Source organism: Oratosquilla oratoria, chromosome 22, assembly GCF_046742065.1.
Source record: "Oratosquilla oratoria isolate Oo_2021 chromosome 22, ASM4674206v1, whole genome shotgun sequence".
In the NCBI taxonomy this organism is placed as follows: Eukaryota; Metazoa; Arthropoda; class Malacostraca; order Stomatopoda; family Squillidae; genus Oratosquilla; species Oratosquilla oratoria.
In genome coordinates this window covers 41,109,051-41,181,139 of record NC_134798.1, presented here as the reverse complement: position 1 = coordinate 41,181,139, position 72,089 = coordinate 41,109,051, and the positions used below count along the sequence as shown (strand labels likewise).

Sequence of the window (72,089 nt, the reverse complement as noted above, 5' to 3'; positions counted from 1 at the left end):
AGAGAGTGAGTGGTTTGAAGTAAAGGTGGGACTTCGTCAAGGATGCGTTATGTCGCCCTGGCTGTTCAACTTATACATGGATGGGGTGGTGCGAGAGGTGAATGCTAGGGTAGTGAGTCAGGGATTGGAGATGGTTAAAGAAAATGGAGAAAAGTGGGAGGTGAGCCAGCTGTTGTTTGCGGACGACACTGCGCTTGTGGCAGGGTCAGAGGAGGGATTGAGGAAGCTGGTGGCAGAGTTTGGGAGAGTATGTGATAGAAGAAAGCTAAAGATAAATGTGGGTAAAAGTAAGGTGATGAGATGTACAAGGGGTGAAAGTGGCAGTAGACTGGAAGTGAACATTAAGGGAGAGCGACTGGAGGAAGTGGATAGTTTTAGATACTTGGGTGCAAGTGTAGCAGGAAAAGGTGGAGTGAAGGTGGAGGTAGAATGTAGATTGAGAGAAGCGAGTAAATGCCTTGGTGGTTTAAAGAGTGTAATGAGAAATAGACATTTGGGAATGGATGCGAAGAGGAGACTGTATGAAGGAGTGATTGTGCCAACAGCACTGTATGGGGCAGAAACGTGGAACATAAGAGAAGAAGAGAGAAGGAGTTTGAATGTGTTTGAGATGAGGTGTCTGAGAAGTATGGTGGGGGTTACTAGGCTAGATAGAGTGAGAAATGAGGAGGTGAGGAGGAGAACAGGGGTGAAAAAGGATTTGGGAGAGAGGGTTGATGAAAGAATATTAGGATGGTTTGGACACATGGAAAGAATGAGTGAAGAAAGACTAGTAAAAGAGGTATGGAAGGCAGATGTGGAGGGAGTGAACATGAGGGGACGTCCTAGGATGAGGTGGATGGATGGGGTGAAGGGGGCTTTGGGGAAGAGGGGAATGTCTGTTGAGGACGGAAGACAGAGGTGAGTGGAGAATGGTTGTATATGGATGATGTTGTGACTGCATGAGGAGAAATGGGCGGGGGGGTGGGGGGTGGGGTAGTATGTGTGAGTAAATTTTGACGCAGCCCGAAGGGATTTCTCCCCGTCCTCTCCTTATATGCAAAGGGGGACGGAGAGGGGGGGTCGCCGATTAAATGAAGCGGCCTTGCTGTGGATGTACTGTGTCCTGCGACACTGCTTCTGACCCAGGGTGGTGGGCAGGGTGCAGGGATGACCCGTCATCCAGGAGGTGCTCAGATGAGAGGAAGGGTGGGAGGGGTGTGGAGTGTATTTAGGGATGAAATGGGTGGGAGTGTTTTTATGCCTTTCCCTTTTTGGCTACCTCCCTTGGAAGGGGGAAAAAGCCTTGGTATATGTATGTATTATGATGGCTTATTAGGAGAGATACAGGGATCCCATCATCCAGGAGGAGCCAAGAAAAGAGGGAGGAGGGATGAATGGGAATGGAATGGGTGGGAGTGGAATTGTGCCTTTTGACTTTGGCTACCTCCCTTGTAAGGGGGAAAAAGCTCTTAGTATATGTATGTATTATTATGGTAATTGTTCCCTCAAGTTTCACTAACTGGAAACCCGCATCCCTATAGTGGCTGGCAGCAGTCCCTTGACCATTGTACCAATTTCTCTAGGAAGAAACATCATACTTGTCTATGTTGTACCAGCATGGGACTATTTCTGTGTTACTGGTTTGTAGTAGTGGGAGGGGAAGAGTCAGTGGTTGTCAGCTCCTCTTGTGTGAAAAGATTTGGGGAATACAGTCAAAGTTGATAAAGAAATGTCTTGGGCTCAGTTCAGAGACCAGGTGTCAGCTCACTTAGGGCTGCACCTCTTGACGGAAATAGGTTATTAAATTTTGAAAATGAATGGCAGGGAGACTATTCTCTCTGACAGAAGTCTTGTAGGACCACAACTTGTAGATATATTGTTTGCCCATGTTTACATTCATTGTAGAAATTATAATTTTCTTTTTCTTTTTAATTTTCACAGGTTTGTGAATGTGGCAGGTAATGGAAACACAGGCACTATCTTTGTGGAGAACCCAGCAGATGATGGCCTGGTGAGCAGTCGCCTCATGTCACTTTTGACTCAACAGCTACTTAAGTTGACCACCCCTCCATCGAGTTTTTACTCTGATGCCAATAAAAATGGCTTGTGGACACCTAATAATCGGTCTCAATTTGGCGTCACACTTTATGTCTAAAAACGAGTTACTTCGTGTAAAGAGGAACTTGTTTTACCCGTTTTTACACTGAATTAACACCATCCTTATTGTAATGCTGCTAAAGTATATTATCACACATGACTAATGGTTGTATCATTTAAAAACATGTACAAGGTGACTACACAGTTTACAGATTTCAGTGTCACAATTATTTAGGTGTCATTCCACATAAGAAAGAACATTGGATTGTAGATCATAATGTATGCATCATACTACATCACTCACATATCCTTGAGTTTAACATGGTAGTAACTTCAGACTATCATTAGGAGTGTGTTTTTGCTTGAATCACTGTAAAGTCATTGGTCATTTCCATTAGTGTATAGCTATAAAGTTGTGTGAAATAACTAATCAGATTTGAGTCTACCACATTAATGCTCTACAGAGGTGTGTGAATGTATTGGCCATTATGTAAGATAACTGGGTTTTGAATTGAGTAAAGCTATTTAATTTTGGATGCGTTTGTTTTATGCAGCAACTTTTCAAATAACTGGTTGTGTCAAGATTCACTGACTAGAAAGCTGCATCCCCATAATAGCTTGCAATGGTCTTGTCCCTCCCATATATCTCTGAAGAAATGTTAAAATATGGTCTGCGTATCAATGTAGAACTGTTTCTGTGCCACCAGCTTGTAATAATAGAAAGGAGCAATTGCCATTTGGTAGCTCTTTATGAAAAAAAAAATGGAGGATAAACAGATCAAGTTGACGGAGATCTTGGACATGGTCTTGAGATCATATGTCACCTTTGGGGCTGCACCACCAGAGTGTTGATGGGTTTATAAGATGGACTTGAGGTAGGAGTGATTCTGACATCTGTCTTACAGGCACCCATGTTTGGTTCCAAGAATACTTAAAAATAATTACAAAAAACAAAAAACAAAAACGGAAACAAAATAATCAGTCTAACCCACTGCCTGAGCAGGTTAGGGAGTTGTTACTAGCGGTCAATGTTGAGGGGATGGCGGTTCAAATCTTGCCACCAGCGAAGTTGAACCAAGGGCATGGTTCATTAAATTCCACGCTATAAAGCCCTCTGTGAGGAGCACCGTCCTAGCCTTCCGATAGGGAGGAGTTCGTGATGTTAAACCATATAAAAAAAAAAATCAATTTACCAAATACACACACACAGACTACTGCACTTCTATATGTGTACAATCCCACACTGGCACTGAATTGTCTTATTTCATGCGTCACATTCCCAGCCTTGCAGGTAAGTCATACAAAGAGGGACAATAAGCACCGGACCTGCCATGACTAAAGGATCAAATCAAAAGAGGGCATTTTATTGCAGTGTTCAGATCAGTGAATGGGATGGACAAGATGACCATAAAAATCTCTTGACTTGAGATAAGAGCATCATGAGGTCCTGGGAATAAAATGAAAATGACCATACGTCTGAATATGAAAAAATAGTTTTCCATACAATACCTTAATTCCTGGAATAGCACACAAGATGATACAGCCCAAGTTGAACAATATGTGAATAAGAAAGTGATCATTTAGGAATAAGACGGAAACCAACATGTATACTCTCCCCACAACTTTCCCAAAAGTATGACACGAGTGCACTTTCGTCCATAAACAGTTGTTTCACTTGCATTCCCCCACCTTCACCTGCAATTCAAAATCTGTTCAATACTCTCATGTTTACTTCCTGTACCATCCCATCCATATACACCTTGAACAATTAATCATGGTAACATATCGGTCCTGACAGCCCCACATTCACTCTACCCAATAATAGTGTAGTAGTATTTGGTTCGGAACAACAGCAGGACAAATGAAAAACAAAATATCTAATATCTTTCCTTTGGTAATTAGCCACATGGTGCGACACTAGAAGGGTCACATGAGAAATGTAGGTGAAGCTCGGACTAAGGCCACAGCTTAGTGGAGCTTATGGTTGTAGCTGGACGTGGAGCCTAACGTCAGCGAGGCGGTAGCAGATGATGACGGCGAGGCTCGATGGGACGGCTAGAAGATTGGACGAGGAGATGTTGTGTGCGCTGGTCGGTCCTGTTCTGGATTCTGGATTCCAAGAAAAGACCACCTCGCTTGCGCGGGATCGGGTTTTGTGGGAGGGGAAGAATGTCTGTTAGAAAATGAAAAGATAGTAGTGTATAAAAGAGGGCTATTGCCACCGGGCGAATTGCGAGCGATTAGGGGCTTATTTGTTGTCGTGGCTTAGGAGAACTGGACCGGGAGCTTGGAGGGCAGCGCTTGACGCCGAGGTTAGGATTACCAACGGGGTTAGGATCACCAACGAAAGTTTAGAAAATGGTAGGAGGCGTAGTAGTAGAGAAAGGTGGAAAAACGGAAAAATCTTTAGTGGGAGGTAAACTGAAATGAGAAGATGTAGTAGAAGAGAAAGTTAGAAAGGAAGCGAATTTTAGTCGAAGAAAAAGTAGATGTTTGTGCGTGATTTGTGGCTCTGTTCGTGAGAGGTGTATGTGTGTATCTTACGAGAAGTGAGTTGATTTCACTTTCCGCGTGTAGAGGGCGAACCTGATAAGCCACAGGTGGGGCGAGCGTACCCTGATTATCCCCAGGTTTTGGGTTTGAAGTCCTTTTAGAGCTGATCAAGGGGCGGAGCGAGGGGGGGGGGGCAGACGGGCGGTGTACACCCGCCTGCCGACGTCAACGAAGAGATCAGTGACCAGAACGGGAGCGGCAAGGAGATAACTCCCCGCCGCCACCGCTGGCGAGGGCGAACCTGATAAGCCACAGGTGGGGCGAGCGTTGTCTGTTTATCCCCAGACTGGGTTTGAAGTCCTTTTAGAGCTGATCAAGGGGCGGTGCGAGGGGGGGCAGACGGGCGGTGTACACCCGCCTGCCGACGTCAACGAAGAGATCAGTGACCAGAACGGGAGCGGCAAGGTCCTGTTCTGGATTCTGGATTCCAAGAAAAGACCACCTCGCTTGCGCGGGATCGGGTTTTGTGGGAGGGGAAGAATGTCTGTTAGAAAATGAAAAGATAGTAGTGTATAAAAGAGGGCTATTGCCACCGGGCGAATTGCGAGCGATTAGGGGCTAGATTGTTGTCATGGCTTAGGAGGACTGGACCAGGAGCTTGGAGGGAAGCGCCTGACGCCGGAGGTTAGGATTACCATTGGGGTTAGGATCACCAACGAAAGTTTAGAAAATGGTAGGAGGCGTAGTAGTAGAGAAAGGTGGAAAAACGGAAAAATCTTTAGTGGGAGGTAAACTGAAATGAGAAGATGTAGTAGAAGAGAAAGTTAGAAAGGAAGCGAATTTTAGTCGAAGAAAAAGTAGATGTTTGTGCGTGATTTGTGGCTCTGTTCGTGAGAGGTGTATGTGTGTATCTTACGAGAAGTGAGTTGATTTCACTTTCCGCGTGTAGAGGGCGAACCTGATAAGCCACAGGTGGGGCGAGCGTACCCTGATTATCCCCAGGTTTTGGGTTTGAAGTCCTTTTAGAGCTGATCAAGGGGCGGAGCGAGGGGGGGCAGACGGGCGGTGTACACCCGCCTGCCGACGTCAACGGAGAGATCAGTGACCAGAACGGGAGCGGCAAGGAGATAACTCCCCGCCGCCACCGCTGGCGAGGGCGAACCTGATAAGCCACAGGTGGGGCGAGCGTTGTCTGTTTATCCCCAGACTGGGTTTGAAGTCCTTTTAGAGCTGATCAAGGGGCGGTGCGAGGGGGGACAGACGGGCGGTGTACACCCGCCTGCCGACGTCAACGAAGAGATCAGTGACCAGAACGGGAGCGGCAAGGAGATAACTCCTCGCCGCCACCGCTGGCGAGCGCGAACCTGATGAGCCACAGGTGGGGCGAGCGTTGTCTGTTTATCCCCAGACTGGGTTTAGAATTCGGAAGAGTAGATTCAGTGGCGATGCGAGGGAGGGGCAGACGGGCGGGTGTTGTATGGTCTCTTTCCTTCCAATCACAACTCTGAAAACAGAGAATTACGCGATTGGGAATTGTGTGTAAATGTCAGAAGTGTAAACTCGCTCACCAGCGTCAGCGAGAGGCCAGCGTTTGGTTGCGGGCCGGTCGGACAGAAAGGTGTCCCAAGTCTCTCCGTCAACCAGCCTGCGGTCAGATTGGGCGTACTGAGCGAGACGATTGGGCCTCTTCTTTGCTAGCGAGAAAGTGTGCATGTGCCTCTTTTCTTCCAAGCACTACTCTGAAAACAGAGATTTACGTGACTTGGGAAATGTGTGTGTGTATTTGTATTGGTGTAAACCCGCCTGCCGACGTCAACGTAGAGGTCGGCCATGCCAGACCGGCGGCAGCTAGGAGATGTATCTCCCAGCCACCACCGGCCGGCGATGATACTTGGAGCTTGTTGAGAGAGCTGGTTGAAGAGACGTCCGACCTCTAGGAGCGCTGTGTTGAATCTGTCAGGTCCTGTTCTGGATTCTGGATTCCAAGAAAAGACCACCTCGCTTGCGCGGGATCGGGTTTTGTGGGAGGGGAAGAATGTCTGTTAGAAAATGAAAAGATAGTAGTGTATAAAAGAGGGCTATTGCCACCGGGCGAATTGCGAGCGATTAGGGGCTAGTTTGTTGTCGTGGCTTTTAGGAGAACTGGGCTAGGAACTTGGACGGTGGCGCCAATGCCGGGAGGAAGAGCATATTATATCACCAACGAAAGTTTGGAAAATGGTAGGAGACGTAGTAGGAGAGAAAGGGGGAAAAACGGAAAAATCTTTAGTGGGAGGTAAACTGAAATGAGAAGATGTAGTATAAGAGAAAGTGAGAAAGGAAGCGAATTTTAGTCGAAGAAAAAGGAAGTGTATATGTTTGTGCGTGGGATGCGGCTATGTTCGTGAAAGGTGTATGTGTGTAATTTACGGTTAGTGAGTAGATTTCACTTCCCGCGTGTAGAGGGCGTTCCTGATTAGCCCCAGGTAAGGCATGAGAATTCCTGTTTTACCCCAGGTCGGGTTTGAGTAGCGATATTATTATTATTATTATTATCATTATTATTACCATTACTATTATTATTATTACATTATTGCGGTTATCACCAGTCAAGCTGGTGAAGGGGTGTGTTACTTGTTGGTGCGGTTATACACGTTTTATCGTGTACACCGCACGTGGGACGGGCGCAGCTGACAGATAGTCTGTACGGTGTGGTCTAGGTGTAATATGTTGTATCAGATGTTTGTGTTTGGCGTGCAGTTTTTCTAGGTGTCTTGAGTGAAGTTTGTGTTTGTGTTGGTTGAGTGGACGGATGTTGGAAATTTGGTGTAGAGACTCAGTGGTTCTGAAGTCGCTCCATCGCGAGCCCGTGATGAACTGGACAGCGGCATTCTGAACCTTCTGATGCTCGTAGTTATTGGTGGCACATGTCAGCTGGCTTAGTCCCGGGGACTGGCACAGAATCGGTCTGACGAGGGCTAGGTACAATCGACGTTTGGTTCTCAGTGTTGCAGTTTTGAAGCGTCTGAGCTTACCCAGCACAGCCCTAGCTTTCGCTCCCTGCTTGCGGAAGTGTGGGGTCCAGGTAAGGCCATTATCAAGTGTGCTACCCAGCACACGGGTATGGTCCTTCGCTGGGATGTTTGTGTTGTTTATTTTAAGAGGAGTGTTTGTGATTGTTCTGTTGGTTCGTTTGCAGCGGAAGTGTACAGCATTGCATTTCGACGCGTTGGTCTTAATGCGCCACTGTTGCTCCCACGCGTGTGCCCCGTCTAGGATGTTTTGCATTACGTGTAACGCTCCCTGCAGCGTTTTGTGTCTGCTTATGTGGTTAGTGTCGTCCGCATACGAAAGAGTTAGAGCCTGGTTGCGAGGATAAGCCGGCTCTGGCAGGTCATTCGTATATAGATTGTACAGAGTGGGGGCAAGGACTGACCCTTGCGGCACTCCAGCCTTCGGCACAAAAGGTTGGGACAGACAGCCCCGCCACTTTATTCTAATTGACCTGTCGTCCAGGTAGTTGCAGAGCAACCTTGTGAACGGCAGGGCAAAGTCGAAGTTGTGGTACAATTTGTACTTAAGGCCTTCGTGCCATACAGTATCGAATGCCTTCTCCACATCCTTACAAACCAAAATGGCCTTACCAGGACGACCGTCTGGCGGTCTTTGAACCCATTGAGTGATTATGGATATTACGTCTTCTGCACCGCGCCCCGGCCGAAAACCAAACTGGCAGTCCCTCAGCACATTCTCCGTCTCTAGGTACACGGTCAGGCGGCGGCTTAAGACGTGCTCGAACACCTTTCCAAAGTACTCCAGAAGGGAGATGGGCCGATATGAAAGGGGGGCGGAGGCGGGTTTCTGGGGTTTAGGAATGAGGATGGTATGGGAGGCCTTGAATAGTTGTGGGAAGTACCCAGAGGCTAGTGAGCTGTTATATAGTGTCGTCATGTGTGAGATTATGTTGTCTGGCATACGTTTGAGTATGTGTGCATCGATGCCTGAAGGGCCAGGGGATTTTAGTTTTAATGCCGAGATAACCCCCTTTACCTCCTCCAAAACGATGGGGCAGATAAGGGGATCATCCTCATCTAACTGAGAGAGATCAACAGTCTCGTCGGGAATGAGGTCACTACAGCTGTTCATGAAGGAGTTAACACTGTGCAAGGTGCTAAAGCAATGTGGTCCTTGCACAGGATGGGGCTTAAAGACCTCACTCCATGCTGACGCCAGAAGGTCAGTTTGCTGTTGGGGAGTGCATGCAGAATGGTTTAGATGGTTGTAGACCTTGAATGGAGGTACAGAGCACTCCTCCAGCTCACGTTTGAGGGACCTCCAGAACTTGGAAGGGTCCTTCTCACAGGCGCCGGAGAGCGAGGCCATCAGTTGCTCCTCCTCTCGATGTGAATCGATGTAGAGGGACTTCCTCAGGCTACTCTGTAGCCAGTGCATGTCTCTTAGGATGGCTACACGAGCCTCTAGGGGTGCTTGTAATAGATCTGTAGATCTGTTCTGTAGTGCGATGCGTAGTCTGTTAGTGCGCATAGAAGCGGTGAACGTGGCAATCTTTCGGTGCTTTGTTCTAGGAATGTGCTTTTTTACAGCGTTTTTTACAAACTTTGTAAGTGAGCGCCATTCCTGCTCTATCGCCGCTTGTGGAGTGTTGTCCATATTTGTGTTGGTGTATGTCGTGAGAGTGTTTTTGAAGCCTTCCCAGTCGGCCTGACTGTAACGTAACCGAGGCTCACTGGGGATAAGGATGGGTGAGGTGGAGATGCGAAGGATTAAGGGTATGTGGTCTGAGAGGGTGGGGGCACCGGGTGAGATAGTGGAGTTGAGGAAGAAAGCTCGGCTGTTGGAGAACACCAGGTCGGGCTTACCCTGCAATCCATGACCTATGAATGTGGGAAAGTCCGGACCTAGGAACTTCAGCCGGTGAAGTATAGTAAGAGAGTGTAGTTGCCGACTCATTGAGCTGCTGTTGTGCGTTCCAGGGCTCCAAGCAGCATGACTGCAGTTGAAATCGCCAATGAAGAAGGTTGGGATTTTGTATGACATCACCTTGGCAATGTCAACAAAGGGGAGGAAGGGGATACGGGGAGGGCGGTAGAGGGTACAGAGGAGGATGGGACCGCGAGTGGTGCTTAACTTGATCGCGAGCATCTGCTCATAATGAAATTGATCAAGTATAGTTGCCTGGAGGGACTTCCTGGCCAAAATACAGACGCCCGAGTGCAAAGCAAGACCCCGACTCCAAGTGTTGAAGCCTTGAATCTTGGGAAGAGAGTCGGGGGCTGGATCACCCATCGAAGTCCTTTTAAAGGAGGCTGGCGGGAACGTGAGGAGCTTTCCAAGTTCCTGATTGGCTGACCGCTGGCTGGTCGGGACGTCCTTGCGAACTACGCACTACGGGAACTTGGAAGGGCTACTCCGAAGATTTCTTTGTTCAGTGTGTGACGGGTCGTAGGGTGCGTCACGTCACTACAATAGTAATTTCCTGCAAGAACAAGATCACTAATTATACTACTGTAGTGGCTTACATAACCAAGAAACGGAACTTTTATTCACATTTAAAAGAAACTGAGACAAGAGGGTACAAAGGCACGTAGGGTTAAAGGCCAGCTGCAGATGAGATTTGTTTTCAATCATTGGTTATTATGATCATTATTATAATAGTTTACCTAAACGGTAGACAACCTAAGAAAGGATAAATTAGTGCAAATAAGTGACATTTTCTAATTGACGTTAATGATATTAATTACCGAGCCATTTTCTCGTCCTTGGGCTAATGATTATAAATATATAAATATCAAACGTATCAATCGATAACGAAAGGGCGCAACGGGTATAAACAAAACAGCCTGTCGGGATCTAAATCAAAGTCCCAACCGGTACAGAATTTTCGTTGTAACGATTTTTGTCCGGTAACTTCCTGTTACAGCAAGGGATGGGGGGGGGGGGTGTAAGGGAGTGTGTGATTCACCATGGTCTTTGGATCACGTGTTGGACTCGTGATCGACAGCTATTTCCCTCACGTAAGAGAGCTCAGTGCTCGTATATGACCGATCTATGGGTAATGCTGTGACCTTACACGCGCACACACACCCCAACTCCCCGCCCACAAGAGTTGGAGTAATAACCCGCAGTGCAGCGATACTGAAATTATTTCAGCCCAGGTGTGAATGATATTTTGACGCAGTCTGTTGGGATTTCTCCCCGTCGTCTCTTTTTCTGCATGGGGGGACGGACGAGGGAGGGGGGGTGTCACCGACTAAATGAAGCGGCCTTGCTGTGTCTTGCTGCACTGTTTCTGACCCAGGGCCGTGGGTGAGATGCAGGGATGATCCGTCATCCAGGAGGAGCCAAGAAAAGAGGGAGGAAGGGGTGGTGAATGAGAGTGGAGTATGTGGGGATGAAATGGGTGGGAGTGGATTTATGCCTTTGACTTTGGCTACCTCCCATGTAAGGGGGGGGGAAGCCCTTGGTAGTATGTGCGTATGTAACTTCCTGTAGCAAGGTAGTTTAAGAAGAACAGTCTCTACCCTCTCCCGTGCATAACTTCTATCTTTTCTTATTCTGGGGCATCAAAGAATGTCTACATAATAGCGGTTGTTAATTTTTTATACTAAATACGCATGATTTTTTTAGGAGGGCTAACATATATGAGTCACGTGCCCACGAAACGTGTATGATGCTGTGTTTGTGTTTGTGCGCCAGAAGTGAAATTACACTGTAGTGACGGATGTGATAGAAATAATCGTGATAATCTAATACGACAGTTTACGCTAAATTTCCGGCAGTTTGGTAGACTAGTATACAGTCCTCTTCATTCGTCCATCCATTTGGCTATTTGTGTTGTAAACAAAGCAAGCCTTCTGTCAAACTTCGTTCTTACACTTTATTAAGTTTGTTGGCGTGTACTATCCTCACTCTTCTAGGTAAACTACTATGAAGTTAACTTAAGTTTTAATAAGATGGCGCTGCCAAGATCATATGATATCGCCCCGTAAAGATTGGCTCTGCAGCTGTCAAGTACGGTTTCCCATAATGATAATGATTTATGGGAAACCGTGATATTGATTATGATAATGATTATGATAATCATTAATGGTCTAATATTCCAGATCTTTATCAAAGATGTGGTTTTAATTAGGTAAGTTTGTAATATGTCAGGTCAATGTGGCAGTAAATTAAATGAATATAATATTCCCTAGGGGCACTTGGTGTTTTGAACAACCCACTGGAGGGGCTTCAGGGAAGTGAATAAGAAAAGTGGGAAGTATCTTAGTATGGAAGGGTTTAATTGAGACACGATCCTTTTCCAGTAAAAGTGTCAGGAGTCAGAATAAGAGGAAAAGTATACAGTACACAAAGTCAAAGGGATAAATGTCATAAGCCAATAGCTTTTATTTATTTCTTTAGGGTAACTCCTCATTCAGACCCACTCCACCCCCACATTAAGGGATCATCCCTATACTGTTGTAGAAATATCCAAACAGATCATTTCTCAACTGCCCTTAAGATAGGCTGTCATCTGTATTGAGACTTTTCAATTTCCTTTTTTTTTTTTCTTTTTTTTTTCTTTTTTTTTCTCTATGAGATATCTATTTTTCATGAAGTCTGTTTTCAACTCGATCACAGTAAACAAATGATAATAGATCCTAGTGTTTTTGGCAAAATATCAAGCATTTGAAATGACAGCCAAAGTGGAGGCATCTAATGGGTGTCAGAACAGAAGGCAAGTTGGTAACACCAAAACATCAGAAAGAATTTGCAAAGGATATAGTATTTTGTATACCATCCCTAAATATTCAGTTGTATGTCTAACATGGAAAATTATAAATAGTTACCATAATTTGAGGAAGGCCATGACAGATTCTCTATATCTACTATTATTATTCTTTCTGTATGACTAATTCCAATGTCAACAACTCATTTCTATCATATCCTCGGCCATGGCTATTTCAATGTTCGTTGACATTGTATTACCACCCAAAAATTTCTTGTTCAGTGTTCCCATTTCTTTTCTTGCCTTCAGCAGTCTGTTCCATTGCATTCTTGAAACCCTCACCCTTTATAAAATACCTTCCCCTCTGTACCCCATACTGGTAATATATTTTGACTGCCTAAGTTTTGTGCAGTCAATATTTTCAGGACTTAAGTGACATTCTGATGGACCTTATTGACATTCATCCCCAACTTTCTATTTTTGATATATTTTTCCATAAATTATTAATAATTTAAGTATTAATCTTATGTATATACTTTATTTTTATTTTTTATTTCTTCTTTTGCAACAGATTCCTCCATGCAAGAGTAGACACGTGGAAAAAATGGAGAAATCAAAAGAATATGTACAAGATCATCCAGTGTCCATGGAAATGAAAAAGGAAGTCGTAAACAGTGATAACTCAACAGAGGAAATTGAGATGCAGGAAAATGAGGAAGACGATTTGGATTCCTCATTAGAAAGCCAAGATAACAAAGGAAACTCAGAATCGAGGGGAACAAGGAGAACTAGAAGACATTCTACAAAGAAGATTCACCGTTGCTTGCAGTGTGATACCACATTCACCCAGGCAGGGACTCTCAGGGTACACAGTTTGATCCACACAGGTGAGCGACCTCATAAGTGCAACCAGTGCGGCAAATGCTTCAACCAGGCAAGCAATTTAAAGCAGCATATGGTTATACATACAGGAGAGAGGCCATACAAATGTAGCCAGTGCGGTAGTGCATTTAAACGTTATACGCACTTGAAGTTGCACATGATGACACACACCGGGGAACGACCTCATAAATGTACTTACTGTGACGCAGCTTTCCTTCAGGCCAGCGCGCTTAAAGACCATACGTTGATACACACGGGAGAAAAACCTCACAAATGTAACCAGTGCGACGCTGCGTTTATTCAGGCAAGCAGCCTCAAACAACATCGCTTTGTCCACACCGATGAAAAGCCGTACAAATGCGATTATTGTGATTTGAGTTTTGGTCATCGTTACTCCAGAAAGGCCCATCATTTAAAAGTTCACCATGTCACAGACACACGAGGGAAAAAGCTGAAATACAAATGTTGTTATTGTGAAGCCATGTATTCTACACTTTTTCAGCTCAAGAATCATACTTTTAAACATACAGGTGAAAAGGCATATAACTGTGCACAGTGTGATGCTGTTTTCAGTCAGGAAAGGAAACTCAAGAAGCATATTGTATTACACTCGGAGGGTTACGATTATTTCTGTGATCAGTGTAATGTGGGATTTAAAGATATTACTGAACTGAAGTTTCATATTAGGACTCATAGTGCAGGAAGAAGAAATACTAGTCATGCCGTTTGGCCAAAAAAATATAAGAGTTATAGGCATGATTCACACAAAAAGAAGCACAAGATGAAGAATATTGAAGAAAGCATAGCACAGCTTACTAAGGAAAATAAAGCTTTGGTCCTGGAACTTGTTGAATATCTAAGGAATGCTGCAAGAACTTAGATAAACAAATTTTAATTTTTGCTTTATATAATTTATTTGTTAATTATATGAATGCTTAAATATCCTAGAAATACGTTGGAGATAGAGAAAAAAATAGGGCAACGCATGCATGCTAAAATCTAGTGTGATAGCCAAATATACCGTACTCATCAGAACAAAGAATGTTAATAAAAATCTTAAAGAAATTCTTTCTTTTTGTCATCATTTTTGTATTGAAAAAATTAAACAATTTGTATGTTAGAGTGCCTGTATAGTTGCTCTTTACAAGGGAAAAGGGGACAAGTGTGAATGTAGTAGTTTTAGAGGGATTAGCTTGTTAGTGTAGTTGGGAAGGCTTATGGGAGGATCTTGATTGAAAGGATTAGGAGAGGAACAGAAGGAGTAATTGGTGAGGAACAGTGTGGATTTAGGACATGTAGAGGTTGTGTAGATCAGATCTTTGTGGTAAGACATATCTGAGAAAGCTATAGGAAAGGGGAAGGATGTTTTTTGGGCTTTTATGGATTTGGAAAAGGCTTATGATAGGGTAGACAGAAAGGCACTGTGGGAGGTTATGCAGATATACGGGATAGGAGGAAAGCTTCTGGGAGCTGTCAAGAGTTTTTATGAGAGTAGTAGAGCTTGTGTCAGGATTGGAAATGGAGAGAGTGAGTGGTTCGAGGTAAAGCTGGGACTTCGTCAAGGATGCGTTATGTCGCCCTGGCTGTTCAACTTATACATGGATGGGGTGTTGCGAGAGGTAAATGTAAGGGTAGTGGGTCAGGGATTGGAGATGGTTAAAGAAAATGGAGAAAAGTGGGAGGTGAGCCAGCTGTTGTTTGCAGACGACACTGCGCTTGTGGCAGGATCGGAGGAAGGATTGAGGAAGTTGGTGGCAGAGTTTGGGAGAGTATGGGATAGAAGAAAGCTAAAGATAAATGTGGGTAAAAGTAAGGTGATGAGATGTACAAGGGGTGAAAGTGGCAGTAGACTGGAAGTGAGTATTAAGGGAGAGCGACTGGAGGAAGTGGATAGTTTTAGATACTTGGGTGCAAATGTGGAGGTAGAATGTAGATTGAGAGAAGCGAGTAAATGCCTTGGTGGATTAAAGAGTGTAATGAGGAATAGACATTTGGGAATGGATGCTAAGAGGAGACTGTATGAAGAAGTGATTGTGCCAACAGCACTGTATGGGGAAGAAACATGGAACATAAGAGAAGAAGTTTGAATGTGTTTGAGATGAGGTGTCTGAGAAGTATGATGGGGGTTACTAAGCTAGATAGAGTAGGAAATGAGGAGGTGAGGAGAAGAACAGGGGTGGAAAGGGAGTTGGGAGATAGGGTTGATGAAAGAATATTAGGATGGTTTGGACACATGGAAAGAATGAGTGAAGAAAGACTAGTAAAAGAGGTATGGAAGGCAGATGTGGAGGGAGTGAACATGAGGGGACATCCTAGGATGAGGTGGATGGATGGGGTGAAGGGGGCTTTGGGGAAGAGGGGAATGTCTGTTGAGGAAGGACAGGAGAGGACAGAAGACAGGGGTGAATGGAGAATGGTTGTATATGGAAGATGTTGTGATGCATGAGGTGGAATGGACGGGGGGATGGGGGGTGAGATAGTATGTGTGAGCAAAATTTGACGCAGCCCGAAGGGATTTCTCCCCGTCTTCTCCTTTTATGCAATGGGGGGGATGGAGAGGGGGGGTCGCCAATTTAATGAAGCGGCCTTGCTGTGGATGTGCTGTGTCTTGCAACACTGCTTCTGACCCAGGGCAGTGGACAAGGTGCAGGGATGACCCATCATCCAGGAGGTGCTAAGATAAGAGGGAGGGTGGAGGGGTGTGGAGTGTATTCAGGGATGGAATGGGTGGAAATGATTTTATGCTATTTCCTTTTTGGCTACCTCCCTTGTAAGGGGGAAAAAGCCTTGGTATATGTATGTATGTATGTTAGATGAAAAATTCATCACATTTCCTGCTTCACCTTTTAGCTTGACTTGGAAAAGCAATGCATGAATCAGTTGTTTTGTCATTCCCAAGACTGTGGCCAAGCAGTCATGCCTCCCTTGAGGCATGACGAATGAGGTTTTCCCACAAATCCCTTATAGAGTATATACTGTGTTGTTGGTGTGTGATTGTGTACAATACAGTCTTCCATAAATCCAATCAGATGCTTCAGTTAACAGTGCTAAGGTAAAATTATAAAATTGAATGATACTAGTTCTGTCCAATTTTTCATTGTTTGTTAAGATTTGAAGTGGCTTTGCTGTGGATGTGCTGTGTCTTGAGACACTGCCTCTGACCCAGGGCAGTGGACAAGATGCTGGGATGACCCATCATCCAGGAGGTGCCAAAATAAGAGGGTGGAGGGGAGTGGAATATGTATGGGGCGGAATGGGTGGGAGTGGTTTCTATGCCTTTTTCATTTAGCTACCTCCCATGTAAGGGGGAGAAAGCCTTTGGTATATGTGTGTATGTTAAGATTTGGGAGGAAGCTCCCCTATAAGTGTCTGTTTTTTCAATTACAAAATTCTTTGCTGTGGAACCATAGATAAATATAGTTCATACAAGTTGCTGGGTAGTGACAAATGGCCTTCTGTGGTCATAATCCTGTGCTTGCAACTTTGGCAAAAAAGAAAAGAAAAAAATCCTAGGTCCCACTTTTGATAAGCAAACAAGAAATTGAACATATTATGATCAGTAACTAACACAGGATTTGACCAACAGAAAGAAACCCTAATAAATTTACAAAGAACTTGTAAGAATCACACTTGATTATGTCTCCACAGCATGGTTTCAAAAAATAGAGAAAATAGATATACTGAAGGTGACACAAAACAGAGCATAAAAATAATAACAAGATGCATCAAAGCCACCCTAATAGACTATTTGCATTCAGAAACTCCACAGAATAGAACATGGTAATCAGCCTTCAATCCTACCAATTCTTCTCACCTCATCTAAAAAATAGCCTGTGTACATATATATATATATATATATATTATATATATATATATAAACAAAGGTTTTTTTTCTCCCTTATAAGAAAGGTAACTAAGTTAAAATTCTTCTCTTTTTTTCTAAATGAGGAGACGGAGAGGGGGGGTCACTGATTAAGTGAAACAGCCTTGCTATGGACATACTACATTTTGTTACATTGCTTCTGACCCAAGGCAAGGAGGGCTAAGGAGTGATTATGTGTGAATGATATTGACAGTCCAAAGGGATTCCTCCCCATTTTTTCTTTTTATTCATGAGAGGGATTGCCTATTAAGTGAAGTGGCCTTACTGTGTCCTGTTACATTGCTTCTGATCCTGGGCAGTGGGCAGGATACAGGGATGACCCATCATCCATGAGGAGCTAAGATGGGAGGAAGGAAAGGGTAGTGGATGGGAGGGAAATGGGTGGGAGTAGGTATATGCCTTTTAACTTGGCTACCTAATTTTCAAAAATAACCACCAGCATCATACTACACAAACATCTATGACAACCTTACCTCAGAATAAGCTCCATACAAAAATGTATATACACCCAGATCACAACCTGAGGACTCCAAGACTCCCAAACCCAGAACGCCAAAACTCCCTCAGACACTGACAAAGAAGAATCATGTTAGCATGCCTGCATTCAGGCCATTACCCAGTATTGATGCCATATCAACATAGGTGACCTGACCACTGTCTCAAATTGTCTCAGAGTAATCACTACACAGAGGATTATGAATGCCTAATCTTATAATGCCTCTCATCCTATCCAGACAATAACATAATATCTTCCTTGAGATGTGGGCCAAACCCAAGGTTGTTGCCAGTTATCTGAGACCACAGGTCTTCTGCAAAAAGGAGCTGGAGCAACAGATTGATTGACTGATATGGAGCAGACTTTGGAGTCCAAGGGAGGCAGAAAAAGAAGAGCCTGAACATGTTTGAAAGGAAGTGGTTGAGTAGTATGGTAGGTGTTACAATGTGTGGGTAAGGCACAGAACAGGAGAGAAAACAAAGAGCTGTAGGTTATGGGATAGGGTAGAGAAATGTGGAGATAAGGCAGAGAACAGGAATGAAAATATAAAGCTGTGGGTTAGGGTAGTCAAGAATGATGAGGTGGTTTGGGCATATGGAAAGGATGAATTAGGAAGAACTAGGAAAAAGGGTGTGGAAAGTAGAATGGAGTGAACTTGAGAGGGAGATCAAGAATTGGATGGATGGATGGGGTGAGCTGGATGCACAAGGAATGTCTGATGAGCAAGGATGAAGAAATGAAAGTGATAGGACTGAATAGGACTGGTGATGTCCAGGTCCAATACCTTGATTGTAGTTCCAAAAATTCAAGTATAATGTCTAGTACCAAGAAATATTATGAGCAAGGAATATTCTGAATATGTAAACACAGATGAAACATAAACACTTTATTCAATTGAAATATAAATCAACCATATTTATCAAGTTTTTTTCCCCAAATGATCTTATTGGATGACCCTCCCCATTTGGATACCAGGGACTACTGCTAATTCGATACCCACCTCTGCATGCTACGTGAATAGAGATCGTGATTGGATGAAGAATCAGAAGAAATGATGCAGTTTGAAGGGACATTTTTCTTGTCTACTCAGTAGTTTTGGAGTAAATGAGGAGGGAGAAGGGAATCACCACATAATGAAGCAGTTGGCGTAATTCAGTTCTGTCCAACAGGCCCTGCTGTGGAGGCACTGTGTCTCAATGTATTACCACAAAGTGCTAAGATACGGGGTGGGGATCAATAATGGGTTTAGATGGCGGTCGTGTAGTTGTGTGTTTTGACTTGGCCACTGTCCCCCTCCTTTCTTATGGGAGGAAAATATCCTATAGGATGTATTTACTTAGTTGTAATACCTATACAGAAAAGGAACAATGCTTGTTGGATCCCATCTCCTACTATCCAATTTGTCAAACCTGGACTCAAATTCATGATGTCCTAACTTAAACTATATCCTTGATTCCCAATTACCCTGTTTGGATTTGAATTCATGTACAATTCCAGCTTGGACTATATCACCTTCTAGGCTTCTCCAAGTGCTTATACATTTATATGAAAAATGTATTTCTTCACATCCTTTAGACATGTAATCTTCCTTGATTTGTTCTTATGACCTCTTAAACCCCTCCTATTCACCAAGAGATCTCTTGTTATTGTAATCTATCCCCTTTACTGACCTGAATACTGTAATCATAACCTCTTTCTCTTTGATCTTTCAAGGTTGGCAGACCCAGTGTTTTTAGTCTTTCCCCATACTGTTAATCTCCCAGGCTGGGGACCAGTTTAGTTGCTGCCCTTTGCATTATCTCAACCTTGCTTATATTCTTCACTATGAGGACCATACTTCGTCCATGTATTATTGACTTTGATAAGTACTGAAAAAATCCAGTAAAATTAGACACCTTTAATTTTCATAGTGTTTACACTTTAAGCATGATCTTTTGCAGCTTTTGCCCATTTCCAGTAATTTGCACTCTTTGATATTGAAGTTAATTACTCATTCTTGGCTCCATGCAAAAATAGTGTCTAGATTTTTTTGCAATTGTCTACAGTCCAAATTTTTCATTCTTGATTTTTACATCACCAATAAGCATGTTAGTATAGCTTGTACCTTCCATCATGTCATTGACATAGACAAGAAATATTATTGGTGCAAGCATTGAACCTTGTGGAACTCCACTCATTACTGTTCTCCATCTTGACATTTTATCCTTTGCTACTGTCCTTATGTATCTTCATTTCAAAAAATATTTCATCTATTCAAGTAGTTTGCCTCCAAATAAGTCAACTATTGGTGAAAGCCTTCTCTAAGTCTAGATACACACAGTCCACCTATCCCTCTCTTACAGTGCATCAATCACTCTAGTAAAAGTTTAAAAGGTTCAACATGCATGACTTTCCAAATCCGAATCTTAACAGAACGTCACCTGAAGATATTTGGTCCATTGATCTTTCAAAATACTTTCATATAATTTCACTACTGTGCTGGTCAGTGATATTAGCCTATAATCTAGTGATGCCTCCTTCCACTTTTGTGAATCAGTACCACATTAGCCCTTTTCTAATCAAGTAGCACTATGCCTTCTTTTAATGAACATACAATAATGTAAGTGTGTGTGTGGGAGGGGGGGGAAATGCCTTGATGGCACAAAATTTAGTTTTAATTTTTCCATACATATACTATCTCACCCCCCTATTCCACCTCATGCATCACAACATCATCCATATACAATCATTTTCCATTCACCCGTCTTCTGTCCTCTCCCGTCCTTCCCCAACAGACATTCCCCTCTTCCCCAAAGCCCCTTTCACCCCATCCATCTCATCCTAGGTTGCCCCTTCATGTTCACTCCCTCCACATCTGCCTTCCATACCTCTTTTACTAGTCTTTCTTCACTCATTCTTTCCATGTGTCCAAACCATCCCAATACTCTTTCATCCACCCTATTTCCCAACTCCCTTTCCACCCCTGTTCTCCTCCTCATTTCTCAATCTATCTAGCCTAGTAACCCCCATCATACTTCTCAGACACCTCATCTCAAACACCTCTCTTATGTTCTATGTTTCTGCCCCATACAGTGCTGTTGGGACAATCACTCCTTCATAAATCTCCTCATAGCATCCATTCTCAAATGTCTATTTCTCATTACACTTTTTAATCCACCAAGGCACTTACTTGCTTCTCTCAATCTATGTTCTACCTCCACCTCCACTCCTCCCTTTCCTGCCACATTTACACCCAAGTATCTAAAACTATCCACTTCCTCCAGTCGCTCTCCCTTAATACTCACTTCCAGTCTACTGCCACTTTCACCCCTTGTACATCTCGTCACCTTAGTTTCACCCACATTTATCTTCAACTTTCTTCTATCACACACTCTCCCAAACTCTCACCAACTTCCTCAATCCCTCCTCTGATCCTGCAACAAACACACTGTCATCCGCAAACAACAGCTGGCTCACCTCCCACTTTTCTCCATTTTCTTTAACCGTCTCCAATCCCTGACCCACTACCCTTGCATTTACCTCTCGCACTACCCCATCCATGTATAAGTTGAACAGCCAGGGCGACATAACACATCCCTGATAAAGTCCCACCTTTACCTCGAACCACTCACTCTCTCCATTTCTAATCCTGACACATGCTCTGCTACTCTTGTAAAAACTCATGACAGCTAAAAGCTTTCCTCCTATCCTGTATATCTGCAAAACCTCCCACAGTGCCTTCCAGTCTACCTTGTCATCAGCCTTTTCCAAATCCATAAAAGCCCAAAAAACATCCTTCCCCTTTCTTATAGCTTTCTCACATATCTGTCTTAGCACAAAAATCTGATCTACGCAACCTCTACCTGTCCTAAATCCACACTGTTCTTCACCAATTACTCCCTCTGTTCCTCTCCTAATCCTCTCAATCAAGATCCTCCCATAAGCCTTCCCAACTACACTCAACAAGCTAATCCCTCTGAAACTACTACACTCACACTTGTCCCCTTTTCCCTTGTAGAGTGGAACTATACAGGCACTCCTCCAGTCCTCCGGCACTCTACCCTCTCTCCAACAAACATTAAATAACCTCACCAGCCAGTCCATCATCACTGTACCTTTTTTTTTTTTTTTTTTTTAAGACATTCTGCATGGCATCCATCCAGACCAGGTGCCTTACCTGCTGTCATCATCTTAACAGCTGCCTTCACTTCATCCTTCCTTATTTCTCCTCCATTTTCCTCACTCATCACGGTCATTTTCTTAGCATTTCCCACTGCAACTATCTTTACCTCCCTATCCTCCTTCACATTTAGCAACTCCCTAAAATACTCTGCCCATCTTACTCTTACTGCCTTCTCTTCCATTATCATCTCACCATCTGCACCTTTTACCTTTTCTTCTCTACTTGATTCACCTCCTCTTCCTCTTAATTTCTTTCCAAAACACCTTTTTATTACTTTCAAAATTTTCTGTCATACTCTTACCCCATTTCACATCTGCTCTCCTCTTTGCCTCCTTTACCTTGTGCTTTACTTCTCTTCTCTTTTCTTTGTACCTCTCATATGACTCCCTCATCCTATTTTGTATCCAATCTGTGAAAGCTCGCTTCTTCTCTTCTACAACCTTTGACTTTTATATGATAAAAAGGGCCATTGGGAAAGAGGGGAATGTCAGTTGAGGAAGGACAGGAGAGGACAGAAGATAGGGGTGAATGGAGAATGGTTGTGTATGGATGATGCTGTGATGCATGAGGTGGAGTGGGTGGAGGATGGGGGTGAGGGAGTATGTGTGAGAAATAAATTGACGCAGCCCAAAGGGATATCTCCCTGTCTTCTCCATTTCTGCATGAGGGGACAGAGTGAAGGTCGCTGATTTAATGAAGTGGCCTTGCTGTGGATGTGCTGTATTGTGACACTGCTTCTGACCCAGGGCAGTGGGTAAAATGCAGGGATGACCTGTCATCCAGGATGGGCCAAGATAAGAGGGAGGGAAGAGGGTGGAGGGGAGTGGAGTATATTAGTGATGGAATAGGTGGGAGTGGTTTTTAATGCTTTTGTTTTTTTGGCTACCTCGCTTAAAAGGGGGAAAAAGCCTTTGGTATATGTATGTATGTATATATGATAAAACTGACTTCATATGAAGGCTGTAATGAAAAACCTTTTTTTTTTTTTTTTGTCAAACTTTCTTTATTCCCAGAACAGTAATTATATGTTAATTTGGAAGGGACAAAAAAGTACTCATACTTTTATTATTTTGTACAATACTCCTTGTATGTGCACTTTATATGTCATATACATCATCCATTCCTTTATATTCATACATCAAAATAATAACAAATTGGTGGATAATAACAGTTAAAAAGGTGTCGTAAGTACAAATTAATCATACTCTTCTATTCATTTGAATCCATTTCTACATAAGTTTCATGATTTGATAATGTGATAATCAAATAAGGTAAATATGTTTTATGACTTGGTAACAATGTTTTGATGATAAGCCACAACATGACCATGTTCTTTTAAATACATCTTAATAATCCATAGTCTTAATGAACTCTATTGCAGAACAGAACTGTGTCCACCAATACTGGTCTTCGCCCTCCAGTCGTTGCTCATAGAACAGGTTGACATACTGCACTGTGGATAATAAGGCAGGGGGGTTGGCCTGAAAAAGAATTTGAGAATGGAGAATAAGGACAAGTTTGATGGATGTGATTTCAAAACCTAACTTGTTCTGTTCATATTTCCTTCTCTTCCATATTTCTCTTACAATATCCAGTAACTATGCTACTCTTCCAGTTCTTGAAAAGGAAGAAAAATGTACAAGGCAAAACACTTATTTGTTTTTGTCATTGACAACCAACACTTCTATCCTTGAGGACAATATGATGAAGAGGTGGATTTATAGAGGGAATAAAAATGTGATTTATGAAAGGTACAAGGAAGGCTGAATTAAAGAATTACATAAGAAAGGAGTGGTATGACACTTATGCATCAACACTTAACCACTTTGGTATAATAACACCTATGTAGGCATCATGAGGCGCAAGAAGGTACATAAGGATGCTGGCATCTGTGTCTTGATTATATATCTTATTTGTAGTTGTACATGAGTTATCCCTGGATTCTATGAACTGGTTTGATCACATTTTCTGTATCTATTATTACTCAGAGTAAAAGAGAACAAGTAATACAGTAGTGACTTTATATTTTATAATGCAAGTAGTGTGATGCAAATTACATATGGCAGCCAATACTGCGTGCAAGAATTTGAGTTGTACTGAAGTAGTTTAAAGATACCTATCCACTGCATTTGCATGGGTGTGCATATGCAAGTGGTCACATGCAGCCTTGCCCTGAAAACAATACTATATTCTTTGACTGATTTGTGGGTTAATTCTATGACTGATACTGGTTATCTGGGAGCCATGAAACTCCTGCAAGAGACTTTGAGTAAAGACTGCCTTGATGCATCCCACGTCTGTACATATTCTCTTTTCTAGGGGTGTGTTATGTCGCCCTGGCTGTTCAATCTTTACATGGATGGGGTGGTGGGCCAGGGATTGGAGATGGTTAACCCCTTCCATACGGTGCCGCACACGTAGGCGTCATGAGGAGCAAGTGGATTCGCGACGCTGCCATATCGGCGTCTTGATTATATTTATTGTAGTCGCCCCTGTGTTTTTACATTCTCCCAAATGCACCCTGAATCCCATTCTCTGTGGTTTTCAAAATTCGCGGGTGAAAGAGAGAACGATCGATATAAGCGGTGACTATATTTTATGATGCGAATATTATTACGTTACGTCATACGGCTGGCATTGGCTGCTGCCCGCGAGATTTAAGTCCCGTACTGAAGTGGTTAAAGAAAATGGAGAAAAGTGGAAGATAAGCCAGCTGTTGTTTGCAGATGACACTATGCTTATAGCAGGATCAGAGGAGGGATTGAGGAAGTTAGTGACAGAGTTTGGGAAAGTGTGTGAAAGGAGGAAGTTGAAGATAAATGTGGGTAAAAGTAAAGTGATGAGATGTACAGGGGGAGAATGAGTGAAGAAAGATTAGTAAAAGAAGTGTGGAAGGCGGAGGTGGAAGGAGTGAATATGAGGGGGCGTCCTAGGATGAGATGGATGGATGAGGTGAAAGGGGCTTTACAAAAGAGAGGAATGTCTGTAGAGGAAGGACGGGAGAGGACAGAAGATAGGGGTGAATGGAGAAGGGTTGTATATAGATGATGCTGTGATGCATGAGGGGGAGTGGGTGGGGGATGGGGGGTGAGGAAGTATGTATGAAAAAAAGATTGACGCACCCTGAAGGGATTTCTCCCTGTCTTCTCCTTTTCTGCATGAGGGGACGGAGAGGAGGGGTCACCGAATTTATGAAGCGGCCTTGCTGTGGATGTGCTGTGTCTTGCGACACTGCTTCTGACCCAGGGCAGTGGACAGGATGCAGGGATGACCCGTCATCCAGGAGGTGCCAAGATAAGAGGGAGGGAGGAGGGTGGAGGGGAGTGGAATATATGGGAAGTGGAGTGGGTGGGAGTGGTTTCTGTGCCTTTTTCTTTTTGGCTACCCCCCATGTAAGGGGGAAGGAGCCTTTGTATATGTATATGTATGTATTAGATGATATTAGATTATAAATGATTTGTCTTATTTTTCAAATACCTCCATCTGTGATGTATTCATCTTTTAAGTTGTCATCAGTTAACAGACATGTATATAAAAAGACAATGGAAGAAAAACACTGGATTCTGGAAATGCCTTTATTAGGTGAATAACGTTACTTGACTGGTTTTCTTTTGCATCTTTCTCAAGAGCCAATTTTTTATTCACCTATAAAAGACATTTTCAGTCCCATATTTATGAAGCGGCCTTGCTGTGTCTTGCGACACTGCTTCTGACCCAGAGCAGTGGACAGGATGCAGGGATGACCCGTCATCCAGGAGGTGTCAAGATAGGAGGGAGGGAGGAGGGTGGAGGGGAGTGGAATATATGGGAAATGAAATGGGTGGGAGTGATTTCTATGCCTTTTTCTTTTTGGCTACCCCCCGTGTAAGGGGGAAAAAGCCTTTGGTATATGTATGTATGTATTTTCCTTTCCTTGTCTTCCCATACCCATTTGTACAAATTTAGCCATGTAAGTAACTAAACACTCACCTTAATGAGCATGTAAACAAACACAGGCATAAAATCATCAGCTGCTGGGACTGAGCGATGGTGCGCAAGGGAAAGTAGGTTCATTAGGGTCTGTGCTGCCCTGATGACACACTGAAGTTTGTCCCCTGGTGTCTTATAAGCTCCCAGCCTTACTACTTCTGCCTGTGCACTTGGCCAGGGGCACTCATACTGGTAAAGCTGTGGGCACATGACACAAATAATTGTCTATAATCCTGTACTAAATGGGGGGGTAATCGAGTTTAATTGTATACATTGTGTGTGTGTGCTTTGACTCAATCACCATCTTTTATGTGGAGCAAAGGACCTGACCTTTGGTATATATGTATGTGTTTAGAGCATCACTACTATGCGCAACATTGAAGTGAAGGCAGATAAAATCTTACCAGCATAAAGCAAGTTTATAGTAAGGGAATATTATACTAAATTCCCCAATTCAAGAAAGCCCTTTGTTAAGGCATACCAACCCTCTCTAAGAGGAAAATGGCCAAGTCAAAGCACACACCCACATCATGAACAAATAAAACCCATAACATATCTTCAATATACAAATGATAAACTTCAAAATACTACCAATTAAAAATTTTCAGATAAACAAAATTCACTGGGGTCATATGCAACAATATCATGGCAGGGAATACCTTAGGAATGCGCAAGTCCTTATGGTCTGGCGTAATAACAGCTGCCAGCTTGCTCATATGCTCATGCAAGACTCTGTAAAAAAAAATAATAATAATTACTGTTGCCTTGAGTTTTGCCAACTGGAGACATGTAACCCCACAGTAATCAACAATAGTCCTTGGATCCTTATATAGACCTCTGGCAAGAATTGTTGTACTATTGCCTGTTGTATTTAACTAAATGTAGTACACAAGATAAGATTTGTTCAAGAACTTGTACATCAACAACAGTTCATATATTCATTAAAGCTAAGGAATAGTGGAACATCTAAAGGCAAAAAACTCACTGGTCTCTGCTGACATCGCCATCACCATTAGGATATAGGGCATGGATGTAGATGTGTGACATCACTGCACGCTCCAGTGCTAATTGCGCACCCTGTAACTGTTCTTGTGTGCTACCTAAAAAAAAATAATGAATACATCAGAAATACTCAGAAGTATCTAAAATCTAAATAACATGAGCTAGAAATGAGAAAGAAAGAGAGCAAGAGGAAGACCACGCAGAAAACATGTAGATGGGTTATGGACATCTGTAGGAGAAGCAATAACATATGCTTGGAGCTCCATGGTGGTCAATGTCCAAGTCGATATGGCACCCCAGTAAGAAATGAGTACATAAGAATCTGAAGAGTGGAAGTATGTTGTCACAGGTGTAAAGCAAAAGCCAGACCCATGCAGAATGAAGAACAAGATGAGTGTGTCTTTTAAAATCTTAGCTGTTCATACCTTGTGGAAATCATACTGTAATCTACTAAAAAAATATTCATTCTGTGTTAAAATGGTCAATTATAACAAACTGATATAGTCAACTTACTTATCCACATTGGATCACGTTCTAATTCGGCATACAGCTGTGTAAGGAATTTCTCAACGAGTTGCACCTTTTCGTCAGGAACCGTCACTTGGGTAAATTCGAAAGTGAACCGAGCTAGCTGTTGCTCACGTCTCTCCAGGAATAGACGAACACATACATTTACCAGGGAAGCCATTATAACACTGCAGTCTACATCCAACCGAGACAAAAGCCTGTCACAAGTAAAATATATAGAAAATTATATTAATATTCATTCAATACAATATAAAATAAAATGACAACATGAAACAACCAATTCCTTTTCTTTTTCTTTTTCTTCTTTTCTTTCTTTTAATTCATCCTTGTGAATGAAAGGCCATCCATTATTACTCCCATCCACTGGCTGACTCAGGAGCAATGCAGTAAGACACAGCACCTCCACAGCAGGACCCAGCAGTCAGGGTGTTGTATTTTGCTGCATTGCTTCTGACTAAGGCAGTGGGTAAGGGTCAGGGATCAGCCTTCATTCACAAAGAGCTAAACATTTTTAAAAGGGAAACAAATGGATGTGGCATGGGTGGAGGGTGGGTGCTTGCCTTGACTGGCTACCTGCCTTGTGATGCAGAAGCCTTTTGGCATATATAGATAGATAGATCAACCATTAATGTTAGATTGACTGTATTTGAAGATATATATGACCCTCACTCCCTTTTCAGCAGAAACTATTCACAACAAAAAGGTCTTAACCCCTTCCATACGGTGCCGCACACGTAGGCGTCATGGGGAGCGAGTGTATTCGCGAGGCTGCCATATCGGCGTCTTGATTATATTTATTGTAGTCACCCCTCCATAATGACATTCTTTCTAATTCTTTTGTAATCGCATTTTCTATGGTTATCAAAATTCACGGGTGAAGAGAGAACGATCGATATAAGCGGTGACTATATTTTATGATGCGAGTATTATTACGACACGTCGTACGGCTGGCATTGGCTGCTGCCACCGAGATCTAAGTCCATGACGCCTACGTGTGCGGCACCGTATGGAAGGGGTTAAGTGTATTTAACTATTTAATCTTGAAGGTAAAATATTCTGCTGCTATTATCACAATGGTTATTATGTGAGGAAAATAGATTCAAAGGAAGACAATTATATCAAAATATTCTCTGATAAATCCTTGTACTTACTTTTCAAGGTGTGCAATGGTGGTGAGCAGTCCTTGGCGACTGCGTACAAGGTATGCTATGTACGGTGACCTTCGACGGTAATCATCCCGCAAACTGTGTACCAACCTCTCACGACCCTGTAGATCATAAAATATGTGGTTAAACTTTTCTTCAACTCCAATACTATTATTGTTGCACCTCAGGATTACCCTTCATCCATGAGGAGCTAAGATGAGGGGGAGACAGATGGGAGTGGGATAGGTGCATGTCTTGGCTGGCTACCTTGCTTATAAGGGGTAAGAAGCCTATTGGGATATAAATAGATCTATAGATTTACAACCACTCTCCATTCACTACTATCTTTTGCACTCTCTCTTCCTTGCTCAGCAGATTTCTCTTATATTCAATGCCCCCTTCACCCTGCCTAGTCACTTTATTCATCGTCTTCCTCCTAAGTTCACTCCATTCACTTCTGCTTTCTACACTTCTCTTGCTAGTTTTTCCTCGCTTATTCTTTCCATATGCCCAGACCATCTCAGGATTCTCTGCCAGCTCTCTCTCCACCCCTACTCTCTGCTTCACTTCCACATTTCTCATCATAATAATCCTCACAATGCCCACCATACTTCTTAAACACTTTTGCTCAAACATGTTTCCTTCAAATTCTGAGCCTCTGTTCTATACAGTGCCATGTGGTATAACCACTCCCTTATATAATCTTCTCTTTGCATTCATCCCCAGATACCCGTTTCTTGCAACAACTTTCATTCCCCTCCCACAGGAACCTACTTGTTTATTTTACTCTTTAAATTAGACTAATTCTGAAAAAAATAAGAGCATAGAAAAACTAATAACAACAGTCACCTGTGAATCAAAGAGCTGAACACAGCGTAGTGTTTCGTGCAACTGTGCAACAAGAGCACGATCGTGTAGGTTGATGCCCTCTGCCAGCTGAGCACGTAACCATGTCACCACATCACCATCAGCTTTGCTGCATCAACAGTCACTTATGAGTTACATTATCAGCATTAAGGAATAATAACATTATTTACACAAGCTAAGTCAAGTCAAACTTGACTTAGCTACATCTCTTGTAAGGGGGAAAAAGCCCTTGGTATACAGACAGATATATTTACACAAAGGTATATCACAATGGGTGACAGATGGGGGTGGCAAAGGTAAGGTTGGGTGAATGCCTTGGCTGGCTCTCCCTTAGTAAAACTGCAATTGATGAACCAATTTATATATGTGTTGTACATACATACATACATACATACATATATATACATATATATATCTATATATATACACACACACACACACACACAAACACATATTTAAAATAAACTTACTTGTTGTGTAGGGGAGGTCCATAAGAAGGTAATGCAGGTCCTAGACACAAATCTGCCGTGCTAAGGACAATGCGAAGTTTCCGTTTGGCATCGTTGAATGCAAAACTCATATCTAGTCCCTGTTCTTCGTCTCCTTTTGTGTCCTCCCTATATAAAATAAGTCACTGGATTATACGACAATGCATGTTCCGCAAACTAATATCTTTTAACAATTTCTCACTCTCATTATTTTGCAATAGTATGCATCATTCTAATTTTTTTCCCCTAATGAAACTTTGTTATTTTAACCAGTCAATCAATCAACCAATCAATCTTGCCCCTGGTCTCTCTTGCAAAAGATTTGCAATCATTCAATCAACCCATTGCTCCATTTCTTTCTTGCAAGAGATGTGCAACTTCAAAGAAACCAGCCAAACATACAGTGACAAATATAAAAATAGCTTCTTGCTATGTGGACAGAAAGATATGAAAAAACTCGTGAATGTAATGACGGGTTTTGAAGATGAGCAGCTGGAAGATAATTCTCCCTGCCATCCATCTTGTAGGACCTCCACTGGTCCCTCATAAACAGAATGAACTGATTATAAACATTTAGAGCAGTGTTTCTCAACCAGGGTTCCGCGGAAGCAAACAGTTATTATAATAATGTAATATAGACATCATCCTATCTAACCTATTATAATGATGAAAATAAAATGAGAAAGATATGGTATATGCGGTTTTTTTTTGCGCAGGGGTTCCTCGAGACATGCAATTTATTTTAAAGGTTACGCAAGGGTAAAAGGTTGAGTAACGCTGATCTAGATTGAGTAAGAAAAGGAGAAATATTATCATATTGGAACAAAACAGAACTAGATTGATTACACTTACAATGTACTATCTGGTGTGCTTGGATTGGCTGTATCACTGTGCTGCGTCTTCTTGTTCCGGTACTTAGCGAGGATGTCATCACTTGTTTCTTGAATGGTAGCAGGGCGGCTGTCTTCTGAGTGTGCCCTTCGGAGTGCCCCTACGTCATGTGCGGCAAGAGATCGGTCCAGATGGTGGGAACCATCTTCGTTCTGACTACTGCCGCTGGATCCTCCTACAACACTGCCTATGGTCTTTCTTCGTGCCTTGAACCCAGGAAGCTTGAAGTTCTTAAAGAATCCTCGTTTGTTTTTTGCATCGTTATTATCCATAGAGTCTCTGTCGCCTCTCTCAGCCGTTTTATCAAAACTTATGCTCTTTGGTATAGCCCCAGTAGCTGCCATGCCCCCTCCACCACTATCATCAACACTAGAAGCTTCACAGTCTGCTGCAGATGATCTAACTGCTTGCGTTTCTGTCAGCTGCTGAACTGCTGACTCACCGCCACTGATCGATCCTCCTCCGGCTTCCCTAAGTTTGCTGATTGACGTGGCTACGTCTGAACCCGAACTACTACTGCTGCTGGACGATGCCAAGCTCGTCGTACTCAAGTGCAAACTGCTGCTATCTTCACCCGAACCACGATCACTTGACAGAAGCAGTTTCTGTTGAGGCGACATTGTGACCAAAGTATCGGATGACCTGCTCCCTTTCCTATTCTTTACTTCTGTTCCTTCTCCCTCCTCCATGGTACTCGCACCTTCTGTGCCGGCATGCTCCGAGAAGGAGGACGAGGAACCTGCAAGTGTTTGCGAGTTCGAGTCCCTCGTGATAAACTTGTTGAGCAGAAGGTGTTGGTCTGTTGCCACAAGACCATTATTGGGCAAGGACGAAAGGTTGAGACTTAACCGTCCAAGGGTCTGTGTAGCTGACGCAATCTCCTGTTGCTTCTCGTCATGGTTCCGAAGCTGTACATCACCTTCTCCTTCCACTTCTTCCTCCTGGTTGTCCTTTCCGCTATACATTCGATCATCACTGATGGGTTCAAACTCAATGACTGGAGGGCGGGTCGTGTCGCATTTCCAGGCTTTGGTGCGGTCTTGGCTCGTCTTACTCATGCTTGAGGACATGCCGAGGTGGACTGGTGTCGGTTTTAGAATCCCTCCGCCACTGCTACAGCCTCCTCCTCCACCACCTCCCACACCTGAAGAATCAATCACATCTCCGCTACCAAAAGAGACACATTCGTGTGACCGCGAAGCTTGCGAATCTTCCTGCTGTTGTAAATCATGCCGAAGGTCACCGGCTCCTAATTCCTGTTCTACTTCTGATCGGCCCGTATCATCTGATCGAGTGACACTTCCTGCATCGTCTGTATCAAATTCAGTCATGCGCTCTGAATCTGAAGCCAAGACATCTGTGCTCCATGCTTCCGAGGCCGTTTCGAAAGTCTCGACTTCACTACCTAACAAGTCTCCCTGCATGCGATCTAGCTCCTCCAGGTGGCGATTTAATAACTGTTCATGAAACTGGTCGCCACCACAGCCACTACCACCACCACTGACTCCACTTCCACCCCTATCAGCAGCTTCAATGGTTTCGGAATCACTAGCAAGTACGTCGGTACTCCAAGTGTCCGATACCATGCTGACCGTTTCATCATGCCCACCAATCAAAGGCTTTATCTCAAACCTTCCAAATTTCTCCTCAATGTCAGCTCGTGCAGACTTGGGGACTGTCACAGGTATGTTATGAGGTGCCTGATGTGACTCTGGTCCCCCTCGAAGACCCACATCTTCTCCTTCAGTTACTTGTGAGGAGGGAGTGTCTCTTCCGGATACATTGGGGGTTCCTCTTCCAGAGACATTGGCCGATACCATGTCCGACAGGTTATCTGGTTGGTCCTCCTGAAGAAAGGAGTTCTTTACATTACAAGATTTATAATTATGGACATAGTCTATTAATACTAATTAATGCAGCTGCGACAATTCATTTCCCGAGTCGTTTTGAATTTCTTTGAATGGATACCCAAGGCCCCATGGCAACTGGTAGTGATCTTTGTACTCTCCTATAAATTCATTCAAAAAGAAATGTTAGCCTGCTATCTGTGTTGCATGTGACATTGTTTTTACAATACCAGCTAATAAAAGAATGACTGCAGTCACCAGATGCCCTCTATTATCATGTGGAAAAGTGGTCAACAAATAGTGGAAGTTAACTAAGAGATATCTTGGGTCTGGTCTGGAGACCAGACAAGGATGTTAATAAGAGATGATCCTCTCCTATGTCTGACCTGTACAACCATTATATGCAGGTATCCATTATAAATCCCTTGCAGAACTATTAAAGCAAATGTCCCAGTAATAACTACACTCAATGACTAATTGCAGAATACAGTAATTCCATTTAGTATAATAAATACAATTATGAAAATTATAATCCTAAAGATAATAACTTTGTGTAAAAGGTTACAATATCTTCTCTGGTATCTATTTCTGTTAGGGTAATAAAATATAATTGCAGCACAAGAGTACTTCAATTGTTATCCCTTTCTCAATCACTTCAAATCATGTAAATTCTTGCATTTCTAAACATTCTTACATTATCATAAGCTTGAATAAACAATTATGCAATAATCCACATAGATAAATCACATGGAATATAAATGTTAACAAACTGTTGTAAGTTTCCCACCTGCTCCACATCATCAAGACTTGAGGCAACACTATGGTTACTTGCAGCTTCACTAATGGCCTCCAAGTTGTCCGAGGTATTACCGATGGATCCTTCATCATGAGAAAGGGAGAAACGGGTTCTCTTCTCAATGGTGCCTTCTCCAGTGCCACCTGAACCTGCTCCACCAGGTTCCTCTTCTACGTTCATTCGAACGCGAGAGGTTGCCTTGCTAGCCTGTATGTAGTCATAAAGAATCAATCAGTCTGCTGCTCAAGGTCTCTCTTACACAAGGCATACAGCTCCCAGGTAGCTGACAATGGTTATGGGATTGGGCCACAAATTACTCAAGGAAGGGATGCTATGTTGTTATCATAGAGGAAAAAATAGTAAACGACAACCATTGTGTGCGCAACAGCAAAAATATCCTGAAGATCATGTAGGAAAGGGGATAGAACTGCTACGAATAAAATTGAGTCTGAAGAACTACCATTTCTCCAGCTATTTTGGCGACAAAATGAGAATCAAGTTCAAAGGTATCGCTATTCAAAAGGGTTACACACATCTCAATTAAAAAATTTAATGAATTGTGCTACTAGATTTTTTCTGGTACATATATACGATGAACATACTAATGGCCTTTTCCCAGAGATTTTTAATCAGCTGCAACGGTGCCTCTGGCTTGATAAATGATTAATACAAGACAGTAAATGTGTTCGTACAAATTCCTTTTTCATCCACTAACCTGAAGAGCAGCCAGCATCTTGTCTTCAGCCAGAAGCCCTGGACACTGTGGTGGTGACGAAGAAGGAAGACTTATAACCAACACAGTGTCATATGCTAGCTGCACATCCTCTACATTTCCTCCTCCACTACCTCCATCTCCGCCCTCTTCTCCACTTCCTGTGCTACGATTATTTTCATGGAGTTGGTTACTCGATGACATCAAGCTATCTGCATCACTCCAATTCTCGCTCTGACTTTTAGTACTTCGGTTTCTGTTGGAGGAAAAAGGTTATTCTTTTCAAATTAAGTAAACCAACTGAGTGAACTCCATCAAATTATTAACTTGCAGTTACCAGCCATTGGAAGAACAAGCCAGCTTTTTCCATTGCTGGCCTCAAACCTGGATAAATGAGGAAGGTTGCCTGTCAGGAAAGGCACCTGAGACATAAAATACTTTGCAGTAAATTTATATGAAATGCTCAGTTGAGAAATGACCCTCAGTCCTTGGCAGCCCAAAAGCAGGTAGTGTTAAAGGTCTGTACAGTAAATGTGGGTGGACTGCAAGGAAAGAGTAGAGAAGTGGTGGATGTGCTGGCATATGCTGTTTGCATATGAAGTATAAAACTACAGGAAGCACACCTTTCAGGAGTCATAAAGAAAGGGTACAAAAACTGCTACAGTGAGAACAAAGAAGGCAAAACTGGAATTGGGATAATGGTGGAATAAGATTTCTCAATATATGTAATAAAGGCAGGTGCATGGAGACAGACCTATAAAAGTGAAGATAATCTTGGGATAAGTAGTACATCATGCAGAAAAAGAAGATCATGATCAAGTAGCAAACGAAATCAACCATAAATCCAGCCAAGATAATATAACACAAAGGCACCACTGAAATACTAATAAGAATCCATTTATTTACAAAATAATTTTCTTTCAACTTATGTGTCATTACCTACAAAGGAAGATGGGAAGGAACAAAGTACAAGAGCCAATCTTTACTTTTCATGGAAAATATCTACTTTAATTAAAAAAAGAGATTAGCAACAGAGCCATACCTGGTACTTTTGACCCGTCCCAATAGGCTCCTCTTGATACTGCTTCCATCAATACGGCTCAAACCACCTGATGACGAAGATGAAGTGGAAGATGAACTCTGACTGCCAGTGGCTAGGCTACCCCCTCCACTACTGCTATTATTCAGCTTTGGTGTTGGGCATCCTGAATCTTGTTTAAACAATATGAATGGATGTAAATACAACAAAAGAAAAAAAAAAATTGTGAATCAACGTACAGGAGAGACATACACAGTGTCTTCATGTTCAGCTCGATATTTACAAAAACAATACTGCTGTATTGAACCAAAACTGTAATGGACAAATAATAGAAAATGCAAATACCTTCACACATACCAAAGGCCTTTTCCCCTTATATGGAGTGGTGGAATCATGGCTAACACCCACTATATACATATTAAAACCCATGTCATTCCCTTTCCATCCCAGCACCTTATGGATGAAGGGTCATCTGTGACGACACTGTGCTTGTAGCAGGATCAGAGGAGGGATTAAGAAAGTTAGTGATGGAGTTTGGGAAGGTGTGCAAGAGGAGGAAGTTGAAGATATATGAGTAAAAGTAAGGTGATGAGATGTACAAGGGGAAAGGATGGCAGCAAATTGGAAGTGAGTATTAAGGGAGAAAGACTGGAGGAAGTAGATAACTTTAGATACTTGGGGATGCATGTAGCAGGAAAGGGAGGAGTGGAGGTGGAGGTAGATTGTAGATTGAGAGAAGCAAGTAAGTGTCTTGGGGGATTAAAAAGTGTAATGAGAAATAGACATTTGAGAATGGATGCTAAGAGGAAATTATATGAAGGTGTGACTGTGCCAACAGCACTGTATGGGGCAGAAACATGGAACATAAAAGAAGAGTTTAAATGTGATTGAGATGAAATGTCTGTGAAGTATGGCAGGGATTAACTAGGCTAGATAGAGTAAGAAACAAGGAGGTGAGGAGGAGAGGAGAGATGGAAAAGGAGTTGGGAGATAGGGTGGATGCAAGAGTATTGGGATGGTTTGGACATATGGAAAGAATGAGTGAAGAAAAATTAGTAAAACAAGTGTGGAAGGTAGAGGTGGATGGAGTGAACAGTAGGGGGTGACCAAGGATGAGATGGATGGATGGGGTAAAAAGGGCATTTAGAAAGAGGGGGATGTCTGTTGAGGAAGGAAGGGAGAAGACTGAAAATAGGGGTGAGTGAAGATTGGTTGTGTATGGATGATGCTGTGATGCATAGAAGGAAGTGGATGGGGGATGGGGGGGGGATAAGGAGTGGTTATGTGTTGATGATATTTTGACACAGCCCAAAGGGATTTCTCCCCATCCACAGCACATCCTTGCTGTGGATGTACTGTGTCTCGCTGCATTACTTCTGAGTTCTGACCCAGGGCAATGGGCAAGATGTAGGGATGACCCATCATCCAGGAGGACCCAAGAAAAGAAAAGAGGGAGGGAGGGGTGGTGAATGGGAGTGGAGTGGGTGAAAATGAAAAGGGTGGGAGTGGAATTATGCTTTTTGACTTTGGCTACCTCCCTTGTAAAGGGGAAAAAGCCCTTGGTACAGGTATGCATGTATATAAAACAAAACACAACAAACCATATTGGCCTAAAGACACATCAGCCTAAAGAACCAATTAATTGTTTTAATATAGACCCAATACTCACCATTTTGATAACTTTCAATTTTGCAGTATATCTTCAGCCAAAATTGGGTTTCTCTATGTACTGCCATTTAGAAATATGAACATCTTTGACTCTTACAGCTATGTTTAATTTTGCTTTTAGTGCGCTGTCCTATTTCATACTCTATTTTTACCTTTTCTCTCATGTACCTAAAATATAAATTCAACTTTTTCTCATATTTCTAAATGATCCCTTTTTCAACCTCTTTACTCCTTATTTATTTTCACACCACATTCATTCATTCCATAACTGTTTAAACTGCTCATGCATCTCTGTGAATTATTCCGAGTACTCCCAATGAAACCTTCTATGCCTCTTACTCAGAGTTCATTCTCATTCGCTTCAATAATACAACTATATATAGATATTCTGATAAAATGTTGTCAACTCTTGCCTACCTTGACTTTTTGGATGGCTGGGTGTGCCTATGCTGGAGGTGGATGATGTGAAAGTAGACAGTCTACTACCCTTGGGTTTCAGGCGGCCAAGAATGCTCTCCAGAAACTTTTGATTCTCATCACCATCAGATAACTCCTCTTGAACCTAGAAAAATACATGTAAACTTAAAAAGAAAAAGGGAAGAATAACAAAAATAAATAAATAAATAAATAAATAAATAAAACATACATACATATACCAAGGCTTTTTCCCCCTTACAAGGGAGGTAGCCTAAAAACCAATGAACAGAAAATAAATAAATACATAAATAAATACGTGCACACCAAGTCTTTTTCTCTCTTATAAGGGGGGGGGGGTGGCCAGTAACAAAGCATACACCTATCCAATACCCATTTGTAGTCCCTCTTGTCTTTGCACCTTGATAATGAAGGATCATCCCTGTACTCACCATACTGCTTGGGTCAAAGGCAATGCAGTGAGACAGCACTTCTACAGCAGGGCCTGACAGCCAAAATTGGTAACCCCCCATTGCTTCATTATATGGTGAGCCCCCACAATATATTACAGATTGGGATGGTTTGGACATATGGAAAGACTGTGTGAAGAAAGATTAGTAAAATAGGTGTGGAAGGCAGAGATGGAGGGAGTGAAAATGAGGGGGCAACCAAGGATGAGATGGATGGATGGGGTAAAAGGGACACTGGGAAAGAGGGGGATGCCTGTTGAGGAAGGAAGGGAGAAGACAGGAGATAGGGGTGAATGGAGAATGGTTGTGTATGGATGATGCTGTGATGCATGGAAGTGGGTGAAGGATGGGGGGCTGAGGGAGTATGTGTGAATGATATTTTGATGAAGTCCAAAGGGATTTTTCCCTGTCTTCTCTTTTTCTTCATGAGGGGACGGAGGTCACCAATTAAATGAAGCAGCCTTGCTGTGTCTTGCTGCAATGCTTCTGACCCAAGGCAGTGGGTGAGATGCAGGGATGACCTGTCATCCAGGAGGAGCCAAGAAAAGAGGGAAGGAGGGAGGGATGGTGAATGGGAGTGGAGTATGTGGGGATGAAATGGGTGGGAGTGGATTTATGCCTTTAACTTTGGCTATCTCCTTTGTAAGGGTTAAAAAGCCCTTGGTATATGTATGTATAAGAGTCCTTTTTCAAAATTACTATCAATATACCAAGGGCTTTTCCCCCTTACAAGGGAGGTAGCCAACTCAAAAGGCAAGTACCCATTCCCACCCATTTTACTTTCACCCATTCCACTCCCATCCACCACCCTCTCATCTTAGCTTCTCATCAATGATGGGTCATCCTTGCATCCAACCCACTGCCCTTATTCACTTAATTGGCGACCCCCCCTCCTCGTCCCCTCATACAGAAAAAAAGAGATGGGGAGAAATCCCTTCAGGGTGCATCAAAAAATAATTCATACACAACCACTCCCTATCCCCACCATCCCTTCCTTGCATCACAGTATCATCTATATACGCCATTCGCCATTCACCCCCATCTACTGCCTTCTCCCTTACTCGCTCAAAGCCCCTTTCACCCCATCCATCTATCTCATCCATGGTCGTCACCTCAAGTTCACTCCCTCCACCTCCGCTTTCCACACCTCTTTTAACCCCTTCCATACGGTGCCGCCTACGTAGGCGTCATGAGGAGCAAGTGGATTCGCGACGCTGCCATATCGGCGTCTTGATTATATTTATTGTAGTTGCCCCTGTGTTTTTACATTCTCCCAAATGTGCCCTGAATCCCATTCTCTGTGGTTTTCAAAATTCACGGGTGAAAGAGAGAACGATCGATATAAGCGGTGACTATATTTTATGATGCGAGTATTATTACGACACGTCGTACGGCTGGCATTGGCTGCTGCCCACAAGATTTAAGTCCGGAGTGAAGTGGTTAATAATCTTTCTTCACTCATTCTTTCCACGTGTCCAAACCATCCCAATACTTCTTCATCAGCCTCAGTTGCCATCTCCTTTTCCACCCCAGTTCTCCTCTTCACCTCTTCACTTCTCACTCTATCCAACCTTGTAACCCCTGACATACTTCTTAGACATTTCATCTTAAACAAATTGAAACTAAACAAACCTGACTGAGTAGAGTGATCAAATTATGCAAATGAGGTTCAGGCACAAGAACGCAGGCACGGTTCAGACTCTCTAAACCTCCACTCCAAACTTGAGGTGGTACATCACTTCCTGCCTGCTCCATGATACGGTCCACCAAGCCTCCCATCACCTGTAACATGAAGAGCATCTCGTGGATAAACCTTAGGTAACTATATACAGTTCATTTATAGCACACATCTGAAATATATAAAAGGATATTCATGACATTTTTTTTTTTTTTTCCTAAGAAGTCATAGTGACCATTACCTGCCCCAACAGTCCAAGCACATAGGGCAAAGGTGACAGCTTTGGGTGCAGCTACATGGTGTAGGCCCTTCACCTTATTTAGGGCAATAAATGTGGGGCACTAACCTGTTTGTCAAAGTGCTTGTACAAGTCAAGGTGCCTCGGGTCAGGCTGCTCCCATCTGCTCATAGCCAAAACTTGTAATATCTGGGCAACCTGTAAAAATATTCATTCACAGACATGTTACATTTTTACTATAAAGCCTACCTGAATATCAACAAAAATTACAATAATTAACTGTAACACAATCTCTTGATACATATAGATTATGATGAACTCCCCCTATCATAAAAAAATAATAATAATAAAATTAATTAAATAAATAAATAAATAAAAAAGAGGTTCAATCATGATAATAAGAGCCACGAAATATGCAAACCAATGAAAAGATACATAAAATACTTGACGTACCTGCATGAGGTTGAAACGGGAAATGTGGGATATGGGTGCATCACATATGCCATGTGGTTCAGGCGAAACAATGGCTGGGCACAAGAAGAAGGCAAAGACAACATCAACACAGATGGCACCAACTTCTCTTGCATCTGCAGCTGCAGACGTAAGAAGAACCTCGTACAGTACTCGGACTAGCCAGGCCAGTGTGGGAGGGAACACATACAAAGCCTCCTGGATACGTGATATGAATCTGTGGAAGGAGCATGAATGAATTAGAATGTGATTAATTTTCGAGAGTACAGTATACAACAACTATTATCTCACATCAATGACTGGGAAAAAGGAGCCTTGCAATATACAGCAATGGTCCTCCAACCCTCCCATAAATATCTATGGAAATTAATCAGTCCATTGTCCCTGGTCTCTCTTGCAGAAAACCTGTGGCCTTCAGATAACCAGCAACAGTCTCTAGGGTGGGACCATAAGTCACTCACTGAAGATATATCGTATTGTTTTTAACAAAGAGAAGGAAGAAGGAAGAATATCAAAAGAAACACCACATGAGGACAATGTGTCACTTATTAGAGCTTTATCAAGAATGGACTAAGGAGAAGTGAAACACAGTTTAGAGAAAATTAAAAGAAATGAAGAATAAATACAATAGAGTGGCATGTACTTATCACTGAAGCCCAAGACAATTTTGAGGTCACTATGAGAATCATTTCTTGCATGCACATTGTGAAAATGCAAGCCACAAGACAAATGAGTGCACAATGATTAAAGGCAAAAAAGAACTAACTAGTGACCATTAACCCCTTCCATACGGTGCCGCACACGTAGGCGTCATGGGGAGCGAGTGTATTTGCAAGGCTGCCATATCGGCGTCTTGATTATATTTATTGTAGTCGCCCCTCCATAATGACATTCTTTCTAATTCTTTTGTAATCGCATTTTCTATGGTTATCAAAATTCACGGGTGAAGAGAGAACGATCGATATAAGCGGTGACTATATTTTATGATGCGAGTATTATTACGACACGTCGTACGGCTGGCATTGGCTGCTGCCACCGAGATCTAAGTCCATGACGCCTACATGTGCGGCACCGTATGGAAGGGGTTAATGGCAATTATCTACCTGTTAGTGAGATGTACAAGCTTGGCAATAGTCCAGGCTCGGTACTTTGCAAGAGCCTGCGTATACTCTGGAGTTCCTTCTTCCCCAAACCTCCTCCGCCGTTCCTCTGGAGAGAAGCGAACTGCAGCTTTTGAAGGGTCAATGTCCAAAAATAATTCATCCTCCATGAGCAGTTGCATCATTGGTTGGTGTAGTGCTGCTGTGAGGAATACCTGTAATAATATTGAGTAATTAGGTAGTTATTAATTAGTAAAAAAGAGGGAGAGAGGGGTGATGAATGAGAGTGGCGTATGTGGCGATGAAACGGGTGGGAGTGGATTTATGCCTTTGACTTTGGCTACCTTCCTTGTAAGGGGGAAAAAGCCATTTGTGTATATATATATATATATATATATATATATATATATATATATATATATATATATATATATATATATATATATATATATATATATGTGTAGTTAGTTATTGTATTGGTGTGCAGGTTTGAATTACTGTATATCAACAGAACCTACATAGATAGTGGAGAAGGTGGACTGTAAAATAGATAACAAGAGTGATAGACAGTTAAAAGTGGAAAAATGTAATTTTCGCAGGAAAATTAATTTTTCCCTGATACAAACCTGAGGTACTCCTTACAATAGGGATACCTCGCGTAGCGCAAATATTTCTACCGCTAAATTAAAATCCTCACTCCGTGGGTCTGGGCAATGCTTATCCTCAGTAAGGGGCCCTATTGGGGCAAGGGGGCCCTTGCCCTCCACCACAAGTCTCGCACACTATACTCCTTTCTCTTCGTGGTAGTCAACGAGTCAACATCTCTCAACAATACCTGCTCCAATTTAGTTTTTTATCTATTTCTCCCTTATTGGGATGATTGTGAAGTCAAAATCCCTTATTAGAACGGCAGCGAACCATTAATTAATCAACGGTTCAATATTTAAGTTGTGTGCCGACGAAAATCAGGCAACCCACTTCGATCATCGCCAGCTCACTCCCAGGATGCTAAGGAGTTTGTCGTCCTTCAATTTCATCGGGGTTTACCTACGACATCCTGTGCCCTGGAATTTCTTGAGTGCCCTCTTCCTTTCCTGTATTATTCCCCTAACCACCACTGGGTATCCTACCCTTCACTGTAAGTATGGAATCTGGTTCTAGTGTTGTTGTTGTTCAAGATAGGTTGTGTGCCTTCGCCGAAAGGAGATATCCCTGCCTCACCCCGCTACCACCAGCACAAGCTGACCCTCATATTTGGTGTATCAAGTGTAGGGCTCTAAAGTGTTCACCTTCATCCCCATGTGAGATGTGCACTCAATGGGATGAGTCAGTGGTCCGCGTACTTTCATGTTCACAAGAAAGCGCATGCAGGGAAAAAGGTGTGCAAGCATAGAAAATGGCTTCCACCTTCACCCCCCAAAAACAAGAGAAGGCAGACTACAACTTCAGAGGAGACAAGCACTTCTCTCCCTCCTCCAAAGCGTAGTAGACAGGAAGGTTGTACAACGTCCACTTCGAGTCATTCTCAGGCCAAGTTGTCCTCTATTACTTCAACCAGGGCGGTTAGCTTAGATGGACATGTGCCTCCGGCCACCTCTAGCTACCGCTCCTGTACGAGTTTTTTCCCGGATGAGGTCGCTTGCGGCGTGCCCTCGACCCTTCCCGGAAACTCGATGCTGAAACAGACAAAGAACCCAGGCTCGAAGACAAAGAGCCCCTCAGCCTCTTCTACTCAGGAATCCCGCAGTACACATAAAACCCATCATAGGAAGAGCCGGGTGATCAACGGAGACCTTTCCATGCCCTTTGATCCCGAGGACAGAGGTGAGCCTTCTCATGTGTTACTTGCGGATAAAACCACATCGACCAGAAGAGAGAGCCTCCTCTTAGGGTCCCCCAGACCATCTGAACCCAATCGCGACTCTCCAAGCGGGCATTTACAGGAACTTCTCCCCACTATCTATTCCCTCTTTCACACAATGAAAGAACAGATGATGGATGAACAACGCGAATTCATCCGGGCAACTCAAGAAAAGTTCCTGTTGAACTCCGAAGTTCGAAAGGATTCAACACCCACAAGAGCCCCCCTAGAACATGTTCCAGCTCATTGGAACCCCCCCAAACCGATCAGGGACGAGGATGAAGACGCGGTGTTTCTCGCTGACCGGACAGACTCCAGCTACGATGACGACACCGTCCACAGCACCGTGGATGAGAGGGCAAGTTACCAAATCTCGCAGAATTCCCGATGGTTGTTAAACCCTCCTTCTCAGAGATCCTCTCTAAAGTTAGGAGAGCTAATCAACTGGGCCCTCCACAAGAAGAGGAAGCCACGTTTGAGTCGGAAATCTTCAGGACGGGCAATTCTCAGACAACAAAACCACCTCCAATCCAACTCCCATGGAGTACACAGACGGTAAGAGCCATGAGCCAGGCCTCTGACGCACTCACAAAATGGACAACTGAGAAAGCGTGCTGGCTCTATGTTCCAGTGGAAAATCAAAAATGCTTCTACATCCCATCAGGGACAAACCTCAAAGAAGCCTCGATCCCGGTTAGGTTACCAGAGCTTGTCAAAACGGACGTGGATTCACTACTCAGAAGAAACGTCATCCTTTCCGGTAGAGAATCCAGGGACCTCGTTCAGGGCCTGGCTCTCTCTCTCGCGGTGAACTCCTGGCTGGAATGCATCTTGGGTTCAGTAAGGGAGTTTTTACCCGAGCTGCAACCCCAGGAGGAATGCAACCTCCAGGCTCTATTGGAAAGCTCGAGCAGAGCCCTGAAGCATCAAGCGGCCTGCCTCTCAATGTCTTGGGCCAACATCGAGTCACGCAGGAGAGACACCATCCTAGGGGACCCCAGTGACCCCCTCCTCAGAGAAATTTATGCTCCATTGAAGAGGGCCCCCCTTCTAACCCACATCCTGATTCCCCTGGACATGGTGGATTCAGCAATCACAAGCAAAAACCAACTGATGCATAACAGAGCCATCGTGAGAGTTGCCGTCCCTACCTCGAGGCCAAGGCCAACCCCCCCATCAGCCCCTAGGACCCCTCAGATGCAAAGACAGCCATTTCCTCACTCTAAGAATGAAAAAAGCCCACCCCTCCACTCCAAGTCGAAAATGCAGACAGAAAAGCCCCGCCCCTTTCCGAATAGAGAACCTAGACACAAACATCATAGAGGCTTCGGACCCCCCACAGAAAATTCTAGGAATTCACCAGCCCATCCGCACAAGATAGGGGGTTGCCTCTCTCTCTCTACTGGAGAGCATGGGAAGAGGCCAGGGCAGAAGACTGACCTTACAAGTCATCAAGACAGGCTATCGTCTTCCCTTTCACGCTGTCCCACACCTCTCCCCCTATCCCATCCAAGTCAGCAGCTACCACCCGGACTCGGCTCACAGGCAGGCCCTAGCAGAGGAAATCTCCGTGCTGCTCCAGAAAGGAGCTTTAGAGGAAGTCTCGACTCCGGACCCAGGGTTTAACTCAAGGCTATTCCTAGTAGAAAAGACAACAGGGGGGTGGAGACCAGTCATCGATTTGTCTCCACTCAACAAGTTCCTTTCCCTGACGAAGTTCCGAATGGACACCCCAGAGTCCGTAAGGGCGTCTATCAGGGAAGGGGACTTCATGGTGTCACTGGACCTCCAAGATGCCTATTTCCAAATACCAGTGCATCCCTCCTCCAGGAAATTCCTCAGAATCGTCCACAAGGGCAACACCTTCCAGTTCACCTGCCTATGCTTCGGACTTTCCACAGCACCCCAAGTCTTCACCAGAGTGTTCAAACTCGTTTCAGCGTGGTCCCACTCCAGGGGAATTCACCTACTCCGTTACCTGGACGATTGGCTGATCTTTGCACATTCCGCCCAGCTATGTCAAGAACACCTGAGAATGGTCCTAACCTTCGTCCAGAAATTGGGCACCATAGTAAACCCAGAGAAGTCAGATTTCTTGCCAAAACAGAGAGTCACGTACCTGGGTATGGTCCTGGACTCCTCCCTAATGAAGTTCTTCCCAGTAGAAAAGAGGATCCAGAATCTCACTTCTCTAGTTGCCCAGGCACTATCGACCGGGTTCCTGACGGCGAAACAATGCCAAATCCTCCTGGGCCATATGGCTTCCATAGAGAGATTAATCCCCAGGAGCAGACAAAGAATCCGACTGCTACAGTGGCTCCTCAAGTCTCAGTGCTCTCCGCAAGAGGGAGAACCCCTACAACACATCTCCCTCACCGAAGAAGTCAAGGATTCTCTTCTCTGGTGGAAGGACCCGTGCAACCTGCTCGTGGGGATGCCCCTTGGCCCATCTCCCCCCGAAGTCCTTCTGTTCTCCGATGCCTCCAAGGTGGGCTGGGGAGCCCACCTCAACGACGATCACGCCAGCGGTTCCTGGTCCACAGTCGAGTGGACAGCCCATATCAACTGGCTAGAGTTGAAAGCAGTACTCCTGGCTCTCTGTCACTTCAAAGATCAAGTCTCGGGGAAAGTAGTGGGCATAATGTCGGACAATTCCTCGGAAGTAGCCTACCTGAACAAGCAAGGGGGCACAGTCTCCCAGGACCTATGCCTTCTGACTATGGACATCCTCAATCTAGCCGAGAATCTCCAAGTGTCACTCAAAGCCCGCTACATCCCGGGGAAGAGGAACGTCTGGGCGGACCACCTCAGCAGGAGGAATCAGATAATCAGCACAGAATGGTCCCTCCATCAAGAAGTAGTGAACTTCATCCTCAGCAAATGGGGCTCCCCTCTAGTGGACCTTTTCACCACGAGATGGAATCACCAACTCCCAATATATTTCAGCCCTCTCCCGGATCCTCTGGCAGCAGGAGAAGACGCTCTTCTGCAAAGTTGAGACAACTTGGACACCTACACTTTCCCACCGTTTCCCTTGCTCCAGAAGGTACTCCAGAGAGCAAGAAACGCATCCAACCTTCGGATGACTTTGATCGCTCCTTGGTGGCCAGAAGCCCCATGGTTTCCAGACGCCCTCGATCTAGCAGTAGAAGAGCCCCTGGCCCTTCAGGGAAGACCAGACCTTCTACATCAACCCATCAATGGGGCTTGGCACAAGAACCCTTCAGCACTCAATCTTCACGCATTCAGACTATGGTCCGGATCCTCCTAAAGAAGGGTTTTCCCAGAGAGATGGTGGAGGACATGTCTGCTCCTATTCGCTCTTCCTCAGCTAACCTTTATCAAGGGAAATGGAATGCCTTTGCAGAATGGTGCCACTCCAGGAAACTAGTCCCAGATCAAGCCACCATTCTTGAGATCGCCTCCTTCTTCCACTTCCTCAGGAAGTCCAAGAAGATCTCCCTTTCGGCAGTGCAAGGCTATAAGGCAGCACTAAATCAGGTGTTTCTCTGAAGGGAATGGACCTAGCCCTTTCACTGGAAATTTCCATGCTCTTCAGGCACTTCAAAAGATTGTGTCCGCCCAGGGAAATCAGTTCTCCTCCGTGGGATGTGGCACTAGTCCTGAACTCTCTGAGGGGTCCCCCTTACGAACCCCTCCGAGAGGCACATCTGAAGGACCTCACCTTGAAGACAGTTTTTCTGCTAGCCCTAGCATCTTCCAAGAGAGTAGGGGAGTTACACGCCATCTCTTATAGAGTCGCCCATTCCAAAGGATGGAAAGAGGTCTCCTTCACTTTCATGCCTCAATTCATTGCCAAAAACCAAGATCCTGCCAAATCCGACCCTAGATTCTGGTCCTTTAGTGTTCCGTCCTTAGACGAATTTGTAGGGGGAGAACAGACGGAAACAGTACTATGCCCGGTACGAGCCATCCGGACCTACCTCAAGAGAACTGAACATCTTAGACCAGAATTAAAGAGGTTGTTCGTCTCTACTAAAGGTAAGCCGAAGCCCATCACTAAGAATTCAATTTCTTACTGGATCAAGGAAGTCATCCGCAGAGCCTACGAAATGAACCACACAGATTGCCCTAAAGCGAAAGCCCATGACCTGAGGGCAGTGGGGACCTCCCTAGTCTTCAGAAAGAATCTGTCAGTCAACCAGGTTCTTCAAGCAGGTATATGGAAGAGCCAGAATACGTTCACTTCCTTTTACCTCAAAGAAGTTATGTGGGAATCTTTAGGGAACTTCTCTTTGGGCCCCATAGTGGCCGCCCAAGAAGTCCTGAAATGATATACCCCTCCCCAATAGCACACAGCCGACCCTGACAACTCATCTAGGTTCAAGATGTGGGAGACAAATGTAACAAGTACTATGAAGAATTGTTCAATGTAAGTGGGAACAGGGAGGTTGTATTGTCAATGCTGGGGAAAGATGAAATAAAGAGTAAAAGGAGAACTGAATAGGTTTCAATTTGTGAAAAACTAAATGGCAAGGATAAAATTTTGGAAAGTTGTATAACTGGAAATAATTACAATGGGAAATAAGGTGATGAGATTGTATACATGTGTAATTTGTGTCACGAGAGAAAATGCATAAACAATACTAACCTTGGCAAGGGGAAGGGAGTCTAAATAGGCACGAAAGACCTGACTAAAAGCACAGGAGCCATGTCGCAAGAGCCGGCGAGGTGTCTCTGAGGGTGCCAGCTGCAGCTGAATCAGGTGCCTGTTGTCAAAAGAAGTAAAGAACTTGTACATCACAAAACAATGACATTTTGCCAAACAATTTTCATGTACGTGTATAACCATCTTACTAAATACACTGGATGTTGTAAACATCAGCAACCCAAGAGTATTCATATAAAGATAGGCAACCCCAGAAATGTACTTGTAAATATAAATCACCCCAAACAGTGACGATCATCTAATTAACCTCTTCACTCCAGGGCACATCGCACGTCTGGCAGCATTAGCTGCCCGACGTGCGATGTTGCATCATAATAATCGCATTATAAAAAATAAAGTCAGTGCTCAATCATTCGTTCTCTTTCACCCGTGAATTTTGATAACCATAGAAAATATGATGAAGCCAGTTTAGAGAGAATGGAGGTTACGTAGGTATGACTACAATAAATATAATCAAGACGCCGACGTCGGCATCATCGCGTACCCACTTGCTCCTCATGACGCCTACGTAGGCGTCACCGTATGGAAGTGGTTAAGTTTAGGTTAGGTTAGGTTAGTTCAGAATGAACTTGGAAGATCAGCCACCCCAAATATTAACTGGTAAAGATAAACAACCCTTACATACTCTGGGGTTGTGAATCTCTGCAATATTCCAGACCCTACAGAATCTACACACCCTCTTCCTCTAATGAACCCTAACTGATCCCTGATAATTCTACTGAGCTTAGGGAATATCACCATAGTGTAAGGATTAAGAATAACTTGATTAACCCTTTTTCAGGGTAATATTACTTAAAAAAAATTCTTGGTTAATAACTGGAAATTCTTTTTGAAATATAGAATGTCCCCATTGCAAAAGGGTTAACAATAGTGTATGAATTGTCATACTTACTTAAGCAGGAATAACACATGTGTCTCATCACTAGGGAGAATGCAGGCACCATACAGGGAGGAGAAGACAGTAGCTGCAGCTGTGTGCATCTGCTGCAGGTTCCGCTGCTCTCCTAACACCAAACACTGTGCCAACAACTGTGGTTTTTCCCGCAGCTTGGCAAGGAGGTCTCCATATAATGCCTCCTGTACAAAGAATTAATGAAATTATGTAAAACTGAATCCCAAACAGGTAATGGCTAGAGAAATGAGAGAAGAGAGAGAGAAAGAAAAAAAAAAAAAAAAAAAAAAAAAAATATCTGTTGCATATAAACTCTACCTGGAATCCAAGGACTTTGTGTGCATCAACAAAAGTAAGCTGGTGGAGAAGGTTAGCTCGTCGACAGCACAATGGAGGGTGGGTGTGGGGCCGCAGCACTAGGTCGTCATAGTTTCGACGCTGTTCCCCACGGATCCAAGAAAGATGGTGAACTCTCTCAATCGTCTTCAGAACCTGAAGCACAAGGAAGGGTAAGTTCAAACTAAGGAAAGGTGGGATGATTTGTCATAACTTGAAGAATAAGTATACATGGGGAAACATACAGCCTATGTCATTAATACAGTGGTTTCCTGGAGGCTGCAAGTTTTCTACAAGAGAGGCTGGAGGCAACGGATTGATTATTAGTGGATTACTTTGAAAAGACATATTAATGGGAGACCTTTTAGTTTTCACTAAGCCCCCCCCCCCCCAAAAAAAAAAATAATAAATAAATAATCAAAACATGTACATATGGAAGCAATATACTGTTCAGGTATCTACTTAAGTTTACTCCCTTGATCAAATTCAGCTTTAAATTTTTTCATGATTTTAGATTGGATTATGACTTTTTTTTAGGTTATGCCATGAATTGATACATCAGTACAAATAGCTATATTTCTTTATATTTTTCAGGCACATATTCCCTTTAATTTATTTTCAAGACCTCATGATACCCTTGTCCAAAACCAAGAGGTCATCCATCAGATTTACCAATACCTTACAATGATCTGTACATTGTGATCATGTTATCTCTGTGTGGTCCACACAGTAGACATAGATCGCATACTGCAATGCCCTGCAATAGCAATACACAAACAACACAATATATCTTCATAGAGTGACTCATGGTCCCATCCAGAGGCTGTTGTTAGTTGCCTGAAGTCTGCAGGTCTTCTGCAAGAGAGACCAGGGGCAATGGATTGATTGAATGAATATTCCTTCTCTTCTTTCTTTTCATGATAGATGAGAAGTGACATGATCACAGGAATCAGATCATTGTAAGGAGTGGATAAAAGTAAGATGGTAAGTATTATCATGGTATACACATTTTATTCATCTAATATTCTTGATCAATTCTCTCTGTCATGTATTATCCACAACTAAAAAAATGAATTAGTAGTATAGATATATCTTCACACATGACTTCACATTAGGCTATGGTACAAATACATTCAAGTTACAATTTTTTTTTCACAAGATACAAAACATATGATGATACGGTCTACTATTCTCAGAAAGGCTACCAAACAAGTACAATGAAAAATATATGCAAATATAATTTAGAAAAAAAAAAAAATCTATACTATGATGCCATACCTTTTCATTTAGAATCTGAATCTGGTGTTTTTCTGCATCCACATACAGCTTTTCTTGCTTGAGTGACAGTGCCAAATCTAACATGTCTGCGGCAACACCTGCCATCGTGCTGCAGTTAAAAAAAATTATTCAACTCACCTTCACATTAGAATTACATGGTTATATTACCCAATTGCCATGAAGCACTTAATCCATTATCACCAATGTATTTACCTAACTTTATTGACCTGATTGCAATATACAGAAAAGAAGTTATGTTCATGGGATCCTGTCTCTTTTTCCATCAACCAAACTTAGTTCTAAATTCGCTTTGGATTTTAGATTGGACTATGTTCTCTTTTATGACACCTTCCCGTCCCAGACCATGAGATCTTCTGTCAGTTTATCCACTACAATCATGTCTCTTCTTTCTTTTAATGATGGCAGGTCCAATACTTCAAGTCTTCCCCCTTATAGTTTATTTATTAGGTTAGGGATCAATTTGGATGCTGCTCTTTGTTTTTCTTTTACTTTATTTTTATCTTTCATTTTGTGCATAATCTGGGTTAAATTAAGTTTTCTATGAATTTGTCATCATTTATCTCCACAGCAAAACGCCACCATTATATTCACCAACAGTATGTAAGTCTTGTCATGTTCACCAACAATATGACATCTTGCCAATAGTCTTGAGGTGTTTATTGGGTGACAAATTATTCAAGACTAATATTTTCAGATTTTTCTCTTTTGTTTTTGTAACTTGTTTCACTACCCACTGAATAAATTACTGATTATAATTTCTTTGTATGTATACCCCTTTCCAATACTTGCATTTTTGGCAAAGTTTTTTCACCCATATTCCCCATTTTCAAAACCTGTCAACCCCCTCATCTTCATCAGGATTCAGGTCCAGCCCTGAGGGGCTGGAATTCAGTTACTGAACTGGCCCCAAGATCTCTCTTTATCAACTTCAACTATATTACAAAGGATTACAAAGGTGGAGCATGCCAACAGGAGACCTTTTGGTCGATATCAAGGTCAGATGCAAAAAAATTATAATAATGATAAATAAATAACTAAATAAATAAATTAATAAAAACTATTATAAAGTAAATAATATTTCTTACACTTGTTCTCATATGAACAGATGACAACTGGTAATAGCTCCCATTCCTATAACACTTTAATCTGGTGGCCTATAAGCAGACCCACATTAATACAACACAAATAACAGTCCAAGTTTCTTTCCAGGGAGACCTGTGGGAGCACTGAAGCCATTTTATGGGGATTATCCACAAATTTGGGGTAGAAATTTGCTCACATGGGATGTTTTGTAGGCAAATTACATGTTGCAATGAACTTATTTGTGTATATAATAATTCCTTCTTTTTGCGGGGAAAAAATGTGGAAATCCAGATTTCCTTGTAGGAATTTTTGGAGAAAAAAAAATTCACTCATTTGTGGGAATTGGCATAGATCACAGTGGCAACATGGTATGGGAAGACCTGAGGACCACTGTCAGCCACTATGGGTTCTTCATTTAATGAAATTCAAGGCAACAATTAATTCCAGACACAGAATATTATTAACACAACCTCCTCTATCTGAAGGTGTACCCCTTTGTTTTCAGACTGGAGCCAAGATCTATCAATATCATCTGTATATCCTCCCGATTTTCATATACAGGGAGTTAACAACTGACATCTAATCTGATTCTACTACTATAAGCTGGTGACAGAAATCTTTCTAGAAGGATTTATTTACTGGGATAATGATTACTGCCACCCTCCAGGGACAGCAGATTCCTAGTTAGTGAAAACGGAGGCAATAATCATTGCTGTTCTATTGTTTAACTCTTCTCTATTCATCCCATTTCACATACTTTCTATTGAACCTTTTTTTCTTTTCCACTAACTTTTAGCCCCTATTTTTCCACTCTCGAGTTATGAATTTCCAGTTCCTATTTCTTCTGTATTTTTTCTTATTCTATTAAATCTATCTGATTCATTTCTCCAATCCAGTAAAATTTGCTTTCTTGTGACTACCTATGCCTTCTTAACATAACTCATCTTTTGGTTCTACATCTGTCAAATGAAAACTTTAATTATTTTGGCATTCTTTGCAATTATCTGTAGTATCAATGTGGGTCTGTTTCTAAGTCACTAGACAACTGGTGGAAGAAGGGATTAGACACTACTTGTCAGCCATCCTTAAGTATAAATTTGGGGGGGGGGTGAGAGCCAAAGTTAACAGAGATCTTAAACTTGGTCAAGAAACAGTAGCAACCCCTTCAGGCTGCATCTCCCAACAAAGATGAAGTTGATATGTTTTCAAAACAGATGCCTTGTAGATGGCATACATCTCGCAGTTCTAACCACCACTAACAGGTATTCATGTTTGGTACCAGCTTATCTCAATGAACATCTAAACAGTGGTAAAATATTCTTTTTCTTTCAACCTTGCTAAGATGAGAGAAACTCTCATAGTGTAAGGATTAATGAATGCAAGCATAATAATGTATGCAATGCTTTGGTACCACTATAGTCTTACCTGCCTCCTTATATAATATGTTTTAAGTCCATGATTGATGTTTAAATCTTTCTTTTCTACATGTCACATCTGTAAATTCTCTTATCTATATCCTGAGCCTCAAGTGAATTCCTTGGTAGTGTGGTGTGAAGTTTCCTAGAAAAGTTTTTACTGAGCAAGGGTATTGAGTACATCTAATCTTGTGGATTTGGGTGTGACACCTCATTTACATTTATTTGGTCATATGTAAAATTTATTTCTTTTTTGTCCCAAAATGAAATGCACTTTGCAACATATTCAAGATCTTCCCTCATTCCAGGCTTAGCTTACAGATTTAAACAATAGTTAACACTTTACTTACTTGATTTAATTACTTACTTAATTAGGTACACAATCAGGGTAAACCTAGAATAATGTATCCTTTACATTATATCATTTAAAAGTTTTACAACAAAAAGAAATAAAAAAAACACATGGCCAAACATTTGATTTGTAGGTACAATCAGAATTCACTCAAAATTAAACATACAAAAAACAAGCATGCATATTTGAGTAGCCTACCAGTACATATGTATTGTGTATAAATTATATTTTATACATACTGTATGTGTGCATGTTATACGAACAAGTATACATATATAATTGTATACGTGCGTATGCACACAGGTAATTGAAATGACTACTCATAACTATTCACATTCACGTACCTTTTAAGTGATTATCTATACAGCAGTGACAGTAAGCTCTTCTCAAAATTAGTATTTCCACTACATAGCAGCAACTTGTCGAGAGTTTAATCTTAGCTACTATATTAACAACCTTGTTGGTCTTTTCTGATGCCCACCCACTGTCATCACTACAAACATATTGTTTACGTCGTTCCTTCGTAAGCCTCAAAACTTAACCCAACTTGATGGCGTATCAAAGTACAATCGGATTCTCTTTTGGCGATCTTTAATTCTTTTAGCTATACCTTGGGTTTCAGCATAAAAGCAATTAAATTGCATTATCACTTTTCCTTACAATTTTTCCAAGTACTTATCATGTACGACTTAGCTGTCAGCTGCAGAATGCTGTATTTAATAGAATAACAAAACTATAATAACTGAAGTAATTAGAATTGAAATGTAAAGTTGAGTAAGGAAAGCTCAAGGCTACGTCAAACCAATCACGAAAGGAGAGAAACAACAGAGGTAGCCAATGTTCTGACTTGTAAGAAAAGTGGAGAAATCTTGGCATTGCACATCTCTGCTGATCATCTGCAGACGAAGGAAAAGTTATCCAAACTTGGAAGAAAATGCAAACATAGCGTAGTTCCAGAGAACAATGTCCTCTGCAAACTTTGCGAGACATGAGATGAATATATAATAGTCTCAGGCTGGATACTCAACCAGAAGTACCGATTTACACCATAGTATAAAATATTCCACATAGTGTAAGCAGAATGGTCTAGAAAGCGCAACAAAATACAAAATAAAGGAGTTAACGCCGTTATCTACATGGAATAGCCTCCCGTTCTAACAGTAAATACGGCATCATCTGCCTTGTATCAGATGAAAGGACAAATTTACAGAGGCATTCCTGCTTTGGATGAAAGTACTATGTTATTTATCAAATTTGGATTTAAGATTACTTTAGTAATAAATGAGAAAATATAAATTCGCACTAGTTTTATTACAAATTAGACCAATGATTAAACTGAGGGGCGTAAGTATTGGACAACCACGAGCCTGTAATAAAAAGAAATTAAAAGTATATGGAAAAATTACCAATAGATATTGTAGTAACACATTTCTCAGTTCCTAATATCCTCAGTTAACCGGATGTTTTATTTATCTTATTCCTAAGGTGGGAGTTATGGGGCGTGCACGTCAGTGAACTGCGAGGGGATGTAGAGAAGGAGAGTACTATAACTACCAACTAGGTCACTTGGAGGAGGAGGGCTGTTTGCAAGGGAGTTAACCATGAAAGATGTGGTGATAAGGGGAATAAACGATGAAATATGCAGACCGTATTCACGTCCACAGTTCAACCTGCAAGTGTATTTCATAAGCCTACCTCCCATTATTCATAATTATATAATATATATATATATATATATATATATATATATATATATATATATATATATATATATATATATATATATATATATATATATATATTACATAACCTCGTGGCGCGGTGGTTAGAGTTCTCGCCTGCCTCTACGCTGAAATAATTTCAGTATCGCTGCGCTGCGGGTTGTTACTCCAACTCTCGTGGACGGGGAGTTGGGAGTGTGTGTGCGTGTATGGTTACAGTATTACCCATAGTTCGGTCATACGAGCTCTGAGCTCTCCTCCAGGAGGTTAATAACTGTCAATCACGAGTCTAACACCATAGTGGTGAATCACATATATACATACATACAAGTGATTTGTGATACATATATCTACGTGTCCATATTTGATTTCGTGCCGGATGACTTTTTATCTATTTATTTATATTTTTATTAATTAATTATCTATTTATTTCATTTATTCATTTATTAATATTTTTATATTTTTGTTTATTTATTTGTATTTTCATTATTTATCTATTCATTTTCATTTATTTATTTATTTATTATTTATTTACCTATCTATTTATTCTTGTCGCTAGGCAGGTACGCAATATCTGCTTCAACCACGTTCCCTGTGGACGCCCCCTTGGCCTTGTCCACTTTGAGGTCACCTCTCACAGAGGTGACCCTATGAGCAGGGTCTTCTTCCAGGAGGTAAACCACGCGAGTGCCTCAGCTGGTATTCATTAATAAAGCAGGCACTTGTTCTTATCGATTGCATCCTGGTTTGACACAAAATCGCTTCCGTGTTGTTTTGTAATTCTGTGTCAGGGACGTTCGATTTTTAGTGAAAAGATGATCTATTAAGACTATTATGGCGACCCCCGTATATGTGTAATTAATCATAAATGTTGTTTTAAACCATTCGAAATTATAAAGAAAAAATATGGACGCTAAAATGTAATTCCTGCGCTTCATTAAGATTTTTTATTCTAGGTCAGCCTATAACATGGACAGATATCTACTAGATTCAGTACAGAGGAGAATGACCAAAATCATATATGGGCATAGAAATCGACCGTACAAAGACAGGCTTAGGCACTACTTACACTGAAAAGATGAAGAGTGCGGGGTGATCTAATAGAATTCAAATGGGGTCAAAGGTCTTAACAGAGGTGAATCAGGCAAGGTCTTTATATCAAGACAACAGAGTAGGACTCGTAGTAATTGACTTAAATTGAACAAATTTAGGTTTAAGAAGGAAGCAGACAAGAACTGGTTTACAAAAATAAATAAATAAATAAATATCGCATGGAATATATTTAGTAAAAATGCAGTGAACGCTGAAACAATTGGTTGTTTTCGGATATTAAATAATTTTTATGGATGGGGATGAAAGGTAGACATGGAACTGCCTGATGACATGTAGGCCTTATGGTCTCTTGCAGTCTCTTCAATTCTTATGTTCTAAAAAAAAAAAATGAATAAACAAAATAAACACGTGCTTGGCCTAAAAGTATAGTCACATCCCATGGAGCTTATTCCAGTTCCGAATTCATGATGAATCCTCATCCAGTTTTGAACCAGGTCCCACACAAAGGGTCCAGCACAGTATATAAATAAAAAAAACATACACAAAACAACAAAATATTATAATCAATACTATTATATTATTGAGAAGGTATATTATTATCTTATCTTGAATTACATGTATATGGGGCATCATAACATTTTCAATGTTTGAGGTTTTATCCGGCCTTGCCTGAGTCATGTCTTCCGAGACACTGTAATGTGTAAGCGTGATGGTGTCAAGGTTTAAGATAATTTGAAATGTATTTAAGATTTTGTGAAAAAGGGATTCTGTGATCAGAAACCGAGCCCTCTTCTTGGACAAGGTTGAATCAGCTATTCACCGTAAGTAGTGATGAGAGAGGAAGCGTTGATATTTGAAATATGTCTCACTTCCGGTGAAAGGGAGTGGTTGACAGGAGGTAGTGATTTCGTCACGTCGACTACCTCCTGACCAAACTTTATGACGTCTGGAAAGTACCGAAGATAACGAGAGGAGAGATCTTGCTATATATATCTTAATGGCAGTTCTGCTTCTCGGTGTAATAATTAAGCGAGTTCCTTGTCAGCGATGGTGGGAGAGGTGCGGGAGTAGGCAGACGTCATAGCGAAGCTGATGTTGTTGTCATTATGCCTCGTGGTGGGTAACGAAATTAAATTCAATTAATTAATAAATAATAAACATATAGATACACAAACATAAAATTACTGAGTATAGAAATTACGGCCGTTATAATTTCGATGATGAATATACTCAATGAGTGTTCTCACGAGTTAGATTGATACGAAAAGACTAGGATAAAACTAGCATTAGTAACTGGTCTATTAGCCCCCACCCAGGAAAAAAAAAGTAAATAAAAGAAAATTATTGCTAAGAAAAATCATTACAAAAACAATATAAATAACCCTCAATAATATATCCATAGAAACAATGAAACAAAAATTTTACAATAATACTTTATTAATAAATAGTTTACCTTATACTATCAGTCTGCATAATAAAACTTAGATAATTACACGTTCACACACAAAAAGGCTCCGTACAATAGAAATACCCCAGCTCCAAATTTCAAGTCTACATCATTACATGCAGACCTCTCCTTTGAGCTTCTTACACAGTTAAATGCTGCAACCCTGACCGACATTATGTGTTTGTATGTTTGCACAGGCATCCAGAACGCGGGGGGTGGGGTATGTTGGAAATCTGTGTCAGAAGTTGTTCATACAGTCAGTTGTATAATTCACGCGGCTTACAGTGCGAGAAATTTGTAAATGTGTACAATGTTTTGATTGTGTGTGGGGCGACAGGACTCTTGAGAGTGCATCTGGTATTTAAGTAGTGTGTTGTTCATTTTACTATGGCTTCTGTTTATCTAATTTGGTGCATTTTAATGTCGAATTGTTCTAAATTAAACGATAATGATCATTTTGTGCCACATGCAACTTCTGTATCTTGGATGATGACAAACATCTAGAACAGTCTTCGAATTACAGCCCCCTAAACAGCTGTGATCTTTCAACCTCAGTCAAGGCTGAATGTCATTATGCCGCATATGTTCACAACAAATAAATAAACAACAGTTTTCCTTGTAAACTTCCTAAAAATATGTGACCTTGAATTTTACCCTTTGGTGTTGTCTGAATACCAAGAGCTCTTTCCCCTTTATAAGGAAGGTAACAGAGTCAAAGGCACTTACCTACTCTCACCCCTTCCACTCCCCTCCACCACCCTTTCCTCCGTCTCATTTTAGCTCCTCGTGGATGACGGGTCATCCCTGTATCCCGCCCACTGCCCTGGGTCAGAAGCAGTGCACAGCAAAGCCGCTTCACTTTATCGGCGAATCTCCCCTTCTCCGTCCTCTCATGCAGAACAAGAGAAGACGGAGAGAAATCCCTTCGGGCTGCGTCAAAATATCATTCACACATAAGCGCATCCCCCCTACCTTCCTTGCATAACAATATCATCTATACACTGCCACTCTCCACTCATATCTATCTCCTGCCTTCTCCCTTCCCTGTTCAACAGACATTCCCCTCTTGCTCAACGGCCCCTCACCCCATCTTTTCGGTCGTCTCCTCAAATTCACTCCCTCTTCCTTCCACAGCTCTTTTACTAACCTTTCTTCACTCATTCTTTCCATCCGTCCAAACCATCCCAATTCCATCACCCGTCATTTTTTTTTCACTCCCGCTACCCTCCTCATTACTCACTCTATCCAACCTAGTGACTCCTAGCATAATTTTCAGGTATTTCATCACAAACACATTCAAACTTTTCCTCTCTTACATTCCATATATATATATATATATATATATATATATATATATACATATATATATAACATATATATATATATACATATAAATATAATATATATATATATACATATATATATATATACACACACACATATATATACATATATATATACACACATACACACACACACACACACACACACACACACACACACACATATATATATATATATATATATATATATATATGTTGATTTCATTTGATATGATAATTCAAGTTTTTACGGAGTTACAATCACGAAGTTATTATCACATCTTGGTGATATTGATCTTTACGCAACTACTCCCGATATTCATACATACATACATATACCAAGGCTTTTTTTCCCTTACTAGGGAGGTAGCCAAAAAGGAAAAGGCATAAAATCATTCCCACCCATTCCATCCCTGAAAACACTCCACACCCCTCCACCCTCCCTCCCATCTTAGCACCTCCTAGATGACGGGTCATCCCTGCACCCTGTCCACTGCCCTGGGTCAGAAGCAGTGTCGCAAGACACAGCACATCCACAGCAAGGCCGCTTCAATACAATTAAAAAAAAAAAAAAACTGAAAGTTTCATTTTAATTGACCCAGGCGTTTTGCCGTATTAACCAATAAACAAACTAGCTTACTTTGCCTGCTGGGAGCGTGTATGAAGTGTTGTCACATACCTGACACGCATCTTGATCTGCTATTGAACGACACCAGTCGAAATAGCCGTTTGGTCTGCAAGTGTGCAATAGAGACACGTCGATGGATGCATAGATAAAAATCTAAGACAAAAATTGTATGTTGTTACATGTTGAGAAAAGCGGCGCAAGTTTATGATTGTTTTATTTACACGTTTCGAAAAAAATGCATGAAGATTACAAAATGTGCCTGCAGAAGGCTGTTGTAGAAATAAAATAATTGAGAATATTTGTTAAGTTGCGGTAGATCCCCAAAAAGGCGGGAGATGAGTGTTCTGAAACGATGTTTCCTAAAGATGGCGGGAGATCAAGAGAGCAAATGGTAAATTGACGAACAAGAAATAATTTGCCTGTAGTGGCTTGAAGAGAGGAATAAGGAGCGTGAGTATGATCATGATGAAACACCCGAACGAACAAGGATTGCTGTTACTCTTCATTTGGCTTGAGAAGGAAGTGGATAGGGGTAGGATTACCTCTACGAGAGGAAAGTGTACGTGAGTTTTGTAAACAAACGCACAACGGTTCGTAATGTCGGAGTACAGTATCCCAATTACGCGTTCTCAACAGTTCCGTTGTAAGATTGGATACAGTGATGTCCGTGTCCGTGGAGTGGCGTTTATGGTGAAGAGAGTACAAATATAGTACTCATAAGCGTCATTTTTTTTTTTTTTTTTTTTTGTAAAAGGGGAGGAGAGGTGGAGGAAGGGGGCAAATGTGAAACGTGCCTCAAGTAAAAATGTCCTCTTTACGGAAAATTTAGTTTTGCTTTTTCCGGTCAGAATATTGTACACGTTCATAAACCCCTCGCACTAAAAAGCGTATATATAATAAAATTGGTTATCTGAATAACTTCACTCTTCACACAAATTTCCAGGGGGGTGTAGTGACGTGATGCATCCTACGACCCGTCATACAGTGATCAAAGAAATCTTAGGAACTATCCTTTCCAAGTCCCCGTAGTTGGCAAGCGTAGTTCGCAAGGGTGTCCCTGCCAGCCAGCGGTCAGCCAATCAGGAACTTGGAAAGCTCCTCACGTTCCCGCCAGCCTCCTTTTTAAAGGTCGGCGTTTCGCCGAGATGGTGAGCGAGTTTACACTTCTGACATTCACACACAATTCCCAATCGCGTAATTCTCTGTTTCCAGAGTTGTGATTGGAAGGAAAGAGATCATACAACACCCGCCCGCCTGCCCCCCCTCGCACCGCCACTGAATCAATTCTACTGACCTTCAAACCCAACCTGGGGAAAAGCAGGCTACTCAGGCCCCACCTGTGGCTTATCAGGAACGCGCTCTACACGCTCGCCGGTGGTGGCGAGGAGATATATCTCCTTTGCTGCTGCCGGCCGACCTCTTCGTTGACGTCGGCAGACGGGTTTACACCGCCCGCCTGCCCCACCCCCCTCGCACCGCCACTGGATCAACTCTACAGGATTTCAAACCCAACCTGGGGAAAAGCAGGCTACTCAGGCCCCACCTGTGGCTTAACAGGAACGCGCTCTACACGCGGGAAGTGAACTCTACTCACTTCCCGTAAGATACACACACACACCTCTCACGAACATAGCCACGCCACACGCTCAAACATCTACACTTACTTTTTCTTCGACTAAAATTCACTTCCTTTCTAACTTTCTCTTATACTACATCTCATTTCAGTTTACCTCCCACTAAAGATTTTTCCGTTTTTCCACCTTTCTCTACTACTACGCCTCCTACCATTTTCAAACTTTTGTTGGTGACCCTAATCCTACTCCCGGCGTCGGCGCCCCCGTCCAAGTTCCCAGTCCATTTCTCCCGAGCCACGACCACAAACTGCCCCAATTCGCCCGGTGGCAATAGCCCTCTTTTATACGCTACTATCTTTTCATTTTCTTACAGACATTCTTCCCCTACCATAGAAACCGATCCCGCGCAAGCGTGTGGTCTTTCCTAGGAATTCAAAATTCAGAACAGTACCAACCAGCGCACAAACTACACCTCCTCGTCCAGTCTCACTGAGGCTCAGGACAGAAGGGAAGCACCTCACCATCCAGGACCTTAGGCTGGACTGGGTTCACCAGTATCAGTACCTGGGGGTCTGGATTGATGAGAGGCTCACCTTTCAGAGGGAACTTACCTATCTCAAGGAGAGACTGAAGGCAAGAACCACAGTTATGAGAGCAATGACGGGGAAGGCACTCGGTGCCACGCATCGGGTCCTTCGCACATTCTATGTGCACGCAGTCCGCAGTCTGGTGGACTACGCTGCCCCAGCTCTCATAAATGTGGCGACTGCCAAGCTTGAAGACCTGGAGCCTTGCCAAAATGCCGCAGCAAGGATTATCCTAGGAGCTCAACCTTGGACTAAGATCGTTAACCTCCGAATGGAGGCTTCGTTGCCTTCATTAACATCACGGGTCAGAAGGCTGGAGGTCGACTTTCTTGCCAAGTTGGTCCAGAGCCCCAGGATAACTGAGCTGAGTCAGAGCCTTGTGACAGCGCTGGGACGGGTGGGTACTTTTATCTACTCCGATACCTGGCTGGCACAGGCGGCAGGGATCCTGGACTCCTTCAAGCTCACCAGCACTCTCCTTGAGAAGGGTAGGGACTCTCCACATCCAGAGTTCAAGCCCCCACCACCATGGCTGTCGATACCTGCAACTTTCGTTGTCACAAAGCTTCCCAGTAAGAAGAAGTTATGTGACCAGGAAAGAGTACGAGCACAGGCCCTACAAGGCGTCCGCGCACTGTCGAGACCTGGAACGGCGGTCTATTACACGGATGGCTCCGTAGACCCCAACAGGCCTCGCAGTGCGGGGGCTGCTTTTGTGACGGATGGTTTGACCTACGGCAGGAGAGTATTTGATCATGCGTCCACTCTCCAAGCTGAGGCCATAGCGGTCCAAGGAGCGTTAGAGCATGCTCTAATATCTCGAGCTGGTCCTGTGGTGATCCACACGGATTCACAGTCTTTGCTAGGCAGCTTAGAATCGATACAGCCCAGCGACAATGTACGCCTACTGACCTCCATCCTAGCACTCCTGCTGAAGCTGCATCAGCAAGGCAGGAGTGTTACGCTCAACTGGGTGCCAAGCCACGTAGGTGTCCCAGGTAACGAGTTAGCCGACGCCGCAGCAGAAGCGGCGCGCAAAAGACCTGAAGTCGATGTTGTCGTCCCTCTCAGCAGAAATCAGTTGCGCCTACGCACCAGGGCTCTTAACCAGGTATAACGGTTCCTCGAGCACAGAATGGAGGCAGAGGTGTCAGAGAGGGCGAGGTGGTACAGGGCAGTCACAGACTACGAGCCCCTTGTATCGCTCCACACCTAGAAAAGTGGAGACTCTGCTCTTCCGTCTGCGACTGGAGGACCGTTGTTTCTGGCAAATAAAGACCAATTCAACACCTGAAGAAAGAAGATGCCGCCACTGCAGCCACCCTTGACCACTACCTCAAGCATTCCCCCGCAACTGCTTTTCTGAGGAGAGGGCCTCCGACAACATCTGAGGGTCTTGTGCGCCGCCAATGCAGCCACTTAAGTACGTTTGAACTGCGTCGGCTGGTGGAGAGTCAGCACCCCCCCCTTTAATTTTTATATATACATGTCTCTGTCCGGAAGGGTGAATTCATGGCGATGTGCATACGTATATTGCATACGTATGCACATCTAATGTATGTATGAGTGTGTGTGACCAAGGCCACACACGCTCATACATTGAATCACCCCCCCCCTTTAATTTCAATTTTACTGTCCGGAAGGGTGTATTCATTGTGATGTGCATACGTATATTGCATACGTATGCACATCTAATGTATGTATGAGTATGTGTGGCCAAGGCCACACACACACATACATTGGATCAACCCCCCCCCTTTCTTTACATTATATACATCAAGATGTCACCACTTACCATCATATACAGTTATATTGAGAAGGGTGCATTCACGGAGATGTGCATGCGCATTTCATATACGTGTGCACATCTTGTGAATGTATGAGTGTGTGTGGCTGGGCCCACACACACGTATTACTCCAGGAGCCAGGGGTCATTTGCAGGCATAAGAGTGCCACTCAGTTTCTCACTTGATCTGGTTAGAGGGTCACCTCAGACATCTGAAAAATTAAGGTGGACGCTCAGCTGACTGGCAGCAGGGTAGATATTTGAGGATTTATGATGGGCGTCGGCTTTCGGAATAATGACCAAAATCTGGGGTAGGGGAAAGTCAATTTGACCTGGAACACAAAATGATACCACAGTATAGGAATTTTTTTTAATTTATTCTTCAATTTTCTCTTGTTTCTACCTCAGATCATGGGTAAGTTTTTAAATCAAGATTGGAGAAAATATGGTAATAATTAATCCTTTGTTGGCCAACTCAAAATTGACCAAAATTTGGAAAAATCAATATTTTGGCCAGAAAATGCCGCAAATGACAGATCAATTACAAACTTGCTTTATTCAACTTCTTTTTCCAGATCATTAATCAAAGAAACACAAATACAAATCAAATCTCTTGTTACATCATTTGACCTAGATTCAGTGAATCTCACCTAGATTCAGTGAATCTTTCGATAGTACATGCCTATGTTGGGAGAGTGGTTTCCGTTTTTTCACTTTTTTTTGTGAATATCACCAGTTCGCCTTCTGAAATGTGAAGACTACATACAGTGCATTTTAATTAGTTAAAGCCCTGTGTTAGCTAAGAGACCATGCCTATACTCTTATTTTAGATTGATCCCCATGGTATGGCAGGGTCAGCAGAGCTAGATGCACAGTAAGGCCTAGGTAGTAATGTACACTATTCTACATAATATACAGTGGAGATCACATTAATTTGACCCTTTGATGAACAAGACAGATATAAACTGTACTTTCTGCAATATCCTAGTGGAGGCTACATCAACCGCAGCATGTGTGGAAGTCTGGATTGAATTTCTAATCAAATGTTTTTTTTCTTCAGATTACCAATGGCACCTTCACAGAGAGAACAATCAACAGTTGTGAGGCTAGGTCCACAATCTACAATCTCCTTCAATCCTGAACTTTGTATTATATGCCAAGAGAATGATCCTGAACGGGAGCCAACTTCGTCAGAGAAAGGAAGGCAGAAGGTCGTTAATGCAGCATCACCACGAAAGGACATAGTGTTTGAAAGGTTGTTGAGAACTGCAACTTCGTGTATCATATAACTGACAATTTCAAGTGTTATAAACAGTACACTCATAAAAAGACAATAGATGGCCTGAAAAGACAATCAAAGGAACATGAAACTGGTCAAAAAGACCAAGTAAGCCCAAATGAACCTAAAAAAATGCGTAAATCTATGTCCCTCTCTCGTGACCAACCTTGCAAACCAGACAACGTTGATAAGTATTCTAAAAAGCGTGTGATATGTTCTGCAGCAAAACACAATGTAAAATATAATAAAATCAGAATATCAGAGGTGGCCAGAGCTGAATCATTCCTGAGGGCTACTTCGGTACTCCTGGACGACATTTTCACTCGGACATGTGACCTGAACAATGCTGCTGATGTTTTTGCCGCAGATCTGTACTGCCATAATCAGTGTCTACGTAATTATTTGCGAAAGGCTGAAAAACAGACCAGTAACATGGACTCAGTGCCTAGCTCAGAGAAGTGGAATGTCTTTCAATGTGTCCTTCAACATATTCTACCAGAGTTGAAACAGGGTAGATGCTTTAGCCTGTCTTACATGACTGAGTGTTGCAACAAGGCTTCTGCTGAGCAACAGATCAACTGTGGTTCATTTACGAGTCGGGATGTGAAGGCATATCTGGTCCCAACCGATGTTGGTAGTGATGGTGGAAAACTCCACAATATCATCACCCAGGAAATTGTCTCTGATGATGTAAGCAAAAGTTTGCTTAATTTCACATCAAAGTCCACTGAGCTCTATGAAACATATCGGAGAGAGACATTTGTAACGAAAAAGAGATCTGTCTTTGACACAATTCATAAGAACTATCTGAAAACATTCAAGGGTCCTGAACCTGGGAAGTCAGCTGTAGCAAGTGAACAAAAGGATAAAGGTCTAAAGCATTTAGCTGAAGAACAGAAGCTACTTGGCATAGCACGCATGCGAGGATATGACATAGAAGACTTGTTGAAGTATGACCTGGTTGATGCCTGCTATCTTTTTGATGGCAAAGGGCTTATGATCAAGTCACAAAAGAGTGACCTTTGTGCTGCACTGGAAAAAGTTCTCTCAGATGATGACTATGGATCACCAAAAACATGGTCACCAGAACAGACTGCTACCATTGTAGATGTGATGGGTTGGGTGCGCCGAATGCAGCTTGGGTCTATTAAGACGTGCAGTGATCTCTGTACCAACTTTTTGAAAATGATCTACAGCATGAGTATCAATTCAAAGCGAATTGACTTTATCTTTGACACATACATTGACGGGTCAGTTAAAGATAGTGACCGTATCAGACGGTGCACCACAAACCCAATTGACATAGATGAACTTGGTAAAAAACAAGGTTGCCGGTGTCAAAAGATGCATTTTGGGCATCATCGTCAAATAAAACCAAGTTGCAGAAGGCGCTTAGGTGTCACATCTTAGTGGAACAGAATGAAAATACTAAACTGGTTGTTAGTGCAATGGGTGGAGAGAATATGGAACCTTGCAAAGCTGTATTGAATGGTAGTTTCCGCGTTTTGCCAAATCTTGATGTCTATATTGAAGAAGCTGATGTTCGTTTGATTCCGCACACGCTTGATGCTGTTAAATCTGAATCAAAGAGGGTTGTGCTCCTCTCGAATGACACTGATGTTGTAGTTCTGGGGCTGTATTACTGGAAATTGTTAAAAGAACATGGACTGATTGAGTTCTGGATACGTGTTGGTGTAGGGAATACAACAAGGTATCTTCCTTTCCACACAATGGCGGAGAGGTTGGGGGAGAATTTCTGTGATGTTATCATAGCCATGCACTTTTTAACTGGGTGTGATTCAACCAGTAAATTCGGCACAAAATCTGCCGGAGTGAAGGCAAATCCTGTGCAATACTTGAGTGATTTTGGCAAGGATTTGGAAGTAGATCTGGCGCTCACTGAACAGTATCTTGTGAAGGTATACATACATTAAGTCAGAGACTTATAAGTCAATGGACGAACTCCGATATCACTTGTACCATCACAGTAAGACAACCATTTTGGACCTTCCTCGTACCAGCCGAGCATTGCATGGTCATATCATGAGGGCATTGTATGGTTCTTATCTTCAAATGCATTGTCTTAACCATTCCCAGGTGTCTATAGACCCAACCAAATTTGGTTACCTCAGAGAAGGTAACATGTTGGTGCCAGACAAGATGGTGGTTCTTCTTCCGGAGGATTTTCCGCACCCATGTAAATGCCAATCATGCGCCACAAAGAGATGCCCCTGTAGAAAATTGGGGTTGCAATGTTGTGAATACTGTAACTGTGTCATACACAATGGCTGTAAGAACCCATTATAGATATGTTAGAGGATATGTATCTAGGTATCTGAACAAGACCTGTGGATGAAACGAAACAGTAAAAAATATATACATATATTAGTGTTCAAGTCAAAATTGGCATTTCAAAGTTCTCTAAAATAGGATACAAAGCATGGAAAACATGAAAGTTTATTTTAAAACTTTAATTATTGTTTGATTTATCAACTTTGTCACTTATTTGTTTCACTAGACTGACTATCATTTTCAGCGTTTTTGGCCGAAATATTGATTTTCCAAATTTTGGTCAATTTTGAGTTAGCCACCAAGCGTTTAATTAATACCATATTTTCTCCACTCTTAATTTAAAAACTTACTCATGATCTGAGGTAGAAACAAGAGAAAATTGAAGAATAAACTATTATTTTTTCCTATACTATGGTATCATTTTGTGTTTGTAGGCCAATATTTTAAGCAGGTGACATTTTACGTCATAGTTTGACCTCTGGTCTTGACCAATCGTAATGATCTACCCATCATTATGAAGCTGATACTTAGTGAACTTAAATGAGTGGTCATTCATTAAATTTCATTGAAAACTGACAGTTCCAGGTCAAATTGACTTTCCCCTACCCCAGATTTTGGTCATTATTCCGAAAGCCGACGCCAATCATAAATCCTCAAATATCTACCCTGCTGCCAGTCAGCTGAGCGTCCACCTTAATTTTTCAGATGTCTGAGGTGACCCTCTAACCAGATCAAGTGAGAAACTGAGTGGCACTCTTATGCATGCAAATGCCCTCTGGCTCCAGGAGTGTATGTACAATCACCCACCAAACGGGCTCACACCTAAAGCCCGTGGGAGCCTCTCTCCCAAATTTTATAGACTAGACCGTCCAGTCTTCTAGCCGTCCCATCGAGTCTCGCCGTCATCATCTGCTACCGCCTCGCTGACGTTAGGCTCCACGTCCAGCTACAACCATAAGCTCCACTAAGCAGTAGCCTTACTCCGAGCTTCACCTATATTTCTCATGTGACACTTCTAGTGTCGCACCTTGTGGCTAATTACCAAAAGAAAGATATTAGATATTTTGTGTCGATTTTCATTTGTCCTGAACTAAAACTACTACAGGGGTATTGCCCCTTAATTCCCTCTTCCGGACGCAAATTATTATTTACATTTATAAAATGAACTACTTGTTCTATTGTTTTAGTCGAGAAGCTGGATCTCTCTTCTTATCTTATCTAATGAATTTACTTTGGATGACAAATTGTAGGTGATGGGGATATATATAGTGCAATGGTTCTAGGTTTCTCAGCCCCATGTGAACCCGATATCCCTTAAAAAAAAAAAAAAAGGACGGCTATGAACAAACAGCTGAATTCTAGGTACTATTTTTATTTTCAGTAAATAAATTAATAAAGTATAATTTTTTTTACAATTGATTTCATATTTTCTAGTCCTGTTTGATATTCCAAGAAACAGCTTTGATACACCCTGTGGATATTGAGGCTGAACATCTGATATAGTGATAGGACGTTGTGGGTAACCGAGTCTGGGGCTAGGGGGTGTATAGGGACGGGAGAGATTGGAGGGAAGGGGAGGCGGTGTGGTGGCGTCCTCCAGGTCCGGTCTGAGCCAATTGGACCGATTGCTTACAATTGGTCAACAACGCCTAAGGGGGCCCTGCAAGAGGTATAATCTGCTTAAGTGAGGGGCGTAGTGTTCTTGGGGCCTGGGGCCCTTGATGCTCAAAATCTTATTTCATCAAAATTAGTCGTTATCTACCGTTATATTACCATTAATTTCTTGCAATATATAACAATTTGTAACAGTTGTGAAATAAATGTACGATAACCAATCGGGAATTTCATTTATGTATTTTCCGAGTTAGTTGTGGGGCTTCATGCTTTGAAAAAATTATTTTCAAATCTCTCGGATTACCACAACGGTTCTTTATATATATGTGTGTGTGTGTGTGTTTTTAAACGATATAAAGATGTTCTTGTAATACATCCCCAGATTCACAGACATTTGTCGTAAAACGGGCCCACAAAATAAGAATCCAATTTGGCCCCGCAGCTTAAAAGCCGTCCCTGACTCGTGTATGTGGCATCACCTGGTGAAGCTGCAGGAAGCGGAAATGTGAAAGTTCGCGTTTGGGCTAATCGCAGTGTTCCTGCGTTTGTACTGCCAATATCATGGACCATGGATCCCCCTCGAGCTTCTTCTCAGAAACTAAGCTTAGGGTTTCAAAGGCAAGGGATTTCACGGTCAAAGCTGTACACTGTAGTTTAAAGAGGATGCTCTGTAGTCTTCTTCACGCCTTTGCCACCATTTGCGCATTTGGTCAACGTCTGGCGACTACATAATTTCATGTAACCAAAACACTGGTAAATGAAACAGCGATATGGGCGTAGGTAGTGTTTTGCTTACACATCTCAGATATCCTACATAAAGGCGAATTGGGGGTTAGGCAGGAGACAATATCAGTGTAAGGTCTGGGAACTTTTCACTTTCTTAAGGTAGACTTGTATTACTCTTTGTCCTGAGTTAATTTATAGGATTTGTTTTTGAGTAGTTTCGTAGTCGTGGGATGCTTACTAGGTTTTGTTGGATGTTGCATGTGATTCCTTTTGGACCGGGGCACCAGCATGGATTAAGGATTGGTCTCTTGTTACATTGGATTCTTGAAGTGTGTTTGTATGTTTGCATACATGAGAGGCCTAACACCTAAGTTTTTGTTTAGTGAATAGGAAAAAGTGAAAATGGCACCAAAGGATCAAATACAAAATCTTTACATAACAATGGTCAACAATCACAGGAGCCATTTGTTTCCTTCTAACATTTTGCAGTTCAAATTCAATGTTTTACCATAGAGTTCTCCTGAAGTGTTTTCCATGCTTTAAAATATGTATTAGAAATACCATAATCTTTGTTTAGCTGAATGCAAATCTCAGATTCATAATACAGAGAAAATATTCAAATTTATCAGTGACTTTGAAAAAAGGAAAAGAAAAAAGTACCATCTCGTACATGCAATTTCTTTCATTCAATCCTGTAATTCAGACACACACCAGTCACAAAGATTTTTGCATGCCAATGAAATTCTATTGTTCTCCAAGGGAACAGTTCCTATGGAGATGTAATACCACTCTTCACACTTTATGAAACCAATCAGTTATTGTATATAAAAATCAAGTAGTAGTATTTTTGAACAAAGGAATTACATCTTTAACCCTTTGGCTACAATATTTGAATTGTACATTGAAGTCTGACTGATATCATGTAATTTCATTCTGCTGAGGGACACCTCTCCCAGTCAATTGGTTAAACATATCCCAATCAATCCTGTGTTTGTGATATTTGACTTGCACATCTATTTTGGTTGATGGTGAGTGACTTTAATCACTTCAGAGACACCCCTTATGCACCCAAAGGACTAAAATAACTAAAGCACTAATACATTTCATCAATAATACACTTAGATTTTTTTCACCTTTTCTACATTATTCTTGTGTATTAAAAATAAAAAATTATGAATGTTTACAATGAAAAATACACTAACTGAATCCATATGCTTCTGATACTAATGCTAAAATCCATCTGTCAAATGATTCTATAATCTACAACTTGACTCAATGGTTACTTGATTATAGACAGAGTATAAGTTACATATAACCTCATGGACATTCACCTGAAAATGTTTTACATTTCATACAATATACCTCTTAGAATTTTACCAATCTAATATACCTCTTAGAATTGTACCAATCTACAGGACTTCTGAAGACAAAAATGGGAAGCAGACATCAGTGAAAGTTTGACCTTCAGGAAGAGTGACAATCAAATAAGTATCAGCAGAACAATGGTTATCCAATCCTTTATTGCACATGTGCATTTGCATAAAGTTTCAGTACTTTTGTATTCTATAAACCATATCATTACTCTGAATATACAATAAAGTGCATCTGTTTGACATCTGCAATTCATTAAAAAGAAAAAAAATCTTTAGCCTGTTTTTCTGCATACATATACAAATACAATATGTAGTTCTTACATACATATACATCTCACAACCACACAAATTACATATATACTACAATGTATATATGTAACTGCAGATTGCAACTCTTCCTCAAAAAGAATTATAATTTTTTTTCGTAACTATCAAAAGCCTGGGACCAATGATGGGTTCCTGCAAGATGGACATCAGAGAGGATCCTCTCCCTATAGCCAATATTCAAAACCCAACAGCACCCTTGCCTCCATCCGGAAGTACAACCCCAATAGGCTGACACTCAATCTTTAAATTGGGCCCAAAATCTATTTACTCCATTGTATTTCCTTCATTTTTTCACACAAGGGGAGCTGAGAACCAGTGATTGGTCCTCTCCTCCTACTACCTAGTGATATAAAGATCCACAAAAATCCAACATAGACAACAGTCCATGTTGCTACCCAGAGAGATTTATAGGAGGGCCTGAGGATTGTTGTCAGCCACTATGGAGCTGTGGGTTTCCAGTCAATGAAACATGAGGTAACAATTATTAGTATGATTATTATTATAAGGCAGAGAGCAGGGTGTGAAGAGAGCTGGCAGATAGAGTAGATCAGTGACGAGATGGTATGGGTATAAGGGAAGAATGTGTGATGAAAGACTAGCAAAAAGAGCATGAAAAGCAGAAGCACGATAGTGTGAACTTGATGGGAAGACCATGGATGAGGTTGATGAATGGGATGATGGGAACACTGGATGAATAGGGAATGTCTGTTGAGCAAGGAAGAGAGGGGGGGAAACAATAGTAGTGAATAAGAAATGGTTGTAAATTGAAGGAAATGATGCAGCCTGAAGAGTTGTTCTTGTCTGCTCTGTAAATTTCACCAATGGATGAGAAGGGAGGGGTTGCCATATAATGAAGCAGTGGGGGTATACCACCTCCAGCTATTAGGCCTTGCTGTGAAAGAGCCCTATGTTGGTGCACTGCCTTTGACCTGAGCAGAGTGACAGAAGCCTGGGATAACCCTTCATCCATGAAGAGCTAAGATGAGAGGGACAACATATGGGTTGTATGGGGGGGTGGACTTGGCTACCCCTTTTATAAGGGAGAAGGGCCTTTTGGTTTATGTATGTGCGTTTTAGTATCATTACAAAAGGCTTCAGCAAATCCTTCACACTCCAATCCTTCCATACTCTCACAGAACTCATACCAAAGGACATAATCATTAACAATTAAATTAATAGGGTTTGGTCAAGTACTACTGCAAAACCACCGTTAATTTTTTACACATGCCTTGCACTCTTGACTATACACATGTGCACCTCATATGCAAAGCTGTCCTGCATGGATGTAACTATGGAGTAACCTTTAATAACTTTAAAATGAGAGCAATGGGTGTACAATGATACAAGATAATGGAAGAAATCACAGCAGTTCTGCTGTGTTTCTCGAGCACGTAATATACAACAAT

General features: G+C 42.2%; 4 protein-coding genes across 9 annotated transcripts in view; 2 read left to right on the top strand and 2 right to left on the bottom strand.

Moving 5' to 3' along the window:
* The window catches only part of IleRS (Isoleucyl-tRNA synthetase), an 18,639-nt gene extending 16,027 nt beyond the window's left edge, over window positions 1–2,612 (top strand). For both annotated transcript variants that reach the window (XM_076205768.1, XM_076205769.1), the window contains exon 18: window positions 1,924–2,612. In XM_076205768.1, the coding sequence (XP_076061883.1) occupies window positions 1,924–2,137 (214 nt within the window). In that variant the 3' untranslated portion in view covers window positions 2,138–2,612. The remainder of the gene's footprint in view (window positions 1–1,923) is intronic.
* Window positions 2,613–11,305: 8,693 nt separating this feature from the next.
* LOC143037484 (uncharacterized) lies at window positions 11,306–14,238 on the top strand. 2 transcript variants are annotated; one of them, XM_076205770.1, is made up of 2 exons: window positions 11,306–11,489; window positions 12,852–14,238. In XM_076205770.1, the coding sequence occupies exon 2, from the start codon at window positions 12,885–12,887 to the stop codon at window positions 14,040–14,042; it is 1,158 nt and encodes a 385-aa protein (XP_076061885.1). In that variant the 5' UTR covers window positions 11,306–11,489; window positions 12,852–12,884; the 3' UTR covers window positions 14,043–14,238. The 2 variants fall into 2 exon arrangements, with proteins under 2 accessions (XP_076061885.1, XP_076061886.1); XM_076205771.1 differs by lacking the exon at window positions 11,306–11,489 and adding an exon at window positions 11,569–11,704.
* An 8,440-nt stretch (window positions 14,239–22,678) lies between these two features.
* Window positions 22,679–53,540, bottom strand: Gapvd1 (GTPase activating protein and VPS9 domains 1). 2 transcript variants are annotated; one of them, XM_076205766.1, is made up of 22 exons: window positions 53,299–53,540; window positions 50,084–50,192; window positions 48,788–48,961; window positions 48,470–48,654; window positions 47,500–47,617; window positions 41,030–41,241; window positions 39,909–40,143; window positions 39,564–39,653; window positions 39,172–39,321; window positions 37,073–37,217; window positions 34,991–35,159; window positions 33,952–34,204; window positions 33,228–33,443; window positions 30,555–32,440; window positions 29,685–29,831; window positions 29,197–29,323; window positions 28,354–28,469; window positions 27,188–27,399; window positions 26,658–26,772; window positions 26,332–26,404; window positions 25,673–25,870; window positions 22,679–23,184 (listed from the first exon to the last, which is right to left on the bottom strand). In XM_076205766.1, exons 2-22 carry the CDS (start codon window positions 50,186–50,188, stop codon window positions 23,050–23,052), a joined length of 5,061 nt encoding a protein of 1,686 aa, XP_076061881.1. In that variant the 5' UTR covers window positions 50,189–50,192; window positions 53,299–53,540; the 3' UTR covers window positions 22,679–23,049. The 2 variants fall into 2 exon arrangements, with proteins under 2 accessions (XP_076061881.1, XP_076061882.1); XM_076205767.1 differs by having other exon boundaries at window positions 34,991–35,057.
* A 16,105-nt stretch (window positions 53,541–69,645) lies between these two features.
* LOC143037481 (uncharacterized) overlaps window positions 69,646–72,089 on the bottom strand; it is a 14,994-nt gene continuing 12,550 nt past the window's right edge. For all 3 annotated transcript variants that reach the window (XM_076205765.1, XM_076205763.1, XM_076205762.1), the window contains one exon: window positions 69,646–72,089. This exon is cut by the window's right edge and continues 4,000 nt beyond it. The gene's annotated coding sequence lies outside the window, so the exon portion shown is untranslated.

Bases quoted from the DNA above. Each gene is read 5' to 3' on its own strand.
- LOC143037484 (XM_076205770.1), top strand. From the start codon at position 12,885: ATGGAGAAATCAAAAGAATATGTACAAGATCATCCAGTGTCCATGGAA.
- Gapvd1 (XM_076205766.1), bottom strand. From the start codon at position 50,188: ATGGCAGGTGTTGCCGCAGACATGTTAGATTTGGCACTGTCACTCAAG. The intron at 26,773-27,187 runs GTAAGTTGACTA...ATTTTTTTTTAG, and splicing joins ACGTGATCCAATGTGGATAA to GTAGCACACAAGAACAGTTA. The intron at 23,185-25,672 runs GTGAGTGTTTAG...ATTCTTTTTCAG, and splicing joins TTGTTTACATGCTCATTAAG to GCCAACCCCCCTGCCTTATT.